Source organism: Ornithodoros turicata, chromosome 5 (assembly GCF_037126465.1).
Source record: "Ornithodoros turicata isolate Travis chromosome 5, ASM3712646v1, whole genome shotgun sequence".
NCBI classification, from domain to species: domain Eukaryota; kingdom Metazoa; phylum Arthropoda; class Arachnida; order Ixodida; family Argasidae; genus Ornithodoros; species Ornithodoros turicata.
The window spans coordinates 40791975-40864063 of NC_088205.1; the positions used below are offsets into that span (position 1 = coordinate 40791975).

The window sequence follows — 72089 nt, forward strand, 5'->3', positions numbered from 1 at the left end:
GTACCCTGTTACCCACTCTTAATAATAAAACTTCTGAAATCCACGCTAAGAAATCCACCCTTCAAAATCCATCCCTTTGAAATTCACGCTGTCAAAATAAATCACATTGGGTCTATGCAGTCCAGTGTTAAGCATGGTTTCACGTGAGAAAATCAGTGTTTAAGAGGGTCACACTCCAGAATAACGAGTCTTTATGCAATTCTGTGTCGTATTCAGCATGTATCTCTCAATCATTCATTAATTTAATTAAGTTATAGGCGTAAATAACTACGCGTATGAATACTAGGAAAACAACGCTTCAGCGGTTTGGCCGTTCGGCTACCATTGGGAACGAAGCTATCTGAGAAAATGGAGTAACGACGGAGTCGTATGGTTCGTACGGTGTTGCGGATGTGCTGCACAAAAAGGATAATCACTGCAAGCTCTAATAAAGCATATGTTTCTTCTGCCGATTTCGTCGAAATTTTTCAGACGTGTAACGACTTGGTGTGCTAACACGCGCGTGCAACTCATGAAGGAATTCATGGGTGAAGTGACATTGATGCAGTCCTAGCTGTTTTGGACAGGAAATCGGGTAGTGAAAAATGTTTAGGATGAGCAACATATAAAACGTACCGGAAAACTGCTTTGTCAATCATTTGTCACGACGCTAGTCACGTAAACATCATGTGAACGTCTCTTGCTTTCCTCGGCCTCAGCCTACGAAAAACCGCTAATGTTATGTTTGATAAGTGTCGCGAAAAGTGATTCAGCAAGGTAAAACTGTGTCGGGAACACCGTCGTAGGAGGGAGGTGTTTAATTAGATCACAGTGAAAGATAGCAAAGGACTGTTACTGGTCATGTAGAAAGCAGATCTCGTTGACCAACAGATCAATTGATTGTACAAATTGTCTTCCTGTCAATGGACAACTGACATTTTCCTCCCGTCTATACCGAGAAATGTTGACCCAGAGCTTGGTTTCTGGATGCCACAAAACACTTCTCGCCGAGATGGTGCACTGTGACTCATGGACTGTGACTCAATGGGGTATTTACAGCTCAGTGGCATTACCACCTGAGGCAAGTTGACTGCCTCAGATGCTGTCACTGCAGTGCTCTAGAAGACCCAGAGCATATACTTCGTCATTGCCCACACTACCCAGCTTTCCAAACTGCCATTTTCGGATCTCTCAATAATCTGGAGTCCTGCCCCTCTCTCTAAAATTGCTTGGCCTATGGCTAAATCAAGCCCACGAATGCCTGCCCTCAAAGCTCTTTTGACAATTTTGGACTCCATGGGACATTATTTCCTTCCTCACACCACCAGCAGCTATGGGATAGAGTGTTGCCCGTGGCGATGAAACTCCCTGCCCATCTCAAAATAAAGTTAATGTTGAAACGATTCACTCCATTTCTTATAGCTTTCTTGAACAGCATCTGCAACTTGGCGAGGTGGTTTAAACCACTCTTATAACTATGTGTTCTATGTAACCTAGGAATGCTGGTATGTGGGTTAAGTGGCTAGTTTGCCACAGTACCAGAAATAGGAACACAAATGGCTGATTAATCTGTAATAGAATTTGTGCCAAGAGGATGAGCACTTCGAATGATCACAATTTTTAGTAGCATGCAGAGGAAGATAGAGTACAGTACCTTCAAATTTTGTACCACTTTTTCTGAATTAGTTGTAATTATGCTGTAGCTACATAGGCAGCAGTTAAAATGCTACTCACAATTGCCAAAACTTCATGCTAGCACTCAATTCTTTTTAAAAACTTTTGTTGGTGATGTGATGGATGTTTCGGTGACTTCCGTAGGCCCGGTTTCACCAACTCTGGTTAACTGAACCAAGATCAAGGGTTGCCAATTTTTGAACTTAACACACACTTCTTTTTTCCATCGGTGATGTGGTGAATGTTTCAGTAATAATCAGGGATCGGAACCGTTATTTTTTTCGGTTCGGTTCGGGTTCAGGTTCAGGCATATTGGTTCGGTTCGGGTTCAGCTCCGCTGCGGCGCAAAATATCGGTTTGAACCGGTCTTGAACCGGTTCGAACCGGTTCAGGAAAGTGAATTTTGAGCAGATTGCCATGGGTTAAAAGCAAGGACATCCTTACGATTATCAAATAACAGAAATGTACTTTTGTCCATAACAAAAACCCGAGTCAAGGGGAAAATAAAAAGGACGTACACAACACAGGTCTAAGTCCCCTATTCTCGGGTTTTTGTTACGGATATCTGTCTCCAGCTCGCTTGGTTGCTATCTTTTTTACCGTACTTTTGTTCTTGTTGCCGACACAGTAGTGGTTCACAGCAACACTGCGTATTACAGATCTGCATTTCAGGTGCAACGTTACGGTAGCATAACCGTACTGTCTTTGTTCATTCATCGTATATATCCTGTTACGTCGTGCTCAGGGACTGGTCGTTTCTTCATTGCTGGGGTTGCTGGACGACAAAAGTCGAATACAAAAAATCCGACAGCCTACTATGAGTGAGCGTTGGGATCATTATGCGGCCGAAAGATGGATGGTTCTTTTTGTCTCCAAAGAACCACGAGAGGACAGTAGTGAATGCCTAGACCATTTTTCACTATTTGACTCTTCGAACGTGCGACATACACTTCGTTATATAACCGAACTCGTAATACAAAAACAACTTTATTTCAATAATATTAAAACAGCTACATATATAGTAAGTCAACACATATAATATAGTACTACTATAATAGAATTAGTTAGCTTTACTAAACACTAACTAGAGAAACACCTCCAAAGTCCCAGCAGCACAGCATATAACACGTGCACCTATGGAAGTGCTAATCAACGACTCGCAAAAAAGAAAAAAACAAACAAACAAAGAAAGTCGAAGACTCATTCATGACGCATATGACTATGATGACCATGCTGAACGAACAATAAGAATGTCTTCAAGTATATCAGGCGCGAGGCGAGCGCGCTGGTCGGACAGAACATATTTGAGTGCGGAGAACACTCTCTCCACGCCTACTTGTGTTGCTGGGACAGCAAGGACAATCTCTGCGAGTGCTTTCAATTCCGCCATTTGTTCTCTCTTGCTTTCCCAATACTGATGAATATCTGTGTCTCTGCTGATCCTTGGTTTTACTTGTAACTGTTCTAGAAATGTTGATATGCAGGGAACTGACGTCGCTGTAGCACGCACAACATCCTTTTCTCTCAACATCATCTCAACCTCATCATCCACTGAGTCCTCTTTATCCAGAGAGAGGCTCTCAAGTCCACTGGGCTACGTTTGCTTCGTTGACGTGCAGGTGCTGCCAGGCGTTTCCATAGCTTCGTAAGGTGTAACTTCGCGGTATTCTTTTGGTCTTCGGACAGAAGTAAATGATACCTAAGGTCCATGAAAACTGATGCGCAAAACAACTCACTCCCCACCAAGCAAGTCTCCCTTGATCGCATGGCTGCAACGACACGAAATGATAATTCCGATGACATCTTCGCAGTTTTTTCCCTGCACGATATCCACATAGAATAGAATTCACCTAGGGTTAGCTGTTCTGACTGTAACCTTTTGGTGGCTTCTTCAGCGGGAGTCAACGTCTCAATACTTATCTGTACCACTTTCCAATCTTCATCTGCAAGAAAAAATTCTGTTTCCTCAGTGAACATATCCGCACAAAAACCTCTCAGCTCCAATAGACGGCGAAGCATAGCTACGGTGGACATCCAGCGTGTGGGACAGTCCAACACTGGCTTTTCAGCTTCCGGATGAGAGACATGAGGGTTTGTGTCCGAAGTTTCTTACAAATCTTACGGCATTTGTATATGATCTCGACAGATATCTTCTCTTTTAGGGCGTCGTTTACCGCCAGCTGTAATTTATGCGCAGCACAGCGGATGTTTTGCAATTGCAAATAATCATGGTGCCCACTGCTGAAGCTTACTTCTTCAACGATGACATCTGAAATATCGTCAAACGAACTCTCTTTGTCCTCTTCGTCACTGACATCGTCAGGAACATCGCTCAACAAAGTAGCGGCCTTCAGCATATTGCTGCCATTATCGGTGGTCACGCTATAAATTTGCGTCATCTCAATCTTGTATCCCGCAAGCACCTCTTGCACCTGAAGTTTAATGTATTCAGCTGTATGTCGCTCATAGAGTTCCTTCATAGCTAGCGTCTGAACCACCACCTTCCCGTTTTCAACATATTGCGCGTTAACCCCCAAGATAGCCCGATCAAGACGCGTAGCACAATTGACCTTTAGGCTGATAAGACGATCCTTTAACACTTCGGTGATACGTTGCCTTGTTTTGGCGGCTGTCTCACAAACCTCTGCACGAATGCTTTTAGAGTTTATCGCAAAACGTCCGCCGGTAATTTCTATCAGTGGATCCAAAATTTTTCTGAATCCAGAGTCTTCCATCAGTTGAAACGGACGCCCGTTTTTGGCAACTAACTCAACACACGCGGTGACAATTTGTCCCTTCGAAACTTTTGGCTTGGCGCCTTTGTCTTCCAAAACATTTAGTAGCGTTGGTTGACAAGCTTGTCTTTTGTTAGGCGAGTCTTCAGTTTGGGAGAGTCCTCTTTTGCTAGAGCTTGATTTCGTGAGAGCATGTGAACTGTATATGTCGGGATGAGTTCGTTGAATATGCCGTTCCAGATTCGCCTGCATGGTCCCCCTTCATATTGAAGTTGCAGTTGTCGCTCTGACATAAGGAAACGTTGCTGTGTCTGTCGTACACGAAGTATTTTCGGACAGGATTGGTCCTTTCACGCCCCATGACAAGACTGCAATGGATGAACAAAATAGCGTTTAGGAGAAGGTGCTCCACTAATATTCGCGTCAGCAGAGCAGAAATCGTACATTTCGTTCGCTCACACAAATACATCCCTTATCAACTTATCCCTTGCCCGCAGAAATCGCGCAAGCAACAATAAATTGGAATGGAAACGAACAGTTAGTATGAATGTTGGGTATACCAAAAGAGAAAAAGGCGCATTCTCGACGAAAAAATCTTATAAGATGTAAGGTCTGCTATGAATCTGTATAATAGGGACTAACAGTGCCAGGTGATAACGGTTTGGAAGCACTCGAGGTTCCACTGGTTGGAACATTATGGGAGTGTCCAACATCCTTTTAACAGGATTTACTTGTTATTCGCGGATGATGCGTTTGCCAATACGATGTCACTGAGGCGGACTGAAAGCTGATATTCGAAAAGGGGGCAATATGTCACCGAGATAGTAGACGTGCTGTAAAGCAGACAGGGGACTGTACTTTTGAAGCTGTGATAAAAGAGACAAGTCGAAAGTATAAGTATTTACAGAATAAGAGAATTATGACGAATGTTTTAGCGCTGTTCTTCACGGCCAGTGTTGGTCAGCGACAGCTAACAGTCACTCACCTCGCAAGCACAAGAAAGAAAAGCCACATCGAATAGCAATTGTGCCAGCTAACATTACATATCGTGCACACTTACTGTTGGCTCAGGCCCGTTTGACCAAACGGTGCCTTCCCGAACGCGCAGTCAGACGCCACTTTTTCTCTTCTGGGAACAAGAAATTTGAGTAGCCATCTCCAACACAACTGTGTTTAGAATGTCATTTCAACTTACATTTTGTGTCCCAGGCACCCGATGAATGATCGGTGTTCCTTTTCAGCTGGTGCAATCAAGCACCGCGGGACCTTACAGCTAACGCAACTGAATGAAGGCAAGCTGCGAGGAGGAAATGCATCTCGCACTTGCGTTGCAGTTTTGCTGTTCAGTTTCGGTTTCGAATTTGCTTGACAACGCTGCACAGTCTCCTGTGTAGTCCCGATCTCCGCAACGCACATTACGTCCGAACCGTTTCGCGAACCGGTAACCGTATCAATTTTTTTCGGTTCAGTTCCGGTTCGGTTCAGGACAAGCAAAAAAAATGTTCGGGTTCGGTTCGGTTCCGGTTCGACAGAAAATAACGTTTTTTTCCGGTTTTCGGTGCAGGTTCAGTTCCGGTTCCGATCCCTGGTAATAATAACTCCTTTAGTGAAGCAGAGAGTTTAATGACCGTTCATCTTAGTTCAGATGCTGAAAAGGTTGGTGAAACTGGGTTATAATGCAGCCTTTGTGTTTGCTGTGCAATGGTTTTTCAAGGGATTCAAACTACAAAAAAGGTTAATAATAAAAAATTTCTTGGCATAACTATTTATACCTGCTTACATACATATCCCGGACAGCACGTAAGAAAGTCAACAGAATATAAATGTTATCATGACGTTGGTAGACAGTCTGAAACCGAAACAAATCGGAAGGGGAGGGCTGTGTTCCACGAATGGGCACTTGTTCGCTGCCTCCGCTTGAAAGAAAAGTAGGACCGAAAGTCACATGCCCTTTCAGAGACCACTGTAATCCCCTCGAGACGGTGCCTTTTAGGCGCGACGTTGTCCGTCCCTAGATTTGAGCGTAGCTCAACTGCACCAAATTGGTGGCACTGTTGAACAGTATGATGTCATTTGTTTACAAAGCGGAAGAGATCTATTGATGCAGCAGGATATAAAGTGCACATACTTCTGTGCAGTTCTGTCAATTTTCTTAAGCTCTCTGTGTTTCCTGTGCTACTTCTGCAGCTGTCCTGGGGGAGATTCAACCCACAATTTAGGAAACAGTACTTATTTCGCGCCCATTCACCATACCCAAACCACAATATGACAATATGTGTTGCCTGTTTGTTCAGCCTTTTACAAACTTATTTATACATACTGCATCCATTATTATGGCTATGGCAGGAACAAGCACTCTGCAAAGATTTGTTCAAAGTATGTTCCCTGTTTCCATCACCAATAGCATTCTGTTTGGCAATTGTAGAAGGCAAAAAACTGTACTTAAAAACGTTAATACCTGAACAGAGGGCACAATATTCAGATGATGTGCACAGCCTAGTGAAGAGGATCCTGGGAGGACAAAGTATGAATCCTCTAAGCTGATCCCCAGCATAATGTTTAGTGATAAACCTAACAACCTTCAACTGAACCATTTCCAAACAGTTTCCAAGGCACTTTGTGCAAGGGTTTTGTATGCCAGCAGCGTAGTGTCTGCGAAAGGTAGCTTTCGTGTGCACTTCAAGAAGACAATTTTTTTTAAGAGTCTTAGAAGACACGTAACTAATGTGAGTAGTAGAGTGTCAAGGATATTAGCTGTATCCCGCGAAATAGGTGAATAGATTCGACCATCGCTACCCTCCTCGTCTGATATCGGAGGATATTTGGAGCAGGATAGTTTACGCCCAAAGAGGAGCGCGAGCCAAGACCGCCCCGCGCGTTTCGCGGCCGCGCATAGAGAGGGGTTTCCTTCTCGCGTTTGAACATGCATCAACATGCAAAATACATCTTATTGCCTTTCCACATCTTTTAATACATCCCCGAGCGGGGAGTTTCAATCGTCATTTACCAACGATCAACTCACCTATCAACTTTCTACACAAAATGGGAGCTGCATGGAAGCTTTTCACTCGATGTTTTGGAAAGGAATACGATGAGCGGGAGACGGCGGACGAGAAAAAAATGGCGACTTAAACAAGAAATATATGAAGCAAAAGCAGAAGCTGTGAGGCGGTTCCTCGCACACGGGCGTCTTATAGAAATGAAGCGTCGTTCCGCAAAAAGTCAAGACGATCAAATCGATTGGTGAGATGTACAATAAATCCATTTCTCACAACATCACTTATTCATTGTCTCATTTACTTTTGCATCGTGATGTCTGACGCAGGTCGGTTTGCTTTTATCCACCCTGCAAGGGTTATTATTTGCGGTCCTTCCATGTCGGGTAAAACCTATCTCGTTCGTAACATCCTAAGAAATCTTACAGTATTCACTGTAGTCCCACAGCAAATCTTTTACGTTAGCAAATATGATGCGACCTGCCAAAATCAATCCGCAAATGATGTTACATTCCAGAAAGAGCTACCAAAGACATGGGATGAGAGCGTGCCTACTTTGATTATAGTCGACAATCTCATGACTGAGAAGAATGTGATGCAAGAAATGGTTCATCTCTGTACGAGAGCATCACATCATAGGAACGCATCCATTATTTTTCTTTGTCAGTACTTATTTCACAACGACGTCAACTATAGAACATTATCTCACAATAGCACATATATAACATTATTTAATAATTTAAGGTCACGCACGCAGCTGGAACTTTTAGGACGCCAGATCTTCAGCAAAGCTCAATTACCATACTTTATCAGTGCATTTGAGCAGGCAACAGATAAACCATTTGGTTATCTAGTGATTGACCTACACCCTCTGACGCAGTCTCAATTTCCACTGCGAACATGCATTACTGGAAACGTTCGACAGTTTGTTTTCTTGCCAAAATGAAAAGTTTGCATCATCATTTAACTTTTCTAAAAGTGCTTGCAACATGTACTCCTAAAGGGCGCGATGAGATTTTAAAGGAGGCGCCACCTCATAGCATAGAAGCTCTTTCTGAAGTCTGTAAGAATATATTGAATGGTAATATTAAGCTACCGCCCAGATTGTTCAAAGAGCTGGAAAAGTATAAACACACCATTCGATACATTGCATATAAAACGCTGCACAAATCACCAAAAAGACTAAGACCCTTCCTCTGTCGTCAGAGGGGTGGATTAGTGCTACTAATCCCCTTATTACTCACGGGATTAACCAGTGTGCTCGGTGGTGTCGCAGGTCGTGCTCTAGCAAAGACGGTAGGTGTCTAAAAAATGGCTACAAAGGTTGAGGTATTGACTCCTATCGAATCAATTCTGGAATCTAACGAAAGCGATGATATTAAAGTAAAACGAATGTTAACTGCTATGTACTACATTATAAAAAATTATCAGAAACCATCTAATGAAACAGAGCCAGCACCCACAGTACAGGAAGAAAAAAAACGATGAGTCACTTCCAATGGGACGTTCATTTGATTACAATTCGCTTCCTACTAATGTCAACATTAAAAAAGTAAGACGTGTAGTCTCAGTGCTACCTAGGTGCTTGACTTGGAATGATAAGGGAGAAATCATTCATAACAACCAAACAATCGCTGGTTCTAATATAAGAGAATTGGTGTTGCATCTGTGCGGACACAAGAAAGGGAAGCCTGCATGGCACCGAAAAGTGGCAGTTCTTGCAGCCACACAAAATACGTCAGAAGAGGAAAGCAAGGAAACGTATACTCTGGGAAACGTATAAATCGCCCCAAAGAACAAAGTTGCTTTCATCATCATCATCAGATGAATATATCACAGAAGAAGAATGAATTATAGGGATCCAAACGCTGGTTTGGGGGGGGGGGGGTTGCTCGATACTGCAGAGGTCGAAACATCTCTAAGAAACAGGCAATCGAAGAACTACAGCGAGATGACGTCTACACACTTTACAAAGGAGGAAGACGTAGATTTAAGAGAAGAAAGACCATCTCACTGCATATCGACGATCTTCATCAAGCAGACCTGATTTCATTCCCGCAGTACAAGAAACAAAATAAAGGATTTTCCTTCATACTCATTGTGATAGACTGCTTATCAAGACGACTCATGGCTACGCCCATTAAGACCAAGCGTGGTGAAGATGTGAAGAAAGGATTGGTCAAGTTGTACAGGAGCCATAAATCCGATGTGTCCTTGGATGAGTGTAGAGCTCCTGAATATATTGGCGGATAAGAACTACTGGTACAAGAAGTATAAGCGCTGTCCTGGTAACACCACGTTTGAATCACGTTATAAAGCGTTTCGTAACCGAGCAACGACGCTTGCACGTCAACTAAAGCGAAAATACTACGCTCAACTCATCCTGCAATGCAGCCGAGATTCTCGAAAGGTATGGCAAATTATCAATTCTATTACCAAGCCTTCCAAATCAGGGAACGTTTTGCCCTCTGTTGAATTGTCAACAAGGGCTTTATGTGAGCGTTTTAATATTTACTTTACGTCAATAGGGCATCAACTTGCTTCCAAAGTTGTAAGAAACTCTTCTTCGCCTGAAACAAGTTTTAACGGGCCAACTGTGTCCAATTCTTTTTTTATGGCGCCATTTACTATACTGGATGTCGTTACAACCATTCGTACGATGAGAAACAACGTCGCTGTCGGTTGGGATGGCATCTCAGTACGTGTTCTCAAGACCTGTGCGAATGTTCTAGCAGTACCTTTGCACCATATTTTCAACCATGCTTGTATCGCCGCTGTCTACCCGAACTCTCTTAAAGTTGCTCGCGTTGTGCCAATATATAAGGCAGGCGATAAGGAAAAGGTCGAAAACTATAGACCGATATCTGTGCTTAGTGCTATTAATACGTTATTTGAAAAGCTGTTGTGTAAACAGATCAGCCGATATCTGAAGAAATATAACATACTTTGTGATGCCCAGCACGGATTTCGAGCTGGTTTGTCAACTGCATCTGCAGTCTTGGCTGTTAGTGATGTGATACATCAGGCCTTGGATGATTCACGTGTGGCTGTTGGTCTTTTTGTCGATCTGCGGAGAGCGTTCGACACTGTTGATCATTATATCCTTCTTTATAAGCTTTATTGTTACGGCTTTCGTGGTTGTGTATGGCGTTTCTTGAAAAGTTATCTTTCTTCACGCACTATGTATACGAGTATTGACGGCGAGTATTCTGTTCCTATGCCAATTGACATTGGCGTGCCCCAGGGCTCTGTTTTGGGCCCTGTCTTGTTCTCTCTGTATATCAATGACCTTCCACAGGTGTCCGATATTTTGTCAACCTACATGTATGCCGACGACACATGCTTTTTGTATAGTTCCTCAAACACTTCTGATATAGGTCCTGCAATGTCCTATGAGGCCAACAAAATCGCTCAGTGGTTCGAAGCGAATCGTTTATCTTTAAACACGAGTAAGACGAAGTTTGTAATCTTCTCTAGATCATCATCTATCAGTAGTACTCAGATTAATATTACCGTTCAGAATCAAGCTGTGGAACAAGTGGATGAAATTAAATATTTGGGAGTGTTGCTGGACTCATCTTTTTCTTGAAGGCCACATATTGACAAAGTCGCAAAAAATATATCGCAGTCCTGTCACGCTTTATTCCTTGCTAGACAGTACTTCCCCCTGTATGTGCTGCGTCAACTGTACTTTGCTCTGGTCCAGTGTCACTTGACTTACTGTGTTACCTCATGGGGCAATGCATTTACAACATACCTTGAGCGTCTATTTAAACTACAAAAGAGAGCTGTCAGATTAATAACATTCTCTAATAGTCGAACCTCATGCGTTGGGTTGTTCATTGAATTGAATATTTTGCCTTTTCCCGATCTGATTCGTGAAAGATGTACCTTGCTTGTCTTTTCTATTGTAACGACAAATGTGCCCTACAATAGCTCTATATTTAAAAAATGCAACAGGAGCAATCGAAGTGTTGCTTTACAAGATTACATTTTGTATAGGCCAAAGAATGCATATGGAACCCGTTTGACTGTGTGCTTTGGTACGAGACTGTGGAATGCCTTACCGTTCGATGTGAAAACTAGTCATTGTTTCGCCGCGAAGTTGAGACAGCATATACTTGCCTCATCAAAATACTTGAAAATTGTTTAGTATTTCAGTTACCGCTTCAACGTTGATGTTTTTTAACTGTGTGTCGATGATGTTTTACACTGTGTGTCGCAGGAGTCTCCACTAGCATGCGCTATACTGACCCTGTACCGCAGTATTTCCTTTGGCTGCAATGCCTTGTGTTTTTTTAAATAAATACAAATAAATAAATCCTATCCACATCTTTTGCAGGTAGATAGAGAGACAGAGTTCTACAACAAACTCGTGAAAGCATGGTGTAAACGTCACTCAATACACATCTATAGCTCTTTTTCCCCCATGGAAGCCGTGGTCGTCGAGCGCGCTATCAAGAGTATTAAAGCTAGACTTTATTGTTATTTCGCCAGTAAAGGTCATCACAAGTACATTGCTGTTCTCCCAAAGATCATCGCCGACTACAATTCGTCATATCACTCGACTATCAAGATGGCCCCGAACAATGTCGATAAAAATAATGAGATTGAACTATTCAATAGACTTCACAGTAAAAATGACAACAAACCAAAAAAGATTCCATTGAATATTGGTGATCAGGTGCGTGTACTCACAAATAAATCAATTTTTGACAAGGGGTACATTGGGCACTGGTCCTTAGTTGTCTACACGATCACACGATACAAGAACTCGGATCCACCAGTGTTTTACATGGCTGGACCAGATGGGGTCGAAGACGATGCAACTTACTATGCCAATGAATTGCAACGTGTAGTGAAATCGCAAGACGACCCATACCCAATTGAACGCATAGTAAGTCGAAAGAAAATAAACGGTGTCACACATTATAAAGTGAAATGGCTAGGTTATGATGACTCATTTAATTCCTGGGTTCCAGTCCAAGATGTGGCGAAGTTCTGATTTTTACATGTATCTCCTATCCAATGATTGCATGGATATGCACCCGAACAACAGTCTCAATGACTTTACAATCACTCTGAGTGCACCACTACAAGTGAATGAAGAATATGAAGTCGGCCTGCATGAACTTTCCATCTCTACTGTATTCCACAACGTTCCACGGACTAACGATGCTACTATACATATTACTTCCAGAAGCATTATTGAGCTGCGTAAGGAAGCTGTTGTGATATCGACTTTGGAACACGCGCTGCAAGATTTTTTAAAAGAATTCAACATCGCATTTGGTTATGTTGATGGAAGGTACACATTCCAACTACCTCAAATAATTCGTTCTATTAGGTTTTTGGATGAAGAACTGCAACAAGCCATGGGTGTGTCCACTATACAGGGTTTGAAAGTTGCAGGTGCTAAAGTTCCACGTCAGAACATGTACATGGGAGAGGAAGCTATCTCAAAGATGCTTTTAAAGGAAGAGGTGACTATCATTACACAATATGCTCCAATCATATTCATACCAGGTCGCTCTATCACTGTCACACTAAATCGCTTCTTTAAAAGATATGAAATTGATGGAAAGATACTATTTCAAAACAATACCTATACATTATTGGTCCCACGTCTCTTTGTTATCCCTGAACAACTCAAGAGACTCCTCAAATTAAACTCCAGTAAACTGTTAGAAAATACAACACAATACATTGGAGATCCATTTACATTCAGTTTTGGTGTTGTTCTAGAAAAAGTAATACTTGCAAGGGAAGAAGTCCAAATTCCACCAAATTATTACGAGACACCACGTTCGCTTCTACAAGCTATCAGAGGTGTGATAGGCAGCAATGCTATACTAACGTACAATGAAGATACACAGCTGTTTCCTTTCATTCCAGTTGATGGAGTAACTATAGATCTTTCTGAATATTTGAGTAATATGTTGGGTTTCGCACCAATTCAGTCTATTGCAAACACCACCACCGGAACCACACCACCCAATCTTAAACCATTGTTTCATAATTTCATGATTTATTGTGACATTATCGAATCATCTCATATAGGTGCAAAAAAGTTTCCCATTTTGAAACTCGTCCCATATTTACATAAAGATGATCCCCAGATCCATTACAGCTTCCATAACGTGCAATATTTGAAGCTGTTACAGAACGAAATCACGTCAATTTCGATTAAGTTGTATGATGAGACAGGACGTCCACTTCATTTTAGAGGACCAGGTCGTACAGCTCTAGTTCTACACTTCAAAAATGTATCTTAAAGAAGTGCCAGAGATCCATTATGGATCAGGACTTGGTGATGTTGTGCCATACAAAGGGCCACTCTCTCAAACTGGGAATGGCTTCTTTAGTTCTTTGCGTAAGCTAGCATTGCCACTATTGCATCGTGCAAAGCCTTACATAGCCCGTACTGCGATGAGCGCAGCGAAAAATTTGTCGAAAAAGTTATCTGAAGGGCAAAACATCAAGCAAGCACTGAGAGCAAGCTCAAATGAATTAGGCACACAGATTTTGAAGGACATTGCAGGCAGCGGACATCGAAGGAAAAAGAGGAAGAGAAGAGACATTTTCGATTAATCCTCTGTAACCATGAAATAAAGAAGACACTTTTTTTTCACACATTGATGTTGCTTCTTTATAAAGAAAAAGGTTTTTCTATGGAAAAGGGTCGCACTCCGAAAATGGCGTCCAAGAGGGGTTAGAAGTCGGGACAATGGGTCGCCCCCTTTCACCTGTAGAAAGTGTGGCGGACAATGCTTCGAAGCGGCCATCGCGTTCCGAAAAAACAGGTGGCCCAGGTAGGGCTGGCTTGTGAGGGTGATGTCAAAAGGTAAAGGGGGATTGGAGGACAATGATTCCAATCGTGAACGGGATCGCATAAATAAAAAAAAATGTGGTCAGTAGGGGGTTAGAGGAGTGGATCGGCTGGTGGTTAGCAAAACGGACCATGGTCGCCTTTCACAATGTGGACAATGCTTCGAATCGTGAACGGAATCGCATTCTGAAAACAGCGGGGGGTTAGAGGAGTGGAACGGCTGGTGGTTAGCAAAATGGTCCATGCTCGCTTGAGGACAATGTCAAAGGGTAAGGGGACTGGAGGACAATGTTTCCAATCGTGAACGGGATCGCATTCCAAAAAATGTGGTCAGTGGGGGGTTAAAAGTGTGCATCAGCATCCAAGCTGGTTAGAAGTCGAACAATGGGTTGCATTTCACTTGTAGAAAGTGTGGCGGACAATGCTTCAAATCGGCCATCGCATTCCGAAAAATAGGTGGACCCAGGTAGGGATGGGTTGTGAGGGCAATGTCAAAAGGTAAGGGGGTTGGAAGAAAAAAGTCTTTCTGCTCGGGTAAGATGCTAACAAATAAAGCTCTGAGGAAAGCATTGTATCCTTTCATTTGCAAAGATGTCGCAGGTCGACGTTGTACACGCACAGTCCCAGCTGGCTTTGAAGGGGGAGTGTGAGTTATTCAACATACCTCCTACCCAAGTTTCAATAGAATCATGCGAGGCGCAAGTTTATTATCCTGTTTCTACAATCAGTGGAGGAGAATCGACGATCGAATGGAACATAACAAATCTCTCAGACTTGTATCTCGATTTATCATCTCTGTATTTTAATATAATTATGCAGATATTGAGGTCGGACGGGAGTGAACCAATTACCCGAAGAGCAGATGGTATCACTGAGGACACTGTATTCCCAGTCAACAACTTGGGTGCCGTTTTATTTAAATATGTAACCATTCACTTGAATCAACGTCTTGCAAGCAGCAACTGTTTGAACTCCTATCGATGTATGATTGATACCCTACTTCATACGAATACTCATCTGCAGAAGACTTTCGATGATTGTGCAATGTATACATATGACACGCGAGAGCATGCAGCAAATGATCCAGTCGCTCGGGATGCAAAGTTGCGCATAGCTAGGACAAGTGGGGAGAAACTATTTGAAATTGTCATGAAAGTTAACACCGACCTCACAAACCAAGGGAGGCTTTTGTTACCCGGTGTGGGGGTTCGAGTGACTGCTCTACATAATACGGATAGCTTTAGATTGCTAACTGGCACCAATGAAACTCATAAGCATCAATTGAAAATCCACAGCGCGGCACTTGTAGCACGCAAAGTCAAAGTTAGCAACTCAAGTTTTATTGCACACCAGAAAGCCCTTAGATCATCCCCAGCATGTTACATCATGCGTGGACTAGAAAGCAAAGTCTGTTCGCTTTCGCCAGCCCTTCATGATGCAATCTTTGAAAACTTATTCCCTGATAGAATTCCTGATCAACTTACTGTATGTCTAGTTCGCACCGGGGCTTATCAGGGTGATTACAAGTCGAGCCCCTTTTGTTTCGAGCATTTTAGTGTTAGTTCTGTAACACTATCAGTTGATGGATATAGGAAGCAACTATCCTATGACTGGGAAAATGATCTGGCTAGAGCAAGCTACTACGAATTCTTGTATCAACTGAATGAAAAACATGTCGAGTTGAGTTATGAAAAATATAAAAAAAATTCCTTTATCATGCATTGGAACTTGAGTGCTGATGAAAGTTTTGGTTCCTACTTTAATCCATTGCGCAAGGGCGATTGCAGGATTGAAATGAAGTTTGCTAAGCCATTACCTTGCGCAGTGTCGGTTATACTTATTAGTGAAGCACCCAAGATTTTATCAGTCGATGGTGATCTTGTTGTTCGAGTGGACTAAGTATGAATGTGTTTGATCTGAAATTATTGTTTTCTCTGAACCATGAAACTTTGAATATGTATCGCGGGACCTTTGCAATTGATATGGTACCAAGTTTAACGACAGAAGGGTTTATAGTTATCAATACACACCCACACGACGGTCCCGGAGAACACTGGCTGTTGTACATGAGAGACAGGAATGACAAGTACATCTATGTGGACAGCTTTGGTCTACCACCGATTGAAGAAGAGCTGCTAGATCTACCTGTTGATCAGTATTGCGAGAAATGCATTCAAAGCATTTACAGCTCACACTGTGGACTCTAGTGTTTGTTTCTTTGCTTCTCGCCTTTGTAAGAATTACCAACTCAAGAGCATTGTGTCCTTATTTGACAATAACCTTGTACACAATGACCTCAAGATAATAAAAATGATTGAAGAGGAATACCTCATTTAAAGAAAAATGTCTCATTTTATTTCTTCAATGTACAGACCTCTTTAAGATAGTCCTCCAGACTCGACACCTTGCGACAACCATCTTTCTTGCGACGCACGATGTATTCCGAGTGTTGGATGTAAAAGTTTCGAATTATTGGTCGCTTGAGTCCAGCATTAAGTATGGTTGGAGAGATATTGTCACCCTGACGATACCGTCGCAACAAGTCACACTTGATGGCGACGAAGCGTTAGAGCCTCCGACTAATCTTTCCTCGTTTCGTCCGCATTGGAAATGGGAGAATTTGCATAATGAGACGAAAATCAGCCTCTGGCCCGTTGCAGTTCAGATAGGAGTTTAATTTCATCAAATCCTTGTACATCAGCCATTGTACCGTCAAAGCAAATCGTTCACTGGGCTTCATGGTTGATCCGAGCTTGAATGGCAACCGAGATAAGGTCGGATGTTATTGTCTAGCCAATGAGATGGATTCGATGACCACAATCCACCACAACGACAGCGTCGCAGATGCTCATCATATTGTATAAAGAGAGTTCTGGGTGGTGGCTTCAATGTCTTCACAAGAGGAAGATCCCCCGTCAGGAGACAATCAGAATCTTAACAAAGAATCACATTTTTAGAGAGGGAAAAACGGGAAAACTTTCTATACATACAATCGTCCTCGGAGACCGCGTAGCACTTCTGCGCTTCCATCGTCGACTGTGAGGGGGATGTTGAAAAGGAATCCGATGGAGAGGATGTGCATACTTTCCCTATTGGTTGCATTTTTCCTAAGTTTGCAATTGGTTGTTTATTACAAAGACTTTTGCTACATGTGGATTTCTCTAGCCCGCCCCCACATCAACATTTTCACCCTATAAATTCGAGCATGGCGTGCAGTGTTTCTCCAACAAGTTCTGTTGCCCTGGTTGCAGTGCTTGTTTCATTTTGCCTGCCAAATTTTGTTTGGTGTGCTGCCTCCTGCCCAAGTTCCTACTAGACCTGCTGAGAGTGAGTATTTTTCTTGATTTATCTTCACATATTATAGCTGTGACCATTCCATTTTCTTTTTTTATTTAGTGCCTCGCTGTGGAATTTGTGGGTATGATGGTATTGAACAATTAATACAACGTATTGAGGAGAGGGAGCAAGCTTTGCAAATTGATGCTGGTGGTGTGGAAGCGAATCATCTGGAGTGGGAATTGGATTTTAATATGTTACTGGATGATGGTCTGTTTGATTCGGATACTCCAATAGATGCCATTCAAAATGACAATTTTGCCGAATTAAACAACCCATTACCACCACAACCAAATGTCGATCAGGTACAAGAGCTCTCAGAACATATTAGAGGTGCCCACCCCGGCGTTGAAGTTCCATACCTACCATTCTTTCTAACTTAGAGTGCATTTGGTGGTCATAATAGATGTTTTGTGCTGTTTCTTCTCCACATGATGACAGTGTGGAAGATCCAATCGATTATGTTCTTTTGTATCAGCATTATATAGTACGAATGTTGCAGGATCAGTGTATACCTTTCCGATTTTATATGCGACTAATTTTGCATATGGTGAAAGAAGTAGGTGACAATATCACAACTAACATTGCATACATACCAACAATATCACAAGAGATACATAATCTTTCAGATATAACGGTTGCACTAAATGAGAGCTTTTCTGAACTCTTACAAAATGTGGAAAACTATCAACGAGTTGGTAGTGGGTTTGTTTCCAGGGATGTTTTGGAACTTGAGGTAACTATCACCAAATTAAAGAAGAAGCGCATTGGGTGTAAAACAGCTATACCCGATGTGTTGAAAAAAAGATGGAAGGCAATTACCAATGTGGACTCTCCACCCAACGCCCCTCACGAGTGCTTTAAATGTAACACATTGGCTTTGTTGCATCCTCAGAAGAGGCGTATAAATAATTGGCAAACATATACAAAATAATTGGAAAATTGTGAGTCAAATCCTATTGCTCGTGTGAGGTGGTGGCCTGAGGGTCCAGTCTCATATTCTGATATAGATCTCTGGGAAAATCGTAATCAAGTTGGTGTGTTTATTTACAAGTATGAAGATGGGACATTACATGCCTCTCGTATACCAAAAACGGACTTCTGTGATAGTGTTAAGTTGTTGGAAGTGAATGATCACTTTTTTGGTATCAAAAATTTCAATGCTCTGATGAGTCGTAACGGTCGGGTATTCTGCGAGAAATGTATTCGTGGATTTTGTACAAATGATTCGCTAATCAGGCATCGTCGTGTGTGTAGGAACTTGAAGGAAGTCATATTACAGTTCCCACCAACGGGCAAAAATATAATAAAATTTAATCAATATTTCAATATGTTCGCCTATCCTTATGTGATAGGACTTGACACTGAGTCCATTCTGGACCCTAATACAGCAGTCAAAAATGCCGTACAACGCCACGTAATGAGTTCATTTTGTGCAGTTCTAGTACGAACTTACGACTCGCAGATCATTGCAAAAGATGTATATTTGGGACCTGATGCTGGTTCCAAGTGTGTAGAATATCTCATGCTTCTACACGACATCGCAGCAATGTATAACAGCGAACCAGCACCTATAATTTTGTCACCTGAGCAAGAGAGTAAACACAATGCAGCCGTTCAGTTCGAGTACTGCGGTGTTTTCTTTGATCAAGCTCACCAGTAGTGATAGATATAGCACTTGGTAACAATGGGCCGCTCAGGTTACATGCGACACGCACACGCACGATAAGATATCTCAGAAAACAATGGAAATCATGTATCGATAGTGTGAACAATGGGTTCCCAGGTTTCAATAACATGCGCCGCCAGGATAAGGTAACGGTTAACTCAGGTAAACAATGGGAACTCACGTGTCGATAGTGTTTGATGGGCACCTGGTTGCACATTTAATGACACTTAATAACACGCAATGACGTTTAATAACACGCAAGTGACATTTAATAACACGCAATAACATCCGATGACATTTAATAGCATTTTCCGATCGGGTTGACGTCACGATCAGTCCGTCACCTACGCTGGTTGCCGCGTCAGAGCGCCAGGTAGGTTTCCGACCATGTGTAGTTTTGGTTTCGGTTTGAAATTCCCACCAAGCGTCCTATAGTTTTCAAGCTTTGGCCGTCTGTAGTTTCGGTTTCGTTTCAAAAACAAATGGATGTCGGGGCCCGCCACCTAGGTTGGTTGCCGCGCTAGAGCGCCAGCTAGGTTGGTTTCTGACCATGTGTAGTTTTGGTTTCGGTTTGAAATTCCCACCAAGCGCCCCATAATTTTCAAGCTTTGGCCGTCTGTAGTTTCGGTTTCGGTTTTAACAAAATGGATGTCGGGACCCGACGCCAAGGTTGGTTCCCGTATAGTTTATGACCATGTGTAGTTTTAGTTCCGGTTTGGAATTCCTAGGTTTTGAATGGTTGCAGAAGCCCCCTTGTTTCAAGCTTTAGACCGTCTGTAGTTTCGGTTTCGATTTGAAAAATGCATGGCGCGTGACAGCATGATTTTTTTTCCCCATGCCACTGTGATAAGTACACCCAAATAATGATGTATGTCGGAGACCAGACAACAGTGTATATATTCCTTTTTTATTTTAGCACATTATTTTTCTACTCTTTTATTTAACTACCGAAGGACATGTTACAAATTACCAGATTCTTGTTTGGCATCATCCTTGTACAAAAGCAATCTGCAAAACAAAGGAAAACGAAACATCCTGTGAATGCTTTTCTCAATCAGAACAAAGTGTGGGACGGCTAAGATCTTGATCGGGTGCCACGCAACAACAACAAGCAGCATTATCAAAGAGTCGGCTAACGTTTCCATTTTTCCGATATGTCTCTCATACTGTGTCGTGCATTTGCGTTGGAGTACGGCCTTTGGACATGCCACACGCTAAAGCAAATAACCCGCTGACAATACTCTCAACAATCACTATAAAGTAGAGGTGTTCTATAGACATGCATTTCCAAACTGTTGCTCATTGTGACAACAGCAAGCAACGAATCGAGAAACAGCGCATGACCGCGTATTGTGGTTACCAGCTGTGATGGTTTCGAAATAAAAATAACCAAAATGGCATAAGGGCGAGGGGTACACTCACATCTTGCATGACGAATACTAGCACTGGGAACGGGACAGAGAGAAGAGGGTCGTCCATGGAGGTTCGTTCACAATCACCTGACTCAGTCTTCGACAGCTAGCTTATAAGACCCTTGATTTTTGTTTTATTTCAAGGGAAGGAGGGATCACGTGAATGCATCGTGGACAGCTTCTCCTTTCGCAGGAGCAGCATGTGAAATGCGATACCTCTTGCCGACACGCTCTTCTTTCTTCTTCTTTTTGTATGATAACACAAGCCGCGAAACACTGTGGCGGAGACACCCGTCTGGCTTTTTCCAAGTGCTCTTTGGGAACGCCAACCACACAAAAACATTATCGTCCTCGCAAGATGTGTTTTCGACTGCTGCACAAAGTAAATAGAGTTATATATGTGACAGTTGAATGAAATCGGTGCTTGATAGTGTACGTCAATAAGACGCTGTCGCTTTGTAGCACGTTGCATGATCTCGAAGCGAGTGGAATACTAAAACGATTTCACTCATTCTTACGTGACCGTTAGATTAGTAAAACGAAGGATGTACCTTGAAACGAAAGAAAAAAAAAAGGAATCGACTGTATGAAGCGCGGAATACATTTCCTTTGGAGATTCCCAGATGACTTGATTTCGACGATTATTAGCTAATCGCTAGAACTTCAAACAGCACAATATTCGTCTCAACTTGAAATGGTTCCATAAAATGTGTCCTCTTGACTGCTGTTAAACTAATTTTAATAGGTCCTTTCGAGCAAGGTATGCTTTCTGATTAGGCGGAGGTATCCAGTTTGGCTCTCACGTTTAACCATAACTTCTTCATTTTAATATCGAACACTTTTTCCTTGAAGTGCATGTAGCTTCTCGTAAGGAGAGCAAAATGGTATCAGCCGAAAATTGTCTAATGGTTCACGGCGCTTGATATGGTCATCGAGTTCAATGAATGTGGATACATGAGATGCTGAAACTCTCACAAATGAATTTCTGCTCTTCAATCATCGTTGATCCAAACGATGCAAATCCTACCAGATATGAACACAAGGTGTCACATAGAACCCTGTTAGCGTCCCGATATGTATGCGGCTGACATATGGGTGATAGTGAGTATAATAGGGAAAAAATGGTTAAACATATAACCAGACCGCGATCTGTAAATATATGATAGTCTACATTTCAGCAGGTTAGGTTTAGTAGGTTCTCCCCTCATCTCTATGTTGTCGATCTATAAGAAAGCATTCAATTAGGTCCAAATTACGATCTTTATCAATTGATAGATCGAAATGATAGCTTTCCAACTCAATGTCGAATAATTATCTTGGATGATATAACATAAGCTATTGGTTGGCGTGCCTTATCCATCCTGGGGGTGTGCTAGCTGTTCACTTCATCGATTTCTAATAGCATATAATAATTGATTCCTTACACATACCTACTTGCGAATCGTTCACATGTTGCTACATGTTGGTACATATAGCTACATTTGATTATCACGAATATGGAATACTTAATTCTCTTGTGAGTGTCTGTATAGCTTGAAATGGGATAGTATCTATTCTTTACATGTGTTGTCTAGAATGTCTTATAGAAATGGTTTGCCCGCGTGTGGACATTGAGTCTATCCACCATGTCCCCCTGTTAATGTATGATTTCTATCGTTTCTTGCGTTAACTATTTACAATTATTGCTAAGATTGGTTGCAGGTGGATCTATCCCTGTCTCTCGAGAAAAAGATGGAGGTTACATATTTGAGTATCAGATGTCCTATAATAAAAAAATGAATTTGATTTGATTGTCATCGTATGGATTGAAAACATCTTATTGAAGCTAAAAGCCGTGTCCCTGATGTAAAATAATTATCGCTGGCTTTGATTTCATCTTCAGATAGAAACATAGTGGTCGTGGTTTGTCGTTTTCATAGACTGCTTGAGTCTCACTCCTCTGCCTCTGTCGATTTCTTGGTGACTACCTAATATGCTGTGAGAGACTTGTTCTGGGTGGTCGGTTTCTATCATAAAGAATAGTTATTTCTAGCATTGATTTTTTATTTTTTTAGATATTAAGTTGTGGTATAGAAAATTCACTGATTGGTCTGCTGGACCTCTGGGGATTGATTCCTCTGTCGTAGAATAATTACAGTTAGCTCTGATTTTATTCCCTAGATGTGACAAAAAAGTGTGGTGTAGATAACAAAATATTTTTACTCGTGCTTTACTTGTGCTTACCGTCATGTCATACGATGCCAAATAAAGTTTAACTTGATACATTCGAATTGGTAACTGAGTCTTAATAGTTAGCCTGGATGACCTGATGCAACATCGAATCGATATTGTAAGGAATGGGAGTATGCAACGTACATAACTCTACAATTTCTATAATATCTAGGGAATATAATCAGAACTAACAACAATTGTTCTATATCAACCCTCCCAGCAATAGGCCATCCATCCAAACGCTCACTTTTCTATGTCACAACTATTTTAATATCTGAGAAGGAAAATCAATGCTAGCACCAAGTATTCTTTATCATAGTAGCCGACCAGCTACAATCAATCTCTTGTACCATATTATTTCAGTCATCAAGGAATCGACACAGGTGAGACTCAAGCGGTCTATCAAACGAAGAACAACCACCACTATGTTACTATCTGAGGAATAAAATCACAGCAAGGGATAATTGAGTCTCTGTATGCAATACGGGGATGAGTCGAAAATCCCAAACCGAGAAAACTGCGAGTGAATATTTGGTAAAGTAGTTGCAGATAAGTTCCCTCGAATAACGCAAATGTAAAATGTGTAACATATATGCGTGTGTCCACTCTACATGCATGTCCCGTTAGCGTCCTTTCTGAGCGTGTGATTTAGCAGAGATTGAACAAAATCCAGGAGCATGACATATCCCCTTTTTCTATATAACAAAGCACGCACAGGGCTTTCGTGCAGGAAAAAACACTTTTCATGAGTCGGACTTTCATGGTGACGGCAGGATGGCCGAAGTTACCTTTGTGCAGCGGAGAAGCCTAGATCGTGATTATCGTGCTGCTAAACGAGCATAATCTTGAAAATAATGTTCTGTATGACCAGCAAAACATGACGTATTAGTATAGTGCGCACGATTTTTCCGATTAAAACGCTCAGTAGCACTGCTGACACTGTTACGTGAGGTAGGAAGAACATGTTTTTCGATCGGAAGTCCAAGTTGATTTCTGCACCCAAGCAAAATTTAAGCTACACCATTTCTACGCATGTGTAGAAAAGGGGTGTGATCTGAATGTCCATCCCATTGACACACATGCATTTGCCGTTTCTTACCCACCTGTTGCGAGTCAATAAATTGCAATACTGTCCTAAATTTTCTTTGGCAGGTAGATAATGGTATGTAGATATCATTGCAACAAAAACACTAAAAGGGGATAATTTGACTTATCCCCTTATTGCACATAGAGGTTCAATCATTTTATGTGAAAAGCACAACCTTTAATTCCGAGAAGCGATTCTCAATCAACATGCTGGCAATTAACTATTATAGTATGTTGCTAATATTATCCGAAACGATCGACTGCACAACACAACACAGGATGGATAAAGCAGCATAAACAACATGCTGCATAATGTAAAAACCCGAGACTAGGGAACACGAAAGGACAGACACAACACGAAGTCGTTTCGTGTTCCCTAGTCTCGGGGTTTTACATTATGCAACATCTTCACCAGCTCGCTTTGCTTCCTAGCCTTTTTTTTTTCACTGTCATAAACAACATGTTATATATTTTCATCGCGGTTAATTACGACTCTATGAAGCGCGGAATACATTTCCTTTGGAGTTTCCCAGATGACTTGATTTCGACCATTATTCGCTAAAACTTCAAAGAGCGCAATATTCGTCTCAACTTAAAATGGTTCCACTCCTGACTGGTGTTAAGCTAATTTTGATAGATCCTTTCCAGCTTATCACATCTAGGGAATAAAATCAGAGCTAACTGCAATTATTCTACGACAGAGGAATCAATTCCCAGAGATGTGTCCAGCGAACCAATCACTCAATTTTCTGTACCACAACTATTTTTTAAATCTCAAAAATACAAAAATCAATGCTAGCAATAATTATTATTTATGATAAAAAACCGGCCACCCACAACAAGTCAATCACAGCATATTAGGCAGTCATCAAGAAATCGACAGAGACAGAGGAGTGAGACTCAAGCAGTCTATGAAAAACGACAAACCACCACCACTATGTTTCTATCTGAAGAATGAAATCAAAGCTAGCGATAATTATTTTACATCAGGACACGGCTTTTAGCTTCAATAAGTGTTTCAAGCCATACGATGACAATCAAATCAAATTCTTTTTTTTATTATAGGACATCTGATACTCAAATATGTAACCTCCATCCTTTTCTCTAGAGACAGGGATAGACCCACCTGCAACCAACCTTATCAATAATTGTAAATAGTTAACACTAGAAACGATAGAAATCATACATTAACAGGCGAACATGGTGGATAGACTCAATGTCCACACGCGGGCAAACCATTTCTATAAGACATTCTAGACAACACATGTAAAGAATAGATACTATCCCATTTCAAGCCATACAGACACTCACAAGAGAATTAAGTATTCCATATTCGTGATAATCAAATGTAGCTATATGTACCAACATGTAGCAACATGTGAACGATTCGCAAGCAGGTATGTGTAAGGAATTAATTATTCTATGCTATTAGAAATCGATGAAGCGAACAGCACATCCAGGATGGATAAAGCATACCAACCAACACCATATATTATATGATTCAAGAAAATTATTACATATTGATACTATTGGAAAGCTATCATTTCGAATCTATCAATTGAAAGACCGTAATTTGGATCTTTGGGCCAGTACCGCTTGCGGTGCTGTTCCGGGAAGACCTTTTCTTGATCTTTGGATAAGATTTGGATTTGAGATCGACAACATAAAGATGATGGGAGAACCTACCTAACCTTACCTACTAACCTACTGAAATGTACACTATCATATATTTACAGTACGCGGTCTCGTTATATGTTTAAACAGTTTTCCCAATTATACTCGCTGTCACCATATGTTATCCGCATACATATCGGGATGCTAACAGAGTAACATTTGACACCTTGTGTTCGTATCTGGTAGGATTTGAAAACAACTTCAATGACAACAGCCTCAAAATAGACAAATGTTGTAATTGTCGTCTGAGCATCATATGTTATAAGCATTACTATGCTACACATCACGATGAGAAAAAAGAGATAACATTTATTTAGAAGGCATGGCACGAGTGGGTGACGCAAGTTTTAATTAAAGAAGACAATCTGAAGGATCAGGAAGTGTCAGTGTCAATCGAGTGAAAGCAAGAACATCTGAAAAGAACACTAAATAATGTTTACATAACCACGGTCAAATTTGAGCATAAGTAAGCAGTGTGCATCTGTTAAGTGCGAAATGATCATCAAAACTTCAAAGAACTTATCCCATCAAGCAAAACATAATCTTTATTTGCTTTTCTTTCATTAGCATTTCTTTCATGACTAATATTTTTTTTCTTACTTCATATCGTTGACTAGGTGACAGAGGCACAAACGTTTTACATGTATCACTTTGATTAAAGTACTTTGTTCATCATTTTTGTTTGCTTTGTTCAGTTACTTTGTTCAATCGTTAATTATGTGTACAAATTTTTAATTGCAAACCGTCTTCAGGATAGCGCTTCTATAATTTGGATAGTGAACATTGATTTCGAAAGCATGACATGGGGCTGGGAACACTGAAATACTCAGCCTCGGATGTGATAGGAATCCTCGCTGATGGATTGCCTTTCATAAAGAAATCGGTCAGATCGAATAACCATATCCAAGCAGTGTATATCGAATGAATCATTACAGATTTTCTTGCCATTCCATCTGTATATTGATAGGGAAAGTATTTTTAAGTCATATCACATGATGTGCCCGCTCTATCAAATCCATGCAATTATTTGCGGCTCGCAGTTGACATCACCGTTTGGATCAACGATGATTCAAGAGCAGAAATTCATTTGTGAGAGTTTCAGCATCTCATGTATCCACATTAATTGAAACTCGATGACCATATCAAGTGCGGTGAACCATTAGACAGTTTTCGATTGATACCATTTTGCTCTCCTTACGAGAAGCTACATGAGATTGTGCAAGTTTGTGGCAGTCAAATGCTTATTCCTAAAACGCTATGGTACACGGCTAAGACATCTGACTGTACTGATGAATGCTGTATTCAATCGACTTATCATAAAGAAACACTATTTGGTACACTCTCAATTCATCACTACTCAGGACAAGGACGGCAAACGAAGGATTCGTAAGTTGGAAGATCACTTCAAGGAAAAAGTGTTCGATATCAAAATAAAGAAGTTATGGTTAAAAGTGAGAGTCAAACTGGACACCTCCATCTAATCAGAAAGCACACCTTGCTGGAAAAGGACCTATCAAAATTAGCTTAACACCAGTCAGGAGTGGAACCATTTTAAGTTGAGACGAATATTGCGCTCTTTGAAGTTTTAGCGAATAATGGTCGAAATCAAGTCATCTGGGAAACTCCAAAGGAAATGTATTCCGCGCTTCATAGAGTCGTAATTAACCGCGATGAAAATATATAACATGTTGTTTATGACAGTGAAAAAAAAAAGGCTAGGAAGCAAAGCGAGCTGGTGAAGATGTTGCATAATGTAAAACCCCGAGACTAGGGAACACGAAACGACTTCGTGTTGTGTCTGTCCTTTCGTGTTCCCTAGTCTCGGGTTTTACATTATGCAGCATGTTGTTTATGCTGCTTTATCCATCCTGTGTTGTGTTGTGCAGTCGATCGTTTCGGATAATATTAGCAACATACTATAATAGTTAATTGCCAGCATGTTGATTGAGAATCGCTTCTCGGAATTAAAGGTTGTGCTTTTCACATAAAATGATTGAACCTCTATGTGCAATAAGGGGATAAGTCAAATTATCCCCTTTTAGTGTTTTTGTTGCAATGATATCTACATACCATTATCTACCTGCCAAAGAAAATTTAGGACAGTATTGCAATTTATTGACTCGCAACAGGTGGGTAAGAAACGGCAAATGCATGTGTGTCAATGGGATGGACATTCAGATCATACCCCTTTTCTACACATGCGTAGAAATGGTGTAGCTTAAATTTTGCTTGGGTGCAGAAATCAACTTGGACTTCCGATCGAAAAACATGTTCTTCCTACCTCACGTAACAGTGTCAGCAGTGCTACTGAGCGTTTTAATCGGAAAACGTGCGCACTATACTAATACGTCATGTTTTGCTGGTCATACAGAACATTATTTTCAAGATTATGCTCGTTTAGCAGCACGATAATCACGATCTAGGCTGCTCCACTGCACAAAGGTAACTTCGGCCATCCTGCCGTCACCATGAAAGTCCGACTCATGAAAAGTGTTTTTTCCTGCACGAAAGCCCTGTGCGTGCTTTGTTATATAGAAAAAGGGGATATGTCATGCTCCTGGATTTTGTTCAATCTCTGCTAAATCACACGCTCAGAAAGGACGCTAACGGGACATGCATGTAGAGTAGACACACGCATATATGTTACACATTTTACATTTGCGTTATTCGAGGGAACTTATCTGCAACTACTTTACCAAATATTCACTCGCAGTTTTCTCGGTTTGGGATTTTCGACTTATCCCCGTATTGCATACAGAGACTCAATTATCCCTTGCTGTGATTTTATTCCTCAGATAGTAACATAGTGGTGGTTGTTCTTCGTTTGATAGACCGCTTGAGTCTCACCTGTGTCGATTCCTTGATGACTGAAATAATATGGTACAAGAGATTGATTGTAGCTGGTCGGCTACTATGATAAAGAATACTTGGTGCTAGCATTGATTTTCCTTCTCAGATATTAAAAATAGTTGTGACATAGAAAAGTGAGCGTTTGGATGGATGGCCTATTGCTGGGAGGGTTGATATAGAACAATTGTTGTTAGTTCTGATTATATTCCCTAGATATTATAGAAATTGTAGAGTTATGTACGTTGCATACTCCCATTCCTTACAATATCGATTCGATGTTGCATCAGGTCATCCAGGCTAACTATTAAGACTCAGTTACCAATTCGAATGTATCAAGTTAAACTTTATTTGGCATCGTATGACATGACGGTAAGCACAAGTAAAGCACGAGTAAAAATATTTTGTTATCTACACCACACTTTTTTGTCACATCTAGGGAATAAAATCAGAGCTAACTGTAATTATTCTACGACAGAGGAATCAATCCCCAGAGGTCCAGCAGACCAATCAGTGAATTTTCTATACCACAACTTAATATCTAAAAAAATAAAAAATCAATGCTAGAAATAACTATTCTTTATGATAGAAACCGACCACCCAGAACAAGTCTCTCACAGCATATTAGGCAGTCACCAAGAAATCGACAGAGGCAGAGGAGTGAGACTCAAGCAGTCTATGAAAACGACAAACCACGACCACTATGTTTCTATCTGAAGAATGAAATCAAAGCCAGCGATAATTATTTTACATCAGGGACACGGCTTTTAGCTTCAATAAGATGTTTTCAATCCATACGATGACAATCAAATCAAATTCATTTTTTTATTATAGGACATCTGATACTCAAATATGTAACCTCCATCTTTTTCTCGAGAGACAGGGATAGATCCACCTGCAACCAATCTTAGCAATAATTGTAAATAGTTAACGCAAGAAACGATAGAAATCATACATTAACAGGGGGACATGGTGGATAGACTCAATGTCCACACGCGGGCAAACCATTTCTATAAGACATTCTAGACAACACATGTAAAGAATAGATACTATCCCATTTCAAGCTATACAGACACTCACAAGAGAATTAAGTATTCCATATTCGTGATAATCAAATGTAGCTATATGTACCAACATGTAGCAACATGTGAACGATTCGCAAGTAGGTATGTGTAAGGAATCAATTATTATATGCTATTAGAAATCGATGAAGTGAACAGCTAGCACACCCCCAGGATGGATAAGGCACGCCAACCAATATCTTATGTTATATCATCCAAGATAATTATTCGACATTGAGTTGGAAAGCTATCATTTCGAATCTATCAATTGATAAAGATCGTAATTTGGACCTAATTGAATGCTTTCTTATAGATCGACAACATAGAGATGAGGGGAGAACCTACTAAACCTAACCTGCTGAAATGTAGACTATCATATATTTACAGATCGCGGTCTGGTTATATGTTTAACCATTTTTTCCCTATTATACTCACTATCACCCATATGTCAGCCGCATACATATCGGGACGCTAACAGAGTTCTATTTGACACCTTGTGTTCATATCTGGTAGGATTTGCATCGTTTGGATCAACGATGATTGAAGAGCAGAAATTCATTTGTGAGAGTTTCAGCATCTCATGTATCCACATTCATTGAACTCGATGACCATATCAAGCGCCGTGAACCATTAGACAATTTTCGGCTGATACCATTTTGCTCTCCTTACGAGAAGCTACATGCACTTCAAGGAAAAAGTGTTCGATATTAAAATGAAGAAGTTATGGTTAAACGTGAGAGCCAAACTGGATACCTCCGCCTAATCAGAAAGCATACCTTGCTCGAAAGGACCTATTAAAATTAGTTTAACAGCAGTCAAGAGGACACATTTTATGGAACCATTTCAAGTTGAGACGAATATTGTGCTGTTTGAAGTTCTAGCGATTAGCGAATAATCGTCGAAATCAAGTCATCTGGGAATCTCCAAAGGAAATGTATTCCGCGCTTCATACAGTCGATTCCTTTTTTTTTTCTTTCGTTTCAAGGTACATCCTTCGTTTTACTAATCTAACGGTCACGTAAGAATGAGTGAAACCGTTTTAGTATTCCACTCGCTTCGAGATCATGCAACGTGCTACAAAGCGACAGCGTCTTATTGACGTACACTATCAAGCACCGATTTCATTCAACTGTCACATATATAACTCTATTTACTTTGTGCAGCAGTCGAAAACACATCTTGCGAGGACGATAATGTTTTTGTGTGGTTGGCGTTCCCAAAGAGCACTTGGAAAAAGCCAGACGGGTGTCTCCGCCACAGTGTTTCGCGGCTTGTGTTATCATACAAAAAGAAGAAGAAAGAAGAGCGTGTCGGCAAGAGGTATCGCATTTCACATGCTGCTCCTGCGAAAGGAGAAGCTGTCCACGATGCATTCACGTGATCCCTCCTTCCCTTGAAATAAAACAAAAATCAAGGGTCTTATAAGCTAGCTGTCGAAGACTGAGTCCGGTGATTGTGAACGAACCTCCATGGACGACCCTCTTCTCTCTGTCCCGTTCCCAGTGCTAGTTCGTCATGCAAGATGTGAGTGTACCCCTCGCCCTTATGCCATTTTGGTTATTTTTATTTCGAAACCATCACAGCTGGTAACCACAATACGCGGTCATGCGCTGTTTCTCGATTCGTTGCTTGCTGTTGTCACAATGAGCAACACAAGTTTGGAAATGCATGTCTATAGAACACCTCTACTTTATAGTGATTGTTGAGAGTATTGTCAGCGGGTTATTTGCTTTAGCGTGTGGCATGTCCAAAGGCCGTACTCCAACGCAAATGCACGACACAGTATGAGAGACATATCGGAAAAATGGAAACGTTAGCCGACTCTTTGATAATGCTGCTTGTTGTTGTTGCGTGGCACCCGATCAAGATCTTAGCCGTCCCACACTTTGTTCTGATTGAGAAAAGCATTCACAGGATGTTTCGTTTTCCTTTGTTTTGCAGATTGCTTTTGTACAAGGATGATGCCAAACAAGAATCTGGTAATTTGTAACATGTCCTTCGGTAGTTAAATAAAAGAGTAGAAAAATAATGTGCTAAAATAAAAAAGGAATATATACACTGTTGTCTGGTCTCCGACATACATCATTATTTGGGTGTACTTATCACAGTGGCATGGGGAAAAAAAATCATGCTGTCACGCGCCATGCATTTTTCAAACCGAAACCGAAACTACAGACGGTCTAAAGCTTGAAACAAGGGGGCTTCTGCAACCATTCAAAACCTAGGAATTCCAAACCGAACTAAAACTACACATGGTCATAAACTATACGGGAACCAACCTTGGCGTCGGGTCCCGACATCCATTTTGTTAAAACCGAAACCGAAACTACAGACGGCCAAAGCTTGAAAATTATGGGGCGCTTGGTGGGAATTTCAAACCGAAACCAAAACTACACATGGTCAGAAACCAACCTAGCTGGCGCTCTAGCGCGGCAACCAACCTAGGTGGCGGGCCCCGACATCCATTTGTTTTTTCAAACGAAACCGAAACTACAGACGGCCAAAGCTTGAAAACTAGAGGGCGCTTGGTGGGAATTTCAAACCGAAACCAAAACTACACATGATCGGAACCTACCTGGCGCTCTGACGCGGCAACCAGCGTAGGTGACGGACTGATCGTGACGTCAACCCGATCGGAAAATGCTATTAAATGTCATCGGATGTTATTGCGTGTTATTAAATGTCATTTGCGTGTTATTACATGTCATTGCGTGTTATTAAACGTCATTGCGTGTTATGAAGTGTCATTAAATGTGCAACCAGGTTCCCATCAAACACTATCGACACGTGAGTTCCCATTGTTTACCTGAGTTAACCGTTACCTTATCCTGGCGGCGCATGTTATTGAAACCTGGGAACCCATTGTTCACACTATCGATACATGATTTCCATTGTTTTCTGAGATATCTTATCGTGCGTGTGCGTGTCGCATGTAACCTGAGCGGCCCATTGTTACCAAGTGCTATATCTATCACTACTCTCACCCTAAAACTTGTCATCATGACCACAGTAGGTATGATAGCCCAAACTTTTTGGCCTCTTTTTGCAATCAATGCAATGTCAGTTGTGCAAATAAGGGTGAGATACCTGTGTTGGTCCACAATTTGGCCTATGCCATCAGTTCTCTGCTTCGTGGTTTGCACGATATGAAATGGAAAACACCACCCACACTTATTGCAACAAGTAGTGAAAAAATACGGAACTTTGAGTATGGTAATTTCATTTTCCGTGACACTACTCAATATTTGAATCAATCACTCTCTTGTCTTGTTGACAGTTTAATGGTTTCTGAGGGTGTTCAAGCATTCAAGTGTCTGAAGCAGGTATATGGCGAAGATTTTCTTCGTCTGACTCGGAAAGGTGTCTTTCCATATTCCTACATTAAGAGCTTTGATGTGTACAAAGAAGAAAGTCTTCCACCCAAGGAAGCTTTTTTTAATGATCTAACTAGGACACCTGTGAGCGACGATGACTATGCCTATGCACAGGATATATTTAATCACTTTTCTTGCGGAACCCTCGCCGATTACAACAACCTTTATTTGTTATGTGACATATTGTTGTTGTTGGATGTAATGCAGCATTTTAGGTTTCTATCCTTGAAGACGTATGGGTTGGAAGTGCTTCGCTTTGTGAGTTTCCCATGTTTCAGCTGGCAAGCTGCTCTGAAGCACACTTCGGCGGAAATAGAGCTCTTCACTGATGAAGAAATGTACAGTACGATTGAGGGCTCCATTCGTGGAGGTATTTGCCAACAATCGAAACGCTATGCTCGAGCTAACAATAAGGATTGCCCTGATTACGATGACGAAAGACCATCGAGCTATTTGGCCTACTATGATGCCAATTATTTGTATGGTGGTTGTCTCACAAAGTGCCTTCCAGTTGGAGGGTTCGAATGGGTGTCTGAAGAAAAGTTCTCAAGTATCGATTTTGTTAGTCACCCAGAGGATGCAGCTATCGGTTATATATACGTATGCGATCTAGTATACCCTCCAGAGTTGCATGAGAAGACACGGTATTTCCGCTGGCGCCGCTCAAGCAGAAGGTGGACTCAAGTTGGCTGTCAACGTACCAACATCAACTAATTGAGCAGGTTAATTACAGGACATCCGCTCAAGAGAAGTTGCTTCTCACATGTATGGACAAAACAGGGTATGTTGTGCACTATCCCTTGCTGGGGTTGTACTATAGATTGGGTATGAAAGTGAGCAAGATCCATAAAATACTACAATTCAAGCAGAGCAAGATATTTGAACCATATATCATGATGAACATTGAGCGTCGTAGAGCAGCACAAACAGAGTTTGAGAAGAGCTTGAGGAAGCTCTCTATAAATAGTATCTTTGGAAGAAGTCTTCTTAATCCTTCTCGCTTCAGGAACATTATGGTAGCCTTTAGTCTAGAGGAAGCTGAGCGGTATAGCAGTTCAAATGACTGTGTTCACTTCGAAATTCTCTCTGAGAATTGTGTGCTGTACGAATTGAAAAAACGAACTATCAAATGTGACTTCCCATTGCGGATTGGAATCTGCGTGCTCGAACACTCGAAGTATGTCATGTATGAATTCCTCTATTGTACTCTACAGAGCAAGCTCTCCTGTACAGTCATTCCCATGTACACGGACACTGATAGTTTTATCCTAGAGTTGATGACTGACGATTATGAAGGTGAACTGAAGAAAATTGCAGATGAACATCTGGACCTATCATCATATCCTGGAGATCATGCATTGTACAGTGACAAAAATAAGGTAAGTTGTTTAGATTCAAGTGTGAGACTGGTGGTTGTATAATTGAGGAGGTAGTTGCTCTAAAGGCTAAAATGTATTCGATAAAGTTGGTTGGTGATGATCAAATAGCTAGAGCGAAAGGAGTGAAGAAGGATATACTTCGCAAGCACTTGCTTCATGATGTGTACAAAAATGTGTTATTAAATAATGAAAAGGTATCTCATGTGCAAAGATCAATATGTAGCAAACGTCAGTGCATGTATACCTTGGAGAATACCAAGCTTGCTCTCATGCCCTATGATGATAAACGTTATCAATTCAACGCCATCGATTCATACCCTTATAGAAGCTGTCAAATCAAGGAAGAAAATGTGTGAGTATGTTCCATTCTCATGTTTTAATTGCCATCCTGTAGCATCTTTGTTGTCTTGTATGTTTCTCCTGTTTCAAGTGTGAAGGTTTTTCCTCTGGGGTTTTTTCCTTCACACAGATTGGCAACACAATTGGCAACATAACTGGCAATCCCCCCAGCACCATTGGCTTTAATTGGCATTACTAAGCATCATTGACTTTAATTGGCATTAATAAAATATTTTTCACTTGTACAAATGCGTATGTCTATTGCTTGCATGTCTTCAGGAGGAAAGTATGCTATGTTAAGTGCGGTAGGAGAACTCCCCGCTCGGGGATGTATTAAAAGATGTGGAAAGGGAATAAGATGTATTTTGCATCTTGATGCATGTTCAAACGCGAGAAGGAAACCCCTCTCTACGCGCGGCCGCGAAACGCGCGGGGCGGTCTTGGCTCGCGCTCCTCCTTGGGTGGAAACTATCCTGCTCCAAATATCCTCCGATATCAGACGAGGAGGGTAGCGATGGTCGAATCTATCCACCTATTTCGCGGGATACAGCTAATATCCTTGACACTCTACTACTAATGTGTGATTTCCACTTAAGATCGGAAGAGAGATGCACACCTAAATACCGGAAACCCTAAACTCAATTAATGGTAGGACCAAAATTACAAGGGAATATATTGAGGTTTGTCTTGTTTACAAAAGAAATCATTACACACTCTGCAAAGTCCATCTGTAGCTTCCATGGCCTACATCAATCATAAACACTGCAAACGACTCATTGAACATAGTCAGTCCGCGGTACGGAAAGTCAAACGCGTCATTGCCCATTGTGAACATGGTCATGCAACAGTGCTTGCGGCTTTGCATTTCTCACTAGTTTCTTTTATCACTTTGTTATGAGATGACTAATGCTTTGCCAATTCAACACGAACAAAATTATGCTTTAGAACAACTTGTTTGCAAAGCATATGTACTCGTATGCACTTCCTTTAATCGCTCCAGGAGTCTTTCTCTCCCGTAACATATCTCAGCAGGTGCAGCATGTCATATAGGTAACACAATTTTGGCACAGTATTTGCTTGATATATCCAACAAGCAGAGGTATCGAATCTTTGTGCCAAAATGGTGTGCCACGTGTCCGTGTAAAGTCGAGTCGCTTAGATGGAATAGGTATAGCACCTTGATGTTGAATGCAAGAAGTTAATGTTTGACAACATTTATGTCATGGGTTAAATAGAACAGCATATCATACACATCAGAAGAATGCCAACACTTCAGTACTTTACACTTACCTGTTATTCCAATGTTTACTCTCCCTTCTATTGGAATTATGTATTTCAGCCTCATTTTTGTATTATTGAATTTAAATTTGCCAATCATTTCACATGTCTTGTGATAGACAGATTAGCAATATAAGCAGTGTTTATGTGCCTCTCACAACCTGCATTTTTAAGTCTGAGGCTCTTTATGTGACAAGAGGGCAAGGGTTCCGGCAACACGTTCGCAAAAATGCAGAACCACACACACACACACAATTACAGCATAACCCAGTCCCAATCATTTTGTCATGTCCGTTTTTCTGTGTCGTCTATTCTACATTTGTTAATTTTTTTTCGTGTGTAGTTTCTGGATTTTTAGCCCAAGAGCAGTTGCTGTAGAGGATGCTGAGAACATGTGAAGCATACATTTTCTCATTCTCACATTATGCTGTAAGCAGTGTGAAATACAACTCAAAAGGAATTTAATGAGAGAGGACTTGTCACAAAGATTAGTATGGGAACATCGTAAAGGAAAAATAATTCTAAACCATAATGGATTCCTATCCTATTTAATGGTACATGAAAGTTGATGAAAGTTATTCAAATAATATTAAAGAAGTAACCGTGCAAATTATCAGTCAAACAGTGAAGATGGCTGCAGTACACTACAATGTGTCACATGCAACAATATTAGTATACCTGTGTGTTTCCCAAACTGACACATGAACCTTAGGGAGGCCGCAATAGTCAAAGCGAGGGTTACCCCCACTTGGCGAAAAGAGAAAGTAGATGAAGTGAACGCAATATGCGACAAAACCAAGGAAACTATCTCGCTACAACTGCAATATATTGAAGCTGTTTCACAAAAATATAAGTTCAGTTCAGCGCACAAACGCTCGGGAACAGAGCTAACGTGCTTCCCGTCAGGTCCGTCGCATTATTTCTCACTGTATCATGGCGAGACCCCCGAACCTACAGCATACGTCACTTGCGCACAGTAGTATAACATTTATATTATTGTATATGTGTCAGAGCACACCACGCATACAGGCACATACGAAGAAAGATATCAGCTACAGGAAGACTACCGAGGCTTTCCCACTCCCATTGAGTACCTGTACCTTGAACTGTAAACAGTTCGCTGTACACTCCAGAAAACGAGAACAGCTGATTGCTGATTTCATGGGCGCGGCCATGCGAGCCGAGAAGGACAGTTCAACAGAGGAGCAATTTTAGGTGAACGCGAAGGTGGCGCTAGTGTTGGGCGCAACAATTTGCACTTCAAACGACGTAAAACACCAAGAAGTGAGCAGCGAGGATGCTTGCTTGATCATTTGTCATTATTTGGGCCTGTAATCCCCATCAGGGTTCAGAAAGGCTGCTAAATGCCGATGGCCGGCACAACAAAGACGTGTTTGCAATGGTTTTCGTCCCGTTGCGGTTCCAGCGAATATACCTTTTTTGCTGCTTCGTTCCTTTCTTTCCCTTTTTTTCTTTGTCGTTTTTTACTGTTGTCGGTTCGTTCCGGAGCCCTGGCTTGGAAAGCTGCTCCCGTTTAGTTTTGGTATCGTCGGGAATTGGGGTAATCAGGCTCAGGGGCTTCGGAATGTGGGGGCCGGGGGGACAGTCCACCCCTCTTCGAGTTTTCACGGTGGCTCTGCCCCCCTCCTCGCTCTGACGACCCCGCCACCCCATCTTTCGTCCGCATGTCTCATCCGAGACAGATTTCATTTCGGCTCTTTTACCGCAGAATGAAAATTTACACCGGTTTAAAAAGTAGTACGTAGAAGACGAGTAAAAAACGAAATTCACCCGAAGGGGTACTATCTACGTGATACTGTATGTGCATACCTACTATGCGGAGAGCAGTGACATGCCATGGAGCTGCCTTGCTTATATTGCACAAGAAAACGCAGATTTGCTCTCCAGCAAAGGACACTGCCTTGTTTTTGGTCAACGCAGGGAAGCCTTCAGTGGAAGCTCATATCCTGGTGCGAGGAGTTAGCTGGTACGCTTGATAACTCGTGAAGCTTATCTGTCCGTTTTTGCCACAACCATAGCTAGAATAATTGACAGAGCGTATAGTGCAGCAATAAACACCATTTGTCGAAGAAATCAATGCACTTTTGACGATATTATGATTTTTTTTAAAATGAGGAAACAAGCCATCACTCGCTCACTTCTATAAATTTGTCTTACCGCCTCTAGTGAAACAATCAACAAGCATTTCAGTTTCTGCTGCTCTAGTGCGAGTTTTTTCGCCTCAAGGTCATCAAGAACGAGGGATGGCCTTCCCCATCTGCATTACAACGTCCACCGTCATCAGATCACTTGGACAAGTCATTGCAAGTGGATCCTATTTTTGTATATGCCGCACTTCTCAATCTCTAACGCCATGTTCCGCAGTGCTCTCCTCCAGGTCAGGTCAGGTCAGGTCAGGTCCGGTTCGGTTGGGTTGGGTTGGGGCTCGCCCCCCTTGCCGTGAAGGACTTCCCACACCCTTACGAATAATAAGGGAAGTAAATTATGGTAGCCACCATAGTAGAATAGTGCGAGCGAGGTATCTCCGTAATGGAAAACCTGAAACGGTCCACTACAAACGAATGTTACCTCTGTGGATAATAATTTGAAGCATGCAGATATGAAGAATTCATCTCATATCTAAAATGAACATGAAGAAAGATTGCCAGCAATTCTGCTCTTTCTGTTTCTCGAAAGAAAGAAAACCGGCTTCATTAAAAAAAATTACATCTTAGTGAATTATGGAAATTAGAATGTCAAAATACCTTGCAGATAAGGTTTTCCTCCACTCGCATACGCGTAAATGCGAAACTAATGTACAGGTAGTCCCAGCTGTTTTATTTAAAAAAATATGTATTAAAAAGGGCTACGACCACGAAGTATGCATTTGTGGCACGTTCCTGTTTATTTTGTGTGTGTGTGTGTGTGTTTCAGCTTGAACAAATTTTTATAAAAAAGCCACGAGAGCACGTCGTTTTCACAGTTGAGTTCTACGGACAGACGCATATCTTTTCTAAGAAAGACTATAATGACTAATAAGGATGACTAATTAATTAAATTCAAAATTAACTCTTTAATTAGGACGTCTTGAACAAAAGTCAGATACCGATATGGGAGACTGTCCTAGTTAAAATCCACACCACGTTTAAAAATTTTGAAACACGCACGTGTATTAAAATATCCACCCCTGAATTTTGACATGCAAATGGGCCAAAACCGAAACCGTGGCAACCACGTTTGGGGTGGTGGTCTTCACGGTACGGGATCTGTATATACTTCTGTATGTCAACTGCGCTCGCAACTATATTGTCTTGGCTCAGAAACCGTATGTGTCGGGAACATAAAAAGAGGAAAAAGGAATCATAAAACACGAATATACTTCAAGTACTCTTCTCCTTAGGGAAGCGAGAGTTCTCCGTGCTATTTATTGACTCTACGTTGCAATTGTGTCAGCGCGCTGAGCGGTTAAGCCGTTGAGCGTTGAGCTGGAATTGGAATTAAAATTGGAAATGAAACAAAAATAATAATAAATAATACTAAAAAGAAAAAGAATAAAAAAGTGTTCAGCAGCTGATCGAGGTTGGTTCACTCTGGAAATTGTTGGACCGAAGACTAGGGCCGCCTTCGAACTCAGCTGAAATTGGCCCTCTGTTGAACGTTGAAGTGTCCTTCTCGGCTCGCATGGCCGCGCCCATGAAATCAGCAATCAGCTGTTCTCGTTTCGTGGAGTGTGCACCAAATTGTTTGCAGTTCAAGGTACAGGTACTTAATACGAGTGGGAGAGCTTCGGCAGTCTTCCTGCGGATTCGTGGGTGCATCAACGAAGATGGGCATAGCTTTCGGAATGGTTGTGTGTGTGACAGCTGATGTCTTTCTCCGTCTCTGCATGTGTGTTAATAATTGGGAGTTTACGTCGCGAGACAACTGAGATCACCGTTTGTGCGTGTGTGTGTGCGCGCTTTTGTTCAGGAAGCTTGAACTCTGCTCTAATACATATACAGTAATATGAATGTTATACTACGCGCAAGTGACGTCTGATGTGGGTCCAGGGTCTCGTCATGATACAGTGAGGGATACTGCGACACACTTGATTGCAAGCATTGCTGCGAGTTAGCTTGTTTCCCGACAGATTGTACGCTGAACTGAACTTGCATTTTTGTAAAACACCTTCAATATAATGCAGTTGTAGCGAGATAGTTTCCTTGGTTTTGTCGCGCTCACTTTTTTTCCCGCTTTCTCTTTGGCCCTGCTTGGGCTATCGCGGTCTCAATGGGGGTCCTGACACACGGTTTGGGAAACACTGAGGTATACTATATATTGTTACATGTGACACATTGTAGTGTACTGAAGCCAGCTTTACTGTTGTATTGTTTCTTCGCACGGTTACTTCTTCAACGTTATTTGAGTGAGGAATGCGGAGAATGAGGAAATGTATGCCTTGCATGTTCTGGATGTTCTCTAATTGCTGACCCCTGCTGTTTGGCTAAAATCCAGCAACTACACAAACAGATTAACAAATGTAGAACAGGAGACAGAGAAACACGGACACAAGGACATGATTGAGATAATCATATGCTGTCAATTTTTTTCTGTGTCTCTGGTTCTACATTTTATAAACATGTGCCACATTGCCAACACCCTTTCCCTCTTGCTACGAAGAGAGCCTCTTCGTAATAAAAATGCAGGTTGTCAAATGCACGTAAACAGTGTTTACATTTTTTGGGGTCTTCACTCATTTAATGTTTATGCCAGAAAATGCTCCCCTAATTCACATTGCATACTGAATATGAGCGTGCTCCACAGCCACAAACTACATTTTAAATTAGCACTGCAGTATGTTTATCGGCACACATGAAATGACCCTTCATAAGTGCATCATGCATGCTCATTGATTCTGATGCTAACTGCTCATGGAATAACATGGGATGGAGTGAAAGACACTGGCATCACATGTTACGTCACTAGCAGTGACGTACTCACTCAGCAGTGGTGTCACTAGCAGTGATTTTTCACTGAAGCCTGCAACTCAATGATGTAATTCACATCTTGATTGCAGAAAAAGTAAGCACATGTTTGTTATTACTTGGTGTACAATTGAAACTTGTTAATGTGATGACGGTCATTCTCATGGATTTTGGCAATAAAACCATTTTAGGATAAAGAACACTCGTCAAGGTGTAAGCTATGAAAAGTAGTAAACTGACTGAGGCATTTTAAAATACCTTTTTTCCTACATCTTTTCAATGTTGACATATATCTGCTTGTAACTGTCAATCTGGGCTATTCTAGCCAAAACCAGCCAGATGTGTAGCTTGACTCTCTTAAATATCACTAAAAAAAATTGTGTGCAGTTTTTGGACGATGCATATATAGAATGTATACCTTTGTTTTCTCATCATTTTGTTTTCTTGAACAATGGGGGCGCATTAAGCTGTGCCGAAATATGAAAAAGTTGTCCCTTACGAGCTTCCTTCTGACATCTACATATACATCATTTGTGCACTTTCCTTGCCTGATGTTACAGGTGAAGCACGGGTCTGCCATCCCAAAGGGCATGTAGAACGAGAATGAATCTGGTGACGTGGTGAGAACTCAACAACGGAGCACATTTAGAGTCAAGTTTACGATAAATTTCTGGCAAATTAGCATTCTTGAAGGAGCCCCAGATTATTTGTGCTTGTAAACTGCTGCATGGGGATAAGCGTCACATAAAAATATCAAGCTGATCTATATTCATTGTTTAACCAAGCTTTTGAGAATATCGAGCACTTGCAAAAAATTGTTTTTTTTTTTCATATAGTATATTCACATATAGGCCGTCTAATAGAAATCTTCCCTTATTTGTATAACCAGTCCTCTCCTATAACATATTGAAAATCTACAGGTTTAGTTTTCTTTACAAAAACAAAAAATTTGTCACCATAATGTGCTGCAGCTTGTTCGTCAGTTGAGGTCGTCTAGGAAGCATAAAAAAAAAAAAACATGCCTTTGTGGCTGTCTCCTGCGAAAATCGACACTCTGCTTTTCCATTTTGAGGACCTACAGGTGTATTTGTTCTTACGCAAGAAAAATGTTTCGTCAGCTCATTCATATCCCATCTGTGTGACGCTATAGCACACTTTGAACAAATTTTGCATTCAACTGTTCTGCCCAATTCTACAGATTAGCTGCAGTCGCTGCTTCATAGCAGCTTTGTCAACATTTATGATTGTTTTCACATACCTGAAGTCATCTGGAAAGTGAACAAATCTCATCATTTCAAGGACAGACCCTCTCCTATAGTATGTTCAGAATCTGCTTGCATGTGTTTTCTGTAGATCTTATTGCATCAGCTGACCATATTGGCTCAGATCATGTCAGAATGCGACGTAACAGCTTTTGGAAACCATTTATTATGATCTCGTGGGCCCTTCTCCCACAACAGAAAAAAAAAAAGCCCACAGTCTTTCTTGCATGGAAATAGGAGTTTTTGCTGCATGAACAGAAGGTGGCTCAAAGTAATAGTACCTCCTTGTGGCCTGGGTGGAGCACGCCTCACTGTGCTTATGTCCAGTAATTTCTTCTCCAACCGTATGTCTTTGACAGTTAGCCACAACGTATGCAGTCTTCAAGCTTTCTTTCACCCGGAAGAACAGCTTACAGCTCTGCACGCATCAGAATATCTGCACGCAATAGGAGGCAGCAATCTAGCCCTATAGGTGCCAACTTTTTAAATGGTACTGCGAACACAGTCATAGTACCCTTTATCACGGCACAAAGCATTTATGTCGAAGTCATGCTTGTGGAGGCAAAGCCATGCTTGCCAAAGACAGAGTGAAAGTGATGCTTATGGAGGGTTTTATTATACCCTGCTGCTCAGTGTATGGCTTTTGCTTTTAGGTGGAGCAAACCAATAGACAAAATTGTGAGGAAAGAAATATGCCACCTTCAATCGCCATCAACCAAGCAAACTAAGTCAATGGTGGTTGTTATTCACTCTGCTATGTGATTGTGTTCATGTTAAGTCACCTGTTTGGATCTGTTAGTACCAGCTAGCTTCCTTGTAATGTAACATGTATGTGACCGCATGGAGGACAAAGAGGAAGAATTAGCTAGTCTGGCATAGGAGCTCTCACACTGGCATAGCTGGTCAAAAAAAATATGTGGGCCATACATCACATAAAACACAAATAGCAGCATATTTTCAGCAACCACTGCTTAATTTCTAGTATGCGGTGCATATAGCGTGTCCACGGACTGATTTTTTTGGAGAAATAATATTTTTGCAGTTATAAGGGATGACAACATGTTCTACATCCGAAGTGGATGTAGTAATTAGGTCTCGTTTAATTATTGGAAATAGAAGGTCGGTGCAAATGCAATGTCGGTTTCCCTATGTGCCGCTATAGTTTTCAAAAGCACGCTCGTGACCATTTAGTGTAAGGACATGGCCCCGAAATGATGGTTGTGTGAGAGTAAGTCTCGGAGCGTTTTTTTTTTTTTTTTTGCCTTTTCACTTGAACGTGAGGGAGAAACAACGCGGCAGAACTGCAAGCAGCACATTTAATGTAATGTCGCGCAGGATGCAAGTTTTATAGCGATTTCACATTTCAGCACAATATTTAATGTAAAAATGAGCTGTAAAATGAGCTGTAAAAATAGGTGCAAGGGTACCATTGCATACAATGAAGTAGTGTTCTTGGCGTGGGTGCTTAGCATAAAGAGTGGCCTGCTAATAAACGTACTTGGGGATTTCTGAATGTGAAGATCATAGGAGAGAAAGGAAGGCATACAAATACAACAGAGGGTGCCATTTATTTCTCAGACTTCTGATTTCAGTTACTTATTGCTCTTGGTTTTCTTCAGTTCCGACATCTGATAACCAGAATTTGCACTGTATATTCACGCCAATAAAAAAGATGCAAAAATTTCTGTGAGAAATTTTCATGGTTTTTAGACCTTGAAAATGGCATTCTTAGGTTCCAGGGTATTCAAAGACCAGGGAAAACAAAGTGATTGAAGTACTATGTCTAGATACATCTCTTGCAGCTTTTACATGGCAAATCGTTGTCTAGGAAGGTCCGCGAATCAATGTGGATGTTCCTAAAATTAGAATCTTATTTCGTTACACTTTGAGATTACCGTATGCTGGTTACAAAAAATGAAGGCACCTCTGCTGACTTAAGTTATTCATCCAAGAGAAAATAGTTTTTACTTGCAAACAAACAAACAGTTTCTCCACATTCATATACAGCTTATTTGCAGAAAGGCATTTCGAGAGCCTGTCCAGTACCTGTTCCCCGCATTTATCAGAACGTAGGCTCACAAGGAAAATCACAGGCAGGAAAGTACGCAGGCAGGTTCCGATTTCACGATTCTACGGTTCTGAGGCTGGAACACACACAGACAGACAAGCACAACACATCCACAAGGTATCGGGCTTTTTCGCCGATCGTCACTTTTCAGCTCTCCGATTTCACAACCAAGGCAGCCCTGCAGGAGAATGGCGATGTCCGCGACAATGTTCATAATATAGCAGGTGTCCACCATAGCTAGAACCAACACCGGGAACTGATTTGGATATTCGCATTTTTCGCCAAATCGACGCCGCACAGCGGTGAAACTCGGGACTAGCCGATCCAGGTACACACGGCCGACCCCGCGTTCTATTGCGGAGAAGTTGCTGCTTTTCGCATGGGTCGCTGGCCTGCACCTGTATTTTGCTGTTGAAATCATTGATGTAGGGAACAGTGCAGAGAACAACCAGCAAATTAAACCAAACTACTTTTGTTCTGTGCCGCAATGCGACTCTGCGCGCCAAGGGGACAGCCAGTTTGTCTTTCCGCGTTTTCTTCTTTCCACACATGGAATACCGCCTACTTTGACTCATGCTCGGAAGAGATGGATTGAGCGACTCGAAATCAGCAAACCTGTTACATCAGCAATGGTTGTGTGTGTACGGCAGAGCTCTTGGAGCGGTACTGCCTACATATCTGATGAACGTTCTGATTTTTCTTCTTCTGAAGCACACTTCTGTGCAACTCACGTCAGGAAGGGAAGCAAAACCTTGTCTAGGCAAAATTGAACATTTTTTTAAAACTTGAGTAGCCATTATATGCGCAGGAAAGCGCAGGGGATAGCGCGAAAACGTATACCAAGTCAGTTTTGTAACCGTGCATTTGAATCAGCGTGTCAAATCACTTGGGGAAAGAATGCGACGTTTCGTTAAGGTTTCCCAAAAACATGCGCACCAGTGACACACGGCTGTGGAAACATTACCCTGTAAATTTAAACTTAGAAGATCTTATCTGTAAGAGAGCATCAGCACAGATATCGTGTGCTTGCATGTCTCTGACATTCCTGCAGCGGAGGACACTCGCTGCTTGCTATTTCGGCCTCGCAACCGGTAAACGTGAAATTCACCCTCACGAAGTGTGTTTGATCAAATACAGCGGAACTTCGCAAATAATACGCTACAACTATAGCCTTCTCTTTGGACAACTCGGTTACGCCTGCGACAAGTATATGAGCAGCAGTTAATACACGTTCGCCTTCAACGCATCGAGAATCAACATTGCAGTTCAGAAATCTCAAAATCGAAACTAAGCGACAACCTGGTTACGTACGCCATGTTGGAGGTTAGATGCGCCACCTACAGGTCGCGCAAAACGCAGATACTATAGCAATGGGACTGATTTCCGCCATCTTTAGTCAGGCACAGTCTCATGCCCGCACCGCCTAGTGCGTGCCTGGGGGCAGGGGGTCCAGACCCCCCAATCTGTGTAACCTAGCATGACCTCACCTAACTAAAATGCGCTTACCTAACCTAACCCAAGGCTCATACCTTTCGTAAGATCACTCATCCGAAGCCGTTAGGCTTAGCGTGGCCGTGTTTTTCTGTGGTTCAGATGGTGTTAATGATATGCATATAAAAAAGGCATGCATATAAATGCTTATATTTTTAGACTCTGCATATGGCCTTCTCTCACTTCCATGCATTATTTCACTTTTAAACACACTCACCAACTTTTAAAAGCCACCAGTCCTACTGCTATAGTACAGCGATTTGGTGACTTACAACACGAATTCAGAGTTCGACGTACCCAAATTTGACAGGCGAGCAGCAGAACAAAGCATTAACTGCAGTGTCAACAGAATCCTGATAGCCGGCGAAAAATACAGTAAACGATTCGTCCAGACTCCGTACTCTCGTTCCCAGCCCACCGCAAAAAGCCACACCCTGCGGGGAACTATTTTGAGACGCGGGAACCAAAAGCCTTCGCTGCTCTGAGGCTGTCGTGCCTGTCGACCAATCAGAGACGATTTATTGTGAAAGTTTGAATCTGAAGCGTTTGTATTGCAAAAGTTGATTTTTACGGCTTTATGTTTACACCGTCGATTTTTTCGTGATTTATTGTGGGGAGTTTATTCTCGAAGTTTATTTTGCGAAGTGTAAACCAGAGTGATCCCGCCTTTCTTCATACTCCCCCCCGCGAAAGCTGGAAGACGGACGCATGGTGGCGGCAGAGTCAAGCTTGGCTCGCCTCCAATCTGTATAGGAGCTGAATAGGTCTGTTAACGGTCCGACCCCCCGGGTCATATACTCGTGATATGGCCTGAAGCACTTAGCGCTTTGTGTCCGTCGGGCTATCTAAAAACTCGAGAAGAGACTTCAGCGAGTACCGCATCTCGTCTGCGTCGATGTCCCAGCTGAGTCCAAGGACCTTTTTCAAGGGCGTAGAGGCTGGAGTGGCCGTGCCTTCAACCTCGAATGTGTTGCGCATCGTGATGTCGTTACTGACCCATTGACCAGCTTCATGCCTCCTTTTTGGAAAGTGTCTCTAGATTCACGGTAGAGAGTCTTCGCTTCTTCGAGAGTGTCGACTTCCACAACCAAGTCATCCACGTAGAAGTGGCTGGCAAGCAAAGGAGCAGTCTGAGGGTACCGAGGGACCTGGGACTGTAAATGATGCCTGATAGTCACAGCCAGCAGAAACGGGCTAGACGTTGCGCCAAAGGGAACTGGCGTCAATCTCCAAATGTCTACCGGTGGCAACGGCTCATTCGCTTTGGGACTAGTCTCATACCATAGAAAACGCAAAGCATCCCTATCGCATGGGTCCAGTGGAATCTGCAAGTACGCCTTCTCCACGTCTGCAGTAAGCGCGATCCGAGGAGCCCGAAGCTGAAGCAGCAATGCTAAGACGTCTGGATTTAAGTTTGGTCCGGCATGAAGTGTTTCGTTGAGAGACAAGCAGCCAGCCGCTTTCGATGAAGCGTCGAACAACAACAACTTTATTTGTGACCTTGGAGAGTGGGGAGTTTCATCGCCACAGGCGATACTCCACCCCATTGCTGGTTGGAATGGGGGAATAAAATAACGAGCCCCTTCACAATAACGATCGAAGTCCGATGGTGTCCAGAAATGTCAGAAGAGTTTTGAGCGCAGAGCGTTGCTGGGATGGATGGGGCCAGGGACCAAGCAATTTCGATAGGGAGAAAGGGCGAGAGTCCAGCTGACGAAGAGACTCGGAGAGTGTGGTTCGGGAAGGTTGGTAGTGAGGGCAATGAAGAAGAATATGCTCCAGATCCTCAAGTGCACCACAGTGGCAGCAGGTGGGAGAGTCAACTTGTCTCAAGCCGTAACGCCACTGAGCTATAAAGGCCACATCGAGGCGCATTCGGTGGATTAATGCAGCATCTTGATGAGAGGTGTTTCGTAGCATGCGGAAAGCGAGCGTTGGATCAACTCTGCTCAACATAGAGGGGGGAAGAATGTCGGTTGTCCGTTGGCGGGAAGCCAGGGGTGTCACTAGGCGTCGCAGAATTGAACGGCGGTCTCCTCTCAGCAGAACAATACGGGTCCGTTTCCGATACGAGAGTGCTGCTTCTGCGGCGCTGTCGGCCTGCTCGTTCCCCACGACACCACAATGGGGTGGAACCCACTGGAGAACTAGCCTGTGGCCTGCGGCGTAGATAGTGTGGTAAGCCATTAACACATCTGTGACGAGGGGTGCGGATGGGCCTCGTATGCCGGAAGCGTCGAAAGCGTCGAAAACAACACGGACTTTCGTAGTCTCGCGGTCTCTCCGAATTACCGCATGGTGAGGCATGTAATTGAGCGTTCCAGGCACAGCGGCTTCAAAGTCAGGGACACGCTCCGCGTGGTCATGTATGAGGTATTGCTGTATCGTGTCGTCATACTCCTGCATCAGTGCAGGATATGGAAGCAATTTCTGCGTCGTAAACTTCAATCGCTAAGATGCCAAGGTTTTGTTGTCGGCTAATGCGTCGCGCTTCTGAGTATCCCAGGGAGGGCGGAGGACATACCGGCCGTCAACCAGCTTAGTAGTTGATCTGAATCCTTCGAGGACAGGTTGGGCGTCCCTACAGCATTTCTCATTGTGGTCCGTGATGCCGAGATGCTCCAGCTCCCAAAATGCTTGCAGCTGGGAATCGATGTTATCGCGCCTCTCCTCTGCTTCGACACCGATATGCATAACTGCGATGTTTCGTGGATCTACATGGTGAGCATAACTGTCACCCTGAATCGTCCACCCGAAGATTGTCTCAGCGGCCACCAGACGTTCAGAGAATCGAACAGTGTTCCCCGTGACGATCTGCCAGTAATAATCCGACCCAATGAGCAGAGATATCTCTACGGGGCTGGACGACGGTTCATCAACGAACTGAAGACCCATGTCCTTCAAGTGCTGAGTGATATCAGGGGAAAGGGCTGGCAAAGTATCCGCGCAGATCGGACCAAATTCAACTGCGTCTATGCTGACACGACAGGAGGTGAACTGACTGCGTAGTACAAGTAAGTTATGTTAATTTAATGTATCCTATTAACACAGACAGCTGTCCGGCCGTACGCCCTTCAATGCACTGCGACATCCAAGTTTTGTTGTGGTACGTTTGTTTACCTCAAGTCGGCAGACTGCGCCATTTTTTGACAAATTCCTGAATTCCTGCACTTCGAAATCACAAGGAGCCTAGCCTTCAGCTACGCGAACAAATATGTCCTGGCTGCAGACGCGCCATGTGCTTTCATTCGATACGACGGCAATTCTGTTTTCTGGACGCATCTTCCGTTCCCACAATAAACCACCAACACCACGACAACGCACACGTCTTTTCGAGCAGATAAAATGCCACAACGGGAAGTAGCAGCTTTCATATCCACTGCATATTATCCGGTCATTGTCATCGTCGACAGGTGACCTAGCAAATGCATTCATGGGCTGCGTGACATCAACAAAGCACGCTGGTGCGGACCTGTGTCCGGTCTGGCTGTCATAATTCCAACGGGTTTTTCGGCGTCTGCGCCTGACATGAAGGCGTACGCCGGCAAGGTGCCCTACGAAGTCGGTTGACTAAACAATATTCACAGGAGCAACGTGTCGTTAAGCGCCCCATCATACACGATGTCCCGATTTCCCCTCCACCACTCGCAGATGCGCAAATTATTAGTGCTTGTGAGTGTGGGGCACTCAGATTATATGTAGACACACGAGTGACGTATAGGCCAGTATGCTTCCTATATAGTGGTACTCCGTGTATACACGCGCACTGTGCACGATCAACTTGAGTCCTAACTGTGGCCCTAAAACATACTCACTGACATTAGTTGGGGCATACAAATATGCACGATTTACATTTTTGTGTGAAAACGTCGCTCAGACGAAACGTTCCCACGGCGGCACTTACGCGAACGGAATGCCGACAGCTTTCATTGCTACTATCAGTCTATCCTAAGGCCTAGCTACCCTGCACAGCCCGGGAGTGTATAGGTGAAGCGAAATCACGTTCCTGTCACAGATTGTTGGTCATGGGTCTGGTCCACGACCGGTCGAAGCTGCTCACGGCATTCAACTTCGGTCTCAAGAAATTTCAAAAGAGCGGTCAAGGGAGCGTTTCGCCCAGCAGCTCCAGCGGCCTCATTGGTGGCTCCAGCAGCGGTTCCAGCGGAAGTTGAGCTTGTTCCCTTTTGCCTATAATATTCTAATTCAAGCTCCTGAGGAATCTTGCGTATGATGGACCTGTGGATGGCGATCGCGTACTGGTCCATGGGTACGTCCAAGCTTTGCAAGTTGCGTATGCGAACAGTGACAGCCTCGAGCAATTCGCGCAAGGCCTCTACGTCATCGGTGGTCCTGACAGGCTTGAGGTCGAACAAGGAGTCGAGGTGCGCATTTATCAGGAGGTCGTTCCGTCCGAATCTGGCCTTCAATATATCGACAGCCGTCATATAATTTTAATCCATGATAGTCAAACCTCCAATGGCTCTTGCAGCTGGTCCGGAGACAAGTGAGACCAGATACTTCATTTTGCTAACATTGGAGAGTCTAGAGTTGCCATGGATACTGGCTCGGAACTGGTCCCAGAAACCTTGTCAGCTAGAAAGTTCCCCATCCAAGATGTCAAGCTTAAGCTTAGGTAAGGCAACGGTGTCGCTTGAGGCCGTGATGGGTGCGGCGTTCCGTGCCGGGTTCGGGTGAGCGTTTCCACTCGCGGCCAATGACGAGCCTATGGCTGATGGCGGCGTTAAGATGTTGCGAACCCGGACGGTGGTCGTAGTTATTGATTCAAGATAGCGGTCGCACGCCTCACACTCGGCCTCCAAAAGGCCCGGGTCCACGATATTCTGCACTTGCTCATCGAGTTGTGCCAGTGCCGCAGCTTTCTGCTCCAGGAATGCAAGCTTCTCTTTCAACTGCCCAGCTGGTAACGGCGTCTGTGTGAGAAGCGACGTGAGCTCCGAGATGGTACGGGTCACTGTAGCGCGACTGGTTGCGTGTTTCTTCTTCAAGCGGTCTGTTTCGTCCATCGATACGTTATGGGAAGGCAGTTCGTCCCTGTAGGTCTCGCCAGTATTTCTTGACCAGTAGTCTGCCGGAGATCCCGGGTTTCGGCACCAAATGTATCAAAAAGAGAGAGACGTCCGTGAGGGTTGACTGCTGGATCTTTAATGATCATCGATGGGGATCAAGATGGCGGAGGGAAACTGAGCAGTGCTAACATATCCCGCATCGCGGTTGCAAGTCGTCTTTCTTCACAGTGCCTCTTCCTTGGCAAATTGTGTCTCATACATGTCACAAGCTTTTATCTTACTCGATATCTCACGGTTCACGGTCTAATTCCAAGTAGAGTCATGACTCGATTATCCGGACACCTCGGAAGTCGTCCCTTTTCGTCTGGATAACGAATATCCGGATAACCGAACCAAGCAAACTTCCCGGGAAACAGGAAAAATTTGGGAGACCTCTTTGAAGCTCCAGAAAAGGAAACAAGGAAAAGATCGTTACTACATGCGAAGTGAGCTGCTTGAAATTAGTAGGCACGCGTGTGACAGAATTTTGTTCACAGCCACGGCACCCGCTGCGTCATCCTGCTTTTCAAAGAAGGGTAATGTATCAGAATGTCGGTCCTGCGCGCATGTTCTTGTCTTTTTGCAAATGTCTTTGACATACGCCAAAAGACAGGCGATGCTTTCGGACGGCCTGGACATGGACGTTCACACGTGGATTTCTTGCGCCCGGTGGATACTAAGGCTCCTGTATGAAGATAGAGGGGCTTTAGTGGATGCAGGGGGCACCTCTTCTGCTTATCGTCTGCCATCTCTACTGTGTGCCCGCACACACCAAAAGGGAGTGCCCCGTGGAGAAAGGGGAGTGGAACAGTACATGAATCCCCAGTGAGATGTGACCCTTTTCCGGAACAATGCGAACACAGCGCATGCCAGGGAAAGAGGACGTTGACACCTTTCCCGGTAAACGAATCAGAATGACCTAGGTTCTGGAAGATTCGTCCCCTTACTTGCTGTCCGGATACGGATAACGAGTTTTCCGGATAACCGAACTCCGGATAAACGAGATTATGACTGTATTTTATTACTGTACATGGATTATCTAGATAAGGACTGTGAGGACAAAGCGTGCAATGCAGTACCCACTCTTTGACATCCATTTAGCCCTATGCATTTAGTAGCCCCAGTAAGGGACTAAAGGCAATTCATTTATTCCCCGAAAGGACTAAATTTGCACCAACAGAGTACGCTTAGTCGTTTCCGACTCTCCTTTGTGATGCTAACATTCCCTTTCTGTTTTTCGAGAAGTGCGGTATATTAATATCGCTATCATACACCAGCCACACTCCACGTAGCATAATTTGGATTTCTCCCACAGTCGGTAATTTAGGTAGGTGTGAACCTTGGTTTGAACCGGTTACAGATTTTTTTTAACGGTTCAGTTCTGGTTCAGCTCCAAAATGGCGCCAATACTTTAGGTTAGGTTCAGTTCCACTTCGGCTAAAAATAACGGTTAATAACGGTTTTCGGTTCATGTTCGGGTTCGGCTCGACCCACTGGTTCAGACTGGCTTATGCAATTCATCTTTGACTGTAATCGAAACGTTCCATGAGAAGTGTACGAAGATCCTCCAAGTTCTTAGGCAAAACGATTTGCCCTCATACGGCGTTCGTGATTCTGGACGTCGCTGGTATTCTGGTTGCGTCACTAGTGTGGCAAGGCAAAAAGCGTCGCCCAAAATTTGTCAGCTTCAAGATTATATAGTAAAAAGAAAAACATGAAGAGGCTGTTTTTTGGGCGGGAAGTAAATGGTCAAATCAGATCAAAGGAATGAGGCGGGCGACAACAATATCCATCCAGCATGCGGTGTGTTGCAAACAGTGGGCAGACGGACGGTCTGCCTGCCTCTGGCACTTTGCTCGTTACCTTATGCCCGCCCTTGAGGACATTCAAGAAGCTCTTTGGGCTATCTACCAACACTGGAGATTATGCAGTAAGGGGCAAGTCGACTTATCCCCTTTTTAGTATTTTTGTTGCAATGAAATCTACATACCAGTATGTACCTGCCACAAGAAAGTTTGCGACTGTATTGCAATTTATTTTCCCGCTATAGGGAGGGTAGGAAATGGGAAATGCATGTGTGTCAATGGGGGGAGGGGGGATATGTTTATTAAGAAAAAAAGAAAGGAAAGGAATGGGATGGTCTTTTCTACCGATGCGGAAATGAACTTGGACTTCCACTTTAAAAACAACTTCTTCCAATCTCACGTGTCCGTGTCAACAGTGCTACTGAGGGTTGTGATCGAAAAAAACGCGTGCACTAAGCTAATAAATCATAACATGCTGGTCATCTAGGACATTATTTTCGAGATTGTGCTCGTTTAGCAGCACGATAAGCTCGATCCAGGCTGCTCCACTATGCACCAGTGGCTTCGCCGTATTTGGCATCACCATTGTTCAGCCATCAAAGTCCGACTCGTGAAAACGTTTTTAAAATTCTGCACGATAACCCTGTGCATGCGGTGTTACATTGAAAAAGGGGATGTTAAGGAAAAGGAAGAAGGGGGTGCTCGCGCACGCCTTCACTCATTGTACAGTAGTTCTAATCATCTGTTCATTAAAGCCTGTTCTGTTCCCATCTCTGGCGCTTCCTCAACAAAATGGTGCCGAAACCCGGCCTGGGTCCGCGGGAGGTTCTTCGCCCAGGAAAAGAATCAGGAGGACCACTTCAGGCCAGAGATATGATGGAACAGGAGTTGCTTCTCGTGAAGAGAACCTGCACCCGTCGAAGGTTGACTGCGATACTCAGCGAGGCCGAACAAGTCATTGCAGAATCACACAACTGTTCGGACCACGTCAGTCACTGTGAGGTGCTGTTACAAAGGATTAGGACGTTCTCCACGAGCCTTGCGGACATTGAGAGCAGACTAAGCACTCTGTTCACAGTTCAAGAAGCAGAAACGGAGTTAGATGCAGCGTTGGAATGGCAAGACCGCATATTTCAAGTCATTTGCCTTTTGAAGAAGAGACTCGCCAAGCATGCGGGAGCGACGTCCACAACGGCGACTTGTGGGTCGACAGCGGCCAATCGGATTTCGGGGCTACAGGGTTACGCTTCACTACTCAGGTTTGATGGCCGCCACGAATCATTGCAAGAATTTTGGAGCCGGTTCGAGGCACTAGTCCACAGCAATAGATGCTTGACCATCGCAGAGAAGATGTCGTACTTGGTAACCGTGCTCATCGGGGAGGCCGCAACGTTCATAAAGGGTCTTCAGCTCACCGATACCACGTACGCCACAGCGGTCAAGGTGCTAGAGGACAAGTATGGGAATACGGACACGCTGCCATCAGTTGTCCCACTTGACTCAGAACTTAAGGGCCAAATCACAGAACCTGAAGCACCGGTAGACGCTCCGCAAGCAACAATAGGTCTGACAGCAACGTCATCAGGCGTGCCTCTGCAGGGACTTCCATTAACTGGACTTGACGAGGAACGTGCACCAGGACGCATCAGCCCAGCAGAGGCCAGGTTGGCTGCGGAGACGACGACGGAGAAATCACCAGCTACTCTATTTGCGGATGCTGAGAACACACTTTCTCCTCCTGAAGACGTGCTTCACAGTGAGAGGTCACTTACAGATGTTGAACAGAGGAAGGATCTTGCACTGACGGCGTCGCTTGTTGAGACGCAGCGCTTGACTAGGGAGAGCCATAGTACTACGGAAGCGCTGCAACGTAAACTGGAGGAGGCAACATGGAGCAACAGCTGGACTTTCGAAACACGTAGCAGCTCAACTTCGCATGGTACCGTTCCTCTAACCACTGAAGCAGGTAGCACTGTCATACCTACGGGGGCTGACGGTCAACCTTCTGGGACTTCTGCAACAGAGTCCGCACAGCGTAGAGACAATAAGGTCACAGGCGCGTCAGCACAACCTTTGGTGGAAGCTGTTGGTCGTCGCTTGCTTCCCACCCCTCTGGACACAGTACAGGAAGAAGCAATGGAACAAAGTCAGGTTGTGAAGCACGACGATAAGTTTGGACATTCTCGGGAGACACGGGTAGCGCCGCATGCATCACCCAAGAGCCGATCGTACGATACGCCGGTAAGGAAACAACGCTATGAAATTGATGAGGAAACTGAACATGATCCATTGACGAGGGCGAACAAAACGCAAATGGCCGACGAGCCTCCTAGTTCGACAACGGTAACCGAAGTCTTGGAAAGCACGTCATCTGGCGCAGTAAAGCCATTGCAAAATCATGAGATTCTGAAAACTGCTGCTCACGATGCCCAACAGCCTCCCTTACGAGGACCAGTACCAGGCGTAGCAGCAGCCATATCACAGCAAGCGGCGAACGCATTGGTGCGAGCCGGTGCGAGAGAAGTTGAAGAATGGGAAGAACACGGTACGCTACCCCATCTTGGGGAGAATAGACTTCTCGAGCGTTCAGCAGACGACCCACCAAAGTGTGTAGAAGCTGGTCGTACAGAGCCTGAACGTGTTTCACCACGGAACGACGAAACTGATGTAGGAGAGCCTATGTGGATGATAACAGAGCATGAGCTGGTCCAAATCACGGAGTTCGAGACGCCAGCGTTGACAGGAAAGATCACAGGAAATACAGTGCACGGAATTGTATCAGCCACATGGGACCCTGGCGGAGAGAGGAACCCCGCAGCGAGACTGTACACGCACCAGCACCGGCGTCGATCGTGGACGCTAACAATCTTGTTACGACCTAGACGCCAGGCTCACGGTCGGGTGTCCCTGCACGAGTCGTTCATCATCGATCGTCATCGCGGGCCGGAGTGTTAAGGAAAACGAAGAAGGGGGTGCTCGCGCACGCCTTCACTCATTGTACAGTAGTTCTAATCAGAGGTGGGGAGTAATGCATTACATTGGAGTAATGAGTAATGGTAATGAATTACATTTTGCCAGCAAGTAATGAGTAATGGTGATGCATTACATTTCGACTGAGTAATGCAAGGAGCATTACTCGTTACTTTTGTCGAATGTTCATTGCACCACGTGAAGATTGGGAACATCCCGGTCTTCTTCAATCCGCCTTTAACAATGAGCACAGGGCAACAAGGAAAGAGAAAGGCGCAAGCCTGGGGAATTCTGCAAGAGTTCAACAGTCGGCGGTGCGTGTCACAAGTGTCTACATGATGATATCACCCATTTTCTCCTCTGTACATTTCGAGTAAAGGATAGTCAGTGAAATAGAAACATAGCCTCTAACAATTGCTGTAGTGATTCACTGTTTTGGTATGGTACCGTGTTAGTTTCTCTTGTGTTGTCAGAGGTAGTTTTTCTGTAGGCTGGGCTTCATCAGCTAGCTCCATAATGCTAGAAAAGGCATCTGCAATAAATCTTATCTATAGTTTTTGCCTATCAGACTTGCTTCTGCGGGGATTTAGTGGTACCGATTTGGGGGATACTCGGGTGGCTATTGACTCTAGCAAAAAAGCAAGGGAAAAACTTATGCATAGCATCTTTGAGGCTTATACTATAAAACGTAAATGTAATGCCAGAGTAATGCCATTACTTCGTTAAAGTAATGACATTACTAATGCATTACTAATATCCAAAAAGTAATGAGTAATGTAATGCATTAGTTTTTTATGCAAGTAATGAGTAATGGTAATGCATTACAAAATAAAAGTAATTTCCCCACCTCTGGTTCTAATCATCTGTTCATTAAAGCCTGTTCTGTTCCCATCTCTGGCGCTTCCTCAACAGGGGATATGTCATATTCCTCGATTTTGTTCAATTTCTGCTGTGTCATACACCCAAAGACAATGCTAACAGGACATGCATGTAGAATAGACATACATATACGTTAAACATTTTGCATTTGCGTTATCCGAGGAAACCCAGCTGTAACTACTTTACCAAATATTCACTTGAAGTTTTCTCGGTTTTGAAGTTTTCGATTGATCCCCTTATTGCATGCAGAGGTTCAATTGGGAACAGGGGACGACCGATGCAGTTGATTTTCTCGATACTGACCAACCTTCATAGAGCCAACCAGTTTTTTTGCTCTACGATATTTATATGTATTGTCATCATCCCCTCTTTGCCAGTAGTTACACCAAGAGTCGTAGTAGTAGCTTCAGTAGCATTTGCGTAAGTATTAAGTCAAAAGGTAACTAGTAGTACAAAGAACTAGGATTATTGTACTACTGGAAAGGTGTCCCATTCTAAGGAGACCACAACAAGAATGTATCCTACTCCGAGATCAAAACACAATTCGCCTTCCTCGATTCAGTAAGAGGCATCGTAAAACGGGAAAAAATCTATCCATGCAGATCTATTTCTAGATCTAGAGATTTCTAGATCTATCTCTATCCGGTCTGTGTGTGGCTCAAAGAAATGATACCTGCATCAAGAAATCATCCATGTCGAATTCCGCAGCTTGCGTCTGAATGCCAAATAACGACCAACTTTACTTCAATCCTCACGAAAAGCTGCTTAAGTTCAAAGTCGGATAACAAAGACAAAAGCTAACCTCGAAAGAGGTTCTCTTTGGAGATATTTATCTTCCTCAGCATAAAGCGAAAGAACCCAAAGTGACCGGTTTCAAACTAGAAAATTCCAAGGTATTATTGAATTACGAGTCTTCCTCCGACTGACAGTCGGAATCCCATCTTGAACCAAGAAAAGCACTAGCACACGTTCGAGATTTAGTTTACTGGTTTGGTTGCTGACTTTCTGCAGGATTGTCAGTGAAAGCACAAAACAATCTGCGAGACATTCAGCTGTTATAAAGTGTTGTACCAACGTTTTAAGGTATCTTTTGGGGTGCCGATGGGGCACGACATGCCACTCCATGTTTGGGCTTCATTTCTTTCTGGTGCGGCAAATGCTTGCATACCACGTACCCGTCCTTCATGGCGTATGTCCCACATCGGAGAGTTCCCTGCAACGTGCACTAGCAAAAAGTGCTAAGCTCTGCCTAGGTGTCCCGCGGGCAACCTCCAACCGCGCAGCTACTGCTGAAGCTAGAGAGCCACCTATATCTGTTTTGTGAGTGACACAATCGCTCAGGCATTCTACACGTTTGGTGTCTCAATATGTAAGTACCCGTTGGCCTGCTGGATTCATACGCGAACAAGGTCGAACATTCACCAAGCTCTGGCACCCTACTTCCAAGGAATACCTTGGTTCAAGCCTCTGTCTGCAGCTCCCATTCCATGCTGGACGCTAAAACTCCCTACAGTGTCACCAGAGGTGCCAGGCCTCAAGTTAAAGATGGTTGTAATACTGTTCGCACGGGATGTGGTTGCTCAGTACTCCGAACTCCAGCAGATATTACCAGACGCATACACATCACAAGAGTCTTCGACATGCGCGTTCGTCATTCTTTCCTCGGGAGAGCACCGCGCGATCCGTCTGCCTCACAGGACATCCTCAACTGCGGCAGAGCTACGCTACCGAGGAAGCTCTTCTACACATTGCGTCGAAAGAAACCCCGACTTCATGGGTTATTTTCTCTGACTCAATATCTGGCCTCAAAGCAATGCAATGCTCGACGACAACTCACTTGCGCCGGTCGTCTACAGTGTTATCACAGCATACAACTCTGCCGAAACAAAGGGTCACAACATAATCACCCAGTGGATTCCCGGGCACTGCGGTATCAGTGGAAATGAGAAGACTGACCAGGCTGTTCGAATTGCTCACCATAAAAGAACTACTCATGAAATCTACTTCACGCAATCCGATGCGAAGTACTTGCTCACTCCCTTGCGTTTCGCCTCTCTAAAACCATGTGGACAGGCGACGACATGAATCACTCGTTCCTCGCGCGAATCGAGCCCAACTGCACCTACTGCCTCCCATCGAAGATGCCAACGCCGTTAGAGTCCGTCATCCATCGCCTGCCCTTTACAAAAATGGCTGTTGACCTTTTGTTTCCATTCTACAGAACTTAGTCAACAGAGAGCACAGACATTCATTAGACTTTCTACTAGCCTTGTGTTTACCTCAAATATTGATTGTATGTTGACTTATGGAACTTTAACTCTTGTTGACAATTATTCACAGAAAGGTAACAGGTCTTTCTGTAGACTCTCCATATACTTTACACAAATTTCGTGCGACCTTCATGTGTAAGTCTTGCTATATGTGATCTCAATTTCTCTGTTGACTTTGTTGTGACTCAGCTGTCAATAAGTCGGGGTCACCCACGAAACTACCTTCGTTCTTTTTTAAAAGGCTCAGCGACCGTTACGTGAGGCATTCGGTATATTCTTCTTAATCGAGGAAGATACATGATTTACTGAAGCCCCATTAACACCATCCCCGTATGATGTGAAGACTTTTTGTGGACTTTCTGTGACTTGAGCGAAGTTGAATTTCTCCATTGTATTGTTCACTCAATCGCAAAACGCATAAAATACACGAAATGAAGTACTGCAAAACTATATGTATCTATTTTATTCCGAAAATGCATACCTTGAAAGTGGTATCCAGTGTCGACACAATCATACAAAACATCCCGCGCACACAGTAGCGAAGTATTCCAAACGTACACATGTGCTTTATGACACACAGTCAGGAGCAGCATTCAGGGACACCCCCTCTGAAACCCGGCTTGACCTGATAGCAGAGGACTACGCAAAGAAGCTAAGTTTACAGGGTGGTGCGTGAGTACGTGAGAAGGAACAGATCTGGGCAGGGAGAGGAGGACATATCTGAGGCGAACAATTCCCTTTTCGCGCCCCGACCTGATAACAACACCGATAACACGCCCGGGAGCATTCGCGTAAGATAAAGAATACCCCCGTATTCCCAACCAACCCTGAGGGCTCCCTATGTAACCTCTAGCCCTGAGGGACGAGAATTTTGTTTCCCAAAGCGCCCGTATCTGCAAGGGGCGCCCCAAGGGCACGCGCAAGCCAAGTGAGCTCGCGAGCTCACTGTACGCTCCCTGAGGGACGCTCGCCTCGAAACAAACATGGATGACATGTGCATTTGTGGATCGCGTCGTGCGATTCTAGCGTTATACCCTCACGGTGCTATTGCCGTAGTGACGGTTCGACGAATTCGTGACTGGGAAAACCAGCTTGTGCGGTTCGACGAATATGAATTGAAAGAAAGATAAGTTGTGTGTGCATGAACACTACAGACTATACTGAACATCAGGAGGGGCACGGACAATCCTGGCTTCCCTTGTCCGCCCATTCAGTGATTGTTACAATCAGGCCGTTTAGTACAACACACACACACACACAAGGAGACGATGGTGAGATGTGTACATATCATATCCGCAATATCCAACAGTTGTACAACATCTGAATACTGAGATGAAGTAGCCCACCATACATGAAGTTTGCAAGTCAAACGCGAACAGAACAGGGGAGATACCAAAGTAGCAGACGACAGCCGTCGGAAGCGGAAATGAAGCGCGGTCCTGCGCATGCGCTTCTGCTTCGTTCTACGAGGAATCGGCCCGAATCCCCTTCGAGCCTCCCGACGGCCAGCCCTTCGCTGAGGGCGTGCAGGTTTACGTTTGAGAAAGGCATGCTGCCCTGAGGGGATGTTCGCCCTCAAGGGACCCTGGGCTACGGGCGCCCTGAGGGCAAAGTTGCGGGTGGTTTGGGAATACGGCCCTAAGACGTGATGTATAACTGTGGGAACGAGCATGAGACTTTCCAGATATCGGGAGATTACCGCATGAAATTGGCAGGTTGGCGCCTGTGATAGCCTTCTGGACGACTAAATGCGAGTTCTAAGGGTGCAGCAAGGACAGCAGCTACGCTCCGCAGACGATACACAGACTACGTAATTTTATGATGATACCGTCCGGCAGTCCGAACATTTACATGGCAACAGACACCTACGAGCACTGGTGCTAAAGTCTGAGGAAAAGACATCATAGATGAAAATACATATCCGTTACGAAGCCGTTTGAATTTCACTGTTCATGGTCATCAACCAATTTTTCTCGAAGTGCATCACGCATAAAGAAGTCCATGATTCGCTTACACGTCGACCTGCAAGAAATGACCCACACTATCCCTCTGAAGCATTGCATCACTTTCCAACTTCTTTGAGAAAAGTAAAAAGTAACCTTTCTGCAACCCCGATGATGGCAGGAGCAACCAAGGAATACACCACAAAGAGTCACTGGTGTATTCTGCATAGCGAAGCCATTATCAACGACTTATACTAGGCCCTTGTACTGAGATTTTAACAGTGGTGACCGTAAAAAAAGGCGCCGGCAGAGTCCTCTAAAACGGGCAAAACACTTTGTAGCCAAAGGCATATTCGAGACGGCTTATGCTATTGCCCTTCCCACTGGGATTGTAACGGAGGCGACCGCAAAATGCGTAAAAGACCGCAGCAGAGCCCTTTAGAAAGGGCGAAACTTCTTTAATCATGGTTGCAAACAGATATTATCAACGGCTTATGATGCTGTTCTACAGGGATCGCAACAGAAGCGACCACAAAATTCGGAAAAGGCAGCAGCAGAGTCCTTCAAAACGTACGAAACCCCTTGTATCATGGTACCAAAGGCATATTCATGACGGCTTATGCTATGCCTTTCTACCGGAATTGCGCAAGACGGGACCGCAAAATTTCGACACGGCGGCAGCAAGGCCTTTTAAAACGGGCGATACTCCCTGTATCATGGAGCGAAAGAAAGAAAGTTATCAGTTGCTTGTGCAATGCTATTCTGCTACCAAATTCGGAAAACGTGGCAGAGCCCTCTGAAACGAGCAAAACCCCTTGCGTCATGCTGCCAAAGACATATTATCAACAACTTATACTATGTCATTCTACCGAGATCATAACACAGGCGACCGCAAATATTCGAAAAGGATGCAGCATAGCCCTTCAGAACGGGCGAGACCCCTTGTATCATGCTGCCGATGACATGTCATCAATGGCTTTTGCTATGCCCTTCTACTGGGATTGTAATAGAGACTACCGCAAAATACGGAAAATGCTGATCGAGCCCTTTAAAACATGCGAAGCCCCTTTAATCCTGGTGCCATTGCGTACATGGAGAGGTCGCGTTTGAAGAAATTGCTTCCAAAACGACACTCGCAAAGCAAAAAGCGTCCTACGCTGATTTTGTAGTATGCATACATGAAAGTAAGATCACGGGGTTTGAACCCCGTATCTTGCTCCCCTGTTGCACCCTGAGAAGTCGCGTTTGACAAAATCGCTTCCAAAACGGCACTCGAAATGATCAAGTGGCGAATTTCGTCAACTTCCGGGCTTAATACCATTCGATATCAAAATAATATTAAAGATGTCCTAAGCTAATTTTGTAATATGTACATGTGAAAGTAAGATCACGGGGTTTGAACCCCGTACCTTCTTCCCCTCTTGCACCCTGAGAGGTCGCGTTTGACAAAATCGCTTCCAAAACTGCACTCGAAATGGCCAAGTGGCGAATTTCGTCAACTTCCGGGGTTAATATCATTCTATATAAAAATAATATTAAAGATGTCCTAAGCTAATTTTGTAATATGTATATGTGAAAGTAAGATCACGGTGTTCAAACCCCGTATCTTGGTCTCCTGTTGCACCCTAAGAAGTCGCGTTTGACAAAATCGCTTCCAAAACGGCACTCGAAATGATCAAGTGGCGAATTTCGCCAACTTTGGGGCTTAATATCATATGATATAAAAAAAATATTTAAGATGTCCGAAGCTGATTTTGTAGTATGTATATGCTAAAGTAAGATCACGGGGTTTGAACCCCGTATCTTGTTCCCCTGTTGCACCCTGAGAGGTCGCGTTTGGCAAAATCGCTTCCAAAACTGCACTCGAAATGGCCAAGTGGCGAATTTCATCAAGTCCGGGCTTAATATCATTTGATATGACGATGATAATAAAGATATCCTAAGCTGATTATGTAATATGTATATGTGAAAGTAAGATCACGGGGTTTGAACCCCGTATCTTGTTCTCCTGTTGCACCCTGAAAGGTCGCGTTTGACAAAATCACTTCCAAAACGGCACTCGAAATGGACAGTTTTATCAAGTTGTATAGTTTAATATAAAAGCGATATAAAATACAAAACGGTGTCATTTGTATATTACTCACTCAAAATAAAGTTGTCTGTTCTGTCAGCCCCTTCGAGTTCTGGAAAAAATGACCGTTCTCGTTTCCTTCAGACCGGCCGTACAGTCTCAGCGCATGGAGGGGAACCCTGTCTGAGTCGCAACTTTGAAGGCCCTTGGATGCACCAGGATTAACACTCACACATCGTGCCGTGGTTGGTATGTGGCCTGGAGGACGTACTGAACGAAAATAGGCGATGACATTTCCAGAATTTCACTGCCTTTGTCGAAAAATCGTGGTCTAAACATGAGCGATGTGCAAAGATCGACGGAATCCCCATAGGCGCAACGCATTAAAATTCATATGGCCAGGGTGCAGTAGGTTTATATTCTGGTGGCGCCTTTCATGTCTCCAGGGGTTCTTTACATGGTGTTCTTCTCTATTAGACGATGACATCTTAAAAATTTTATTCTGTTTTGCTGTTCATTGGCATAAACGCTGTCTCCCATTGAATTCACATCCTGTAAGGCCGCTTCCCGCATAGCGGCTGAGTATAGTGACGGAGTGCGCCGGCGTGGGGGTGACCGCGAATTTTGCGATTGGTCGCGTCGCACAATAGACAGTCAATGACCGGTTGCGGACCGAGTTCTTTCTGCGACCCACGATAACGGTAGACTTCAAAATTCACTGAATTTTGGCGAAAGCGACGTCTCTGAAGCGCTGGAGAGAAATGTGTCTGAATAGGGCGTTCAATCGGAAATTAGTAATGTTCAAACGCAAGTGAGGAAAACCGAGTGAAATGGTCATAGCAACAACAAATTTGGTTCACAATCAACACCGGCCACGAACTGCAAAAAAACGGCGCAAAACTGCAGCCGCCGCTCGAAAGATACAAAAGCCTACAGCACAACAGTCATGGTATGAATACAAGTGAAGCTTGATCACACACTTCTATCACACAGCTTACCCCTTACGACGCAAAATCATATCCTCATTTGTTCTGTAATTGACGAGCGTACGCTGAGTAAACCACATATGTCTCAGAAACGTCCACACGATATCCCACTTGGGATTTTGGGATATCCCAGGGACTAGGCTGAATAGCCTGTTGACGTCTCTGGGACAGACAGAGGACCCGTATTTCTTCCACATTTGCTGATCCAGGGAAGGTTCCAGGAATGTCTCTCAGGGATATTTGGACATATAGAGGACATATACAGGACGTATTATTATTATTGTATTTTGTAGCTTTTTTTTGCAATTTTTACTTATTCTACGGAAAATACTACTCTGCAACAAAGAACATCGTATCAACGAACTCTTGTTTATTGAACACAAACCAAGTACAGTGATGTTACACGCACTGTAAGAAACGCTCTTTCTAATAGTACAAAATATGGCTAATTATTAACAATATAGGGTGACACGGATAAGACGCATAATAAGACAATAATGGTCATAATAATAATAATCACGTGATTGCTACGCCACTTCGCAACCGTCATCCCTGAAAGATAACCAATAACATAGTTAATTCCATCTATTGGGATAGCAGCTCAAACACTGCCATAAATAGGCGTAAAGAACAGACACTCTGCAAAAAGTGGGAACAAATGCAAGACAGTGACTTACCGCAGTTTCTCTTGCAGTATAGATGGTTACCTGCGGAAGCAGCCTAATCACTGGCAGACCCAAGCGACGTCTTCCGGTTTATGCCTGGCTCTTCAGTGTTGTAGAGACACCAGTAACTTTACACATGTGTGAGGCTATCCATGGTTGTGTGTGGATACTGTAAAACAGTCGTGTTTTATTAATCTAGAGTCATATCGCGTCCATGTGACATTTAAGAAAGATAAGCGGTCATGCAAAAACAAGGAACTTTGAAAAACAGTGCAGTCAAACGTGAAAGCATAACTGCTATCGTTTATATGAAAGACAACTGTAGCTGAGCCAAGCTTATCTACTAGCAGGCTGCGCATAGTTAATAGAATTTGCTTCACCATTGCTTTCATCATCCCCAATCAAATCCTGAATCAAAGAGATGTGAAGAATTGGACTTGCACTTTGTACCTGTACACACACAATCTCACACAGTTCCGCCGTTCGCATGAGTTCGTCAGTGATACGCACCAGACTCCGCAGGTAAAGCAAACTACAGCTGTTTACTCAGATACAAAGCTGTCATTGCTCCACACCTCTACCACATGTGATTGTTGAAAAAAAACAACAACGCACAAATCTTAAGTGAGGCAAAAAGAAGAACGAACTCACCTTAACTGCAAAGCCGGAGAACGAAGGAACGCTAGCTCTCGCACACCACGGGAATCGTTGTTATGCACAACGTAGTTGTTCGACGTACTGGCCAGTACTGCCTCGATGCTTCCGAGATTCCAGTACAAAATACGCATGATGCTGAGGTTCCAAAGACCCTTTCGTGTATCATGTCATATCCTACCGAACCGCTAAGACGACGCGCGTCGCCTGTTTGAAACGGCGGTTGGAGAATGTCGATGGCGATGATGCAGACGTCGTTACGCTTCGGCTCGCGCTTGTTGGGAACTTCATTCTTGTTATATCCCTCAACATACGTGACCGATCATTATAATTCCCGTGGAAAAGGTAAAATATGCTTTTTTTCTCTCTCTCTTTTGTTTATTGACTATGGTGCGATACGTGATGAGCCGTTACAAATATGATTAGAAAAGGTATGAATATGAGGGTATAAAATCAATATTATTATTATGAGGAAAGAGTGAGATAAGTACCACATCAAACAGGCCTTCCTCTACATGCGAACGGCACATGAACAAATTGGGTACGCAGTATGTTGAGTAAAGACGCAACGACTTTCCCGTTCGTGATAAAAGTAGACAATATGTTGAAGGTACAATGTAGAACCCACGCAAATATTTGCTGCGTAAATCTTTAGTTGATTGGCCTCTTGGAAAATCAACGTTGTTCTTTATGTTCACAATCCACCATTGACCAGGTACAGTTGAAATAGCGTTGATTCAGCACTATCTATCTACATACAACATTGCTCAACATTAGTCAACATTAGACAACGTGCATTCTACGTTACACCAACAGTCGGTGTTGACTAGCAGCTTATTCTGTGAGAGCTTTTTTATTTGTTCTGTTGTACATGTCTGAAGTGAGAAGTGATTTATTTTGAGGATAGTTTATAACCTTTTTATGCAAAAAATGAAATTGCCACGTCTGAGAATGCTGAAAATGGCTGTTATCGACACAATAAATCCTTGTAAGGTAAAGAAATGTCATTGTTGTGATATTCGTAGTATATCCACAGAATATTCACTGGGGGATATTTGTGACGTCTCATGGTGGATATACAGCGGACGTTGTGAGGATACGCGTGACATCTGTGACGTGTGAGACCAATTTGGGAGGTCTGTGGGATATTGATGGTTTGCTGGCCGCTGAGAGCCTGGGACAGTTGAAACATATTGCAACCGTACCAACGACATTCCGATGATGCTAATGGCGATGACTCCTTCGTGATGAGGCGAGGACGAGGCACAGAGGCGCAGAATCAAAATGTGCAGCAAACATGTCGCATGCGCATGATCCTCGTGTGGTCATATAAGTTGGAAATATATTGTGTACTGAACTGAAGTATAAATAATACGAGGAACCGTCTTCTCAAAGCCATCGAAAATGTATTTAGTGTTTTAATATGTAGCTAAAAGGTGGCAAAGTGGCGTTCAAGCTACTACATTTCATTATAAGGTCAGATCCAAATATCGCTTTGTTTAGAAAGCCGATAGCACGGACCTCTCTATCTCCCAGGAGTGGTGTACACCCCACATGGTTTTTTGCAACACACAGAATGAATTACTGTCCGATAATGCAGTAAATAATACGGAATTCATCTGTGTAGAAAAAAAAAACGGCTAAAATAGGTACTTGCTACATAGGCGCATAGAAAGTCCACAAAGTGTCAACAACTACATCTATATACCTTGTCCACAGGAGGTACACATAAGGTAGTTCAAGAGATTGTCAAAATGATGTCAATAGCAATTCCTGTTGACTTGATCACCAAGAAGTCAAAGTCAACACACTGTCAAGACAGGAAACAAGAAGTCCACAAGAAGTCTGCATAAAGGAAAAATCCATTTTCATGAGGGGCGACTCAACTTCCCGTTCGCAGCAGCATTCTTTCATAAGATAGGTGTCGTTGGATTGCCGAACTGTTCAACTTGCGGAACTGTGGAGAACACGGAGCACGTGCCCCGGCGAGCTTCGACCCTAGTCGGCGAACACTGAAAAACGCCCTCGCGAAACTTGACGACCGACCTTTTAGTGTTGACAAGGTACTGGGGAGCTTGCCAAGGCAGCACCAGCAACCTGCGCTGTGTGCACTGACGAACTACCTCAAGGACATACGTGCTGAAATAATCTTTTAAATCATTCAGTGCTTTCACCCGTCAAGCGCCCTGGAACAGCTGGTCGCACCAATGCCGACCTACGTTTCAATTTTTTTCTTTCTATTCCTATTCTATTCGATGTTATAAAGTGTTCTCGACCAGCTGGCTGAACCGGCACGACCGCTTTTTCTTCTCTAACTCTCTTTGCATTATAAGGTACGCTACAACGGGAGTGGATCCTTAACCCCATAAACATTTATTTTTTATTTCAATTATACAATAAACTGTAAAATCTATATGAATCAAAGCATAAGTTAGTGAACTGTGATCTGAACAACACGCGTTCGTTTTACAAGCTTTACTCGTGCAGCACCTGATGAAAGACAATATTTATTTATTTGATTGAAAGTGCCCGCCAACGGAAATCCTTCTGGGTAGTGCACTCTAATAATAGTAAATGCAATAATAACAAACGCATATAAAGAACATGAAGTGAAAGGTTACATATCACGCGTCTGTTCATCGAGAAATATCAACAAAACCCACTTATAAATACTGCTGATATACACGATGTCCGGTGATAAAGTGTCATTAAACTTCTGAAAAAAATCTACGTGAAGGTATTTGCCAACGAAACAAGTGTTTTCTGTGAGCGTACCTTATTAATTAGTCTAATTAGCTTAATTAAACTCAACAATTTGCCAAGGAAAGGTAGCCTTTTTTCCGTTAATTAGAAAGCACATGGCCACAACACACCGTTTCAGTCACAAATACATGAGGGCCACAAATGGCAGGGTCACAAATACACTATCAAAGGTACCATTTCTGAGGGTTGAACCTCTAGAAGCTCCCCCCCCCCCCCCCTGGCTACGCCAGTGAAATGACGGCGCTACGACCTTTTTCCGCGGACCTTCGTACTCCAGCTATATCAACATTACTATCTGCTCCGTCCGACTCGCCTCTTGCTTGCACTGGTGGACGGTCTCGACACAATGGGAAGCGACCACGTACCTCTTCTTATTTATTTCACACACTGGCACGCCGGGAGGCTCCCGGATAATTCACCTTCAGGATAATTCTCGGAATTATCCTCCACAACTCACCGGGCCTCTCCAGAAACAAAGCTGCGGGCAATTGGCTTCGAAACTGAAGCTCAGGATCCCCATATGGACAGTGACTTTACTGCCCAAGAGTTGGATGCAGTCATCCGCAACTCCAACAAGCGCTCAGCACCTAGACCTGATGTGGTTTCGTACACTGCCATAGTCTCGTTGGGTCCAGGCGCGTCATGTGCTCAAGACTCTTCTAAACTTCTCTTGGAGAGATGGTGTCGTCCCTGAGAAATGAAGGGCGTCGCAGGCAGTGCCTGTACCAGGAAAACCGCTTCGGGAGCTGACATAATGTCGTCCTCTGAGTCTCGCAAGCTGCCTGTGCAAGAATATGGAGAGGCTTATCCTGAATGGTGTCGTCTGGTTCCTGGAGTCACGACCTGTACTTCCTTCCCAAACGGCAGGCTTCAGAAAGGCACGCTGCTCAGTGGATTCAATCCTAGTCACCCACCAGGAAGAATCTCGGTCCAACGGTCCGCTGACAGTTGCTGTATTTCTCGACATACAGAGAACGTACGACTCAACAAGCCACAGCCATACCCTTCACGACCTCTACATGTTTGGCATTACCAGGCGTACGCTTCGATGAAATACCCCGTTTCTAGAACGGTGTCTGTTTTTATGAGGACCGCTGACGGCTACATATGCCGCAAGGCAGCGTTCCGAGTTCTTCTCTCTTCAACGCCATCATGGCTGCACTGCCAAGTTTGTTACCACAGGGCCTGTTCGTGAGTCTCTATGCAGACGACATAAGCGCATAAGAGTGGCGCATGCGCAGTAGCCAGTCGAGCCGAAGACCGCCCACGTATCACGCGGATTGAGCGAACACCACCTAGAGGAGAGAAGGCCTCTCCGTAGCCCAGTGACGTCACCCTATCCCGCCCGGCCAAGGATCCAATATGGCGTCGGCTTACGCTGCTGTGGACGTCGATGGTTTTTTTTTTTTTAAGTGTGGACTGCTGTTCGCGTATTTTCAGAAAGGCGTATAACACACACACACACACACCTGTATAGCACACTGAAGGTGATTTATCTGTCCTTTTCGAAAACATACTGCACAGTAGCCCGCACTTTCGAAAGGGCTATCAGCAACACTTGCACCTTGACTTACCGAACTAACTGACCCCACAACAAGAAGAAAAATCGGGAAAGAGTCACCACGACCCTTGCAAGGAAACGAAGACACAAATGAAGGTAAGTTGAACAGCTTTGCTTCAACAAAACAATGATATAATTCGGAATTGGAAAGCTGCACTGAAGTAGTTCATCACAGTGCATTGAACACTGCATCATTGAGTTTTTGAATTGCACAAACGGAACTTTCTGATCACAAGCTACGCTTCCTATTTGGCCTGAAGAGTTCCTAGCTTCCGTTTCTGAGCGGTTGCTGCCTGCTTTTCTTTGTGTAGTCTGACCATTACGCAGCTTAGCGTAGTTGTTCAATAGGGCGTTGACAGTTGCATGCAGTATGTGTTTGAGCAAAAGCTCCGGCATATGCCCATTTCGACATGTACTGCCGTACTCTTCTTCTTCTAGTATGTGCTGTGCAATCGCAGTCGAAATTCTTTTTTGATCCTACGAGCTGTGGAATTTCTGCCTATTCTCCTTCGTTGTGAGCTTGTCTAGGATGGCAGAGGCGTACAGCACTGCATTGACAACGCATGGTTGCGGGAATTTTAGACCCCCCGGGAAATGTTTGTCATGAGCTCTGCAATTTCCAGAACCATGTCTTTATCTGTGATCACCAGGATGTCCTTGCACTCTGTGCACCACAGTTTCTTGAGCACGGCGTGACCACAATAACCGGCTATCTACGATATTGCCGGCATAGTGGATGACTTCTTTTGTATGTCGTGCTCTCATGCTAACTGCATATTATTTTTGCAGCTCCTCACCCCAATGTTGCGGAATCGTGAAGATTGTCATTATTTCCTGCTTGCAAACGAGACGTCATCCACGGAGGCTGAACTCTTTGCCGTGTACGCGGCGCTTGACCACATTTCCATCTCGCCACAGGGAAACTGGTCCATCTTTACAGATAGTAAGGCAGCGTTGGAGGTCATCAGCTCACACGGATCCCAGACGATCAACGACCTCCACGCAATGACTATCTCGTCATACAACTCCGTTCTCGCCTCCGGTCATACCGCCTGGCTCCAGTGGGTTCCCAGCCACATAGGCCTCCCTGGGAATACCCGTGCCGACGCTGCTGCAAGGCGCGCACATAGCTGTGACAGCCCCATCGCAAACCTACCGCTCACGGCATCAGCTTGCCACCTTAAAATCCGTCGATGGTCTGCCTCTGAAACCCGCCACTTCATTGCAGACGCTATTCGATGCAACACATTTCTTCGAGCCATCGACCCCGCGATGCAACTTTACCCCTCCCAACACCTTACCAGGGCCGAAGAAACCCTCCTTCATCGCCTCCGCCTTAACGTCGCCTACACTCCGTCACTCCTGCACAAGATGGGCAGACGCGGCAACGCAAACTGCGATGCCTGCGGCGCCATCGCTGACGTAGCCCACCTCCTGCTAACGTGCCCGACGTTCTCGGCGCCCCGTGCCGCCCTCGCCCGACGCCTCCAAGCCTTGGGCCACCACCCCCTCTCGCTCGCTACACTCCTCGGGCCTGTCCCGCGCCCTGGGCAACGGGATGTTACCAAGGCACTCTTCGAGTACCTCAAGGCCACAGAAATGATGACCGCCCTCTGAAGCACAGGCGGCAAGCCTCACCGCCCGCAGCACATCGTTCCCATCGCGGCTTCTCCCGCACCTGTTTTTTCCTCTTTCTCTTTCTTTTTTTTTAAGGAGTAGCAAGCCGGCACTTGCCTGGCTGACATCTCCTTTGTGTGAATAAACATATACCCCCCCCCCCCCCTGCATGTCAGGAAGTGTGAGAGCTTGCTGGAGGCGCAGTTTGTTCTCACACTCGAACACCTGCCTCACTGAGCTATGGTTCTGCGACCCTGGCAACTGACGGTACTTCCCAAAGGCAGTTCCCAGGCATCTCCCAAGCAGTCGGTCTGGAACTTTCCCAGAAATACATATCGAAAGCCAAGTTCATTCAAGCAGTATCGACTTCAATGAGACTGTTACAGGTGAGCGAAAAGGCCGAATGAGTTTCTCTGGTCAGCATGCCTGTATCCATGGGTATTGTCTTCCACAGGTCGAGTCAGGCAACCACAGATTTCAAGAACTGAACCTGAGGGCCACAGAGTGACATCACAGGTGAGGGTCTGTAAGTCGCTTGCCTTTTTGGAGTTCTTTACGTTTACTGTGCACCACCAGTTCCAGATAATGGAAATGAATGATGCGGTAGTTTCTGCGTAGTCGATCTTGAGACTTTCTCCCTGGGCATTTAATGTTGCTGTTGAGTGCACGACATCTTTGATGGAAGACAGCAGGCCCTGTACCATGAAGACGTGCGCTGTCTTTGCTGCCTCAGCTGAGTTTGTCGCAGCCTCCTGTGATGGTGCCTCTCTTATAGTCAAAGTATGACTGGAGATCAATTTCGTTCATCAATAGCGTGACTTTCTTCTCGTGATCTTCCATGCATTGCAGGCGTCTCTTCACGTAATTAAGGAACCCAATGTCGTCTTGCTCTGTTAAAGGGTTTACATGGTGAGTATTGCATACACGGCGTATTGTTGATGGATGTTGCAACTGTATTTTGCTTGTACTCCTGATGATATTATAGGCATGCGGTGACACAGTGTGTACAATGCTCGCGAAGATTAGAAGGTTCGGGGGGTACCTTATTTGCTTCTTGACAAGAAGCCTCATTTGCTTGGCGACGATGTCCACCGTCGCAGCCTCGTCTTCCTCGAGGATCTCGTCTTCCGCAATGTCATCTGAGTGACTTTATCAATTTGAGCAGTGTCTGCAGC

The 72089-nt window shown here is 43.7% G+C and overlaps 1 protein-coding gene and 1 long non-coding RNA gene across 2 annotated transcripts; both read left to right on the forward strand.

The window, feature by feature from the left end:
- The first annotated feature begins 30745 nt into the window (after positions 1-30745).
- LOC135395574 (uncharacterized) lies at positions 30746-31570 on the forward strand. The gene is made up of 2 exons (XR_010423181.1): positions 30746-31033; positions 31451-31570. It is a non-coding gene; the product is annotated as an uncharacterized LOC135395574 (long non-coding RNA).
- A 37817-nt stretch (positions 31571-69387) lies between these two features.
- Positions 69388-70914, forward strand: LOC135395764 (uncharacterized). Its single transcript, XM_064626856.1, has 2 exons — positions 69388-69393; positions 70087-70914. Exons 1-2 carry the CDS (start codon positions 69388-69390, stop codon positions 70912-70914), a joined length of 834 nt encoding a protein of 277 aa, XP_064482926.1.
- The last annotated feature ends 1175 nt before the right edge of the window (positions 70915-72089 follow it).